This window comes from Cannabis sativa, chromosome 7 (genome assembly GCF_029168945.1).
Source record: "Cannabis sativa cultivar Pink pepper isolate KNU-18-1 chromosome 7, ASM2916894v1, whole genome shotgun sequence".
In the NCBI taxonomy this organism is placed as follows: domain Eukaryota; kingdom Viridiplantae; phylum Streptophyta; class Magnoliopsida; order Rosales; family Cannabaceae; genus Cannabis; species Cannabis sativa.
In genome coordinates this window covers 55,889,061-55,955,663 of record NC_083607.1, presented here as the reverse complement: position 1 = coordinate 55,955,663, position 66,603 = coordinate 55,889,061, and the positions used below count along the sequence as shown (strand labels likewise).

At 35.4% G+C, this 66,603-nt stretch overlaps 3 protein-coding genes and 1 non-coding gene across 6 annotated transcripts; 2 read left to right on the top strand and 2 right to left on the bottom strand.

The window, feature by feature from the left end:
• Positions 1-13,313: 13,313 nt before the first annotated feature.
• On the bottom strand, positions 13,314-29,319 carry LOC115697199 (187-kDa microtubule-associated protein AIR9). Of its 3 annotated transcripts, none has more exons than XM_030624110.2 (39): positions 29,023-29,319; positions 28,770-28,854; positions 27,640-28,530; positions 26,994-27,065; positions 26,365-26,430; positions 26,144-26,215; positions 25,987-26,052; positions 25,803-25,865; positions 25,643-25,708; positions 25,423-25,522; positions 24,968-25,069; positions 24,014-24,246; positions 23,752-23,866; positions 23,517-23,637; positions 23,135-23,310; positions 22,500-22,635; positions 21,813-21,913; positions 21,673-21,720; positions 21,363-21,547; positions 21,139-21,256; positions 20,770-20,897; positions 20,261-20,429; positions 19,507-19,625; positions 19,145-19,313; positions 18,867-18,951; positions 18,702-18,775; positions 18,498-18,617; positions 17,474-17,669; positions 17,260-17,381; positions 16,686-16,893; positions 16,308-16,381; positions 15,985-16,123; positions 15,622-15,803; positions 14,998-15,153; positions 14,665-14,796; positions 14,304-14,362; positions 14,194-14,226; positions 13,955-14,086; positions 13,314-13,831 (listed from the first exon to the last, which is right to left on the bottom strand). In XM_030624110.2, exons 3-39 carry the CDS (start codon positions 28,483-28,485, stop codon positions 13,655-13,657), a joined length of 5,160 nt encoding a protein of 1,719 aa, XP_030479970.1. In that variant the 5' UTR covers positions 28,486-28,530; positions 28,770-28,854; positions 29,023-29,319; the 3' UTR covers positions 13,314-13,654. The 3 variants fall into 3 exon arrangements, with proteins under 3 accessions (XP_030479970.1, XP_060974980.1, XP_060974981.1); XM_061118997.1 differs by having other exon boundaries at positions 28,770-28,904; positions 29,023-29,224; XM_061118998.1 differs by lacking the exon at positions 28,770-28,854 and having other exon boundaries at positions 29,023-29,224.
• A 3,172-nt stretch (positions 29,320-32,491) lies between these two features.
• LOC133039761 (uncharacterized) lies at positions 32,492-38,096 on the top strand. Its single transcript, XM_061118706.1, has 2 exons — positions 32,492-36,285; positions 37,400-38,096. The coding sequence occupies exons 1-2, from the start codon at positions 32,492-32,494 to the stop codon at positions 38,094-38,096; spliced, it is 4,491 nt and encodes a 1,496-aa protein (XP_060974689.1).
• Positions 38,097-38,144: 48 nt separating this feature from the next.
• LOC133039760 (uncharacterized) lies at positions 38,145-38,829 on the top strand. The gene is made up of 2 exons (XM_061118705.1): positions 38,145-38,482; positions 38,562-38,829. The coding sequence occupies exons 1-2, from the start codon at positions 38,145-38,147 to the stop codon at positions 38,827-38,829; spliced, it is 606 nt and encodes a 201-aa protein (XP_060974688.1).
• Positions 38,830-62,967: 24,138 nt separating this feature from the next.
• LOC115698421 (small nucleolar RNA R71) lies at positions 62,968-63,074 on the bottom strand. The gene has a single exon (XR_004008168.1). It is a non-coding gene; the product is annotated as a small nucleolar RNA R71 (small nucleolar RNA).
• Positions 63,075-66,603: the final 3,529 nt, after the last annotated feature.

Genomic DNA, 66,603 nt, shown 5'->3' with positions numbered 1-66,603 from the left:
TTAAATATTTAAAATACTATTAATAAATTTCTGATAAGTAAAATGATATAAAATATTATTTTTCTAACTTATGATTTATAAACAATTAAATATTTCACAAAATAACTAATTTTGAATTCGAAAATATTATGGTTAGAATATTCATAAAAATATTTAGGTTAATTTCAAATTTATTAATTATTTAATTTATCATATGAGATAATTTTAATATAATATTTCAAAATAAAAGGATAATGCTATCTTTTAATTTAAAATATAACTAATATTAAAATATTTGATCTTATAATTAAATAATATATAAATATCAAAGATATTAACAAATTTTTAAAATCTGACCATAAATAAAAATAAATAATCAATTTATAAATTTAAATCTCAAAATATCATAAATTAATAATAATCTATTAAATTAAATATTATTAATTTGCAAAATTGATATTTAATTTTAAATATATTAAAATTAATTTTTTTATTTTGAAATTAGGGTTTGAAAATTAAAAAAATTCGAAATTGAGAGAAAAATCCCAAAAAAATCAAATTTTGGGTAAAGATGGCCCAGCTGCCCACGAAGAGGTTGCACGCAGCCTCTTCCGCGCGCATAAGCTGAGGGTTGTAGGGTGAGATGGGCGGGATTTCACAGCGTGTGCAGGGTCCTCACGGAATGCGCCGTTTCGTGTCTGAACGCTGGGGCTGAGCGTGTCTTCAGACACAAATAGTCCCCTTCCGCACGCGCGTATGTCCCTTGTGTCTGAGTTCCTGGTGCGATTGGCACCATCTCGACACCCATGTTTACCCGATTTTCAAAACTTCATATCTTTTTCAATTTTTATCGGAATTGAGTTTCGTAAAAACTAAAATTGCTTAATTTTTTACAAGGAATCCAAATAAATTATTTTCAGAATGAAAATAAAATTATTTTTATGGAAAAATTTCATAAATTACGTACATTCATCAAATAACACATAAACCAACATGAACACATCCAAATTAACACAATAAACAAATTCGTCATTTTAAATTCATATTTCATGAAAGTAAATCATTACCATGGCTCTGAGGCCGAATATTTTACCAAGATCTAGATTTACTAACAAGTATGTTGAATTAACATCCTAAATATGAATATCTCTAAAATAATGAAATTTAACATATAAGAGTTTAGAAAATCTTACATTGGTTGAAGCAACATATAATGACTCATTCCGCTTAGATCTCTAACCCTTGTTCCTTTCTGTTACAGAGTATTATCAAGATCTGAGCTTGGATCTCTTTCTCTCCTTTGGGTTTGGTCACCACCGTCTTACTCACTACTCTTTCACTAAGGGTTCGAATATGGTGAAGAACAATGAAGGAGGCTTGAAAATCAATATAGAATGTGTCTCTCATCTACTAGTTGTCTGACATAGAAAATTAGGTTTGATTTGGTTGAAGGCATCAAGTGGATGAGTGAGAGCATCATGTTCCTTATATAGTGTTTCAACTAAAGCTTAGGCCTGAATTATATGGATTAAAAAAAGAATAAAATATTGGGCAAAATCACTTCTATGGCCGCCCACAAAGTAAACCGTTTTCTAGTTACAATTTTGCCACTTTTTTTAACCAATTATTCTTCTTTCAATAATACCATATTTTTTAATTCAATGTTATAAATGTCAAAACTATTCATTTAATAATTATTATTAATTATCAAATAAAATTGTCATTTATATTATTTATTAATTAGACCATACAAAGTCTCTTAATTAATAAATAGATCTCAAAATCTCTTTTCTTCACAATTAAGCCATTACTTAGTGAAAATTCATAATTTAGACATAGTCTAATTTTAGAATTATAATTGATTAATTAAAACCAATTAACTGAGTCTGCAAGCAGTATTATCTCAACTAGTAAAGGGATCATGGGCATATATAACTGAGCTTTCAATGAGTAGATCTAGAATTTACCAAGTAAATTCTCTAACTTATTAATTCCGCCTTGCGCCACTATATATTTGGAATTGAATAGCACTCTCAATTATATAGAACGCTCTATATGTACCACGATATAGATACGTTATGATTATCTATCGTTACAATTCTAATAGTCAAAGATCCTCTATAGATAATCTACATTGAATAGGGTTAAATTTATCGTCCCACCCTTCAATATAATTTATCCTTAAAACACTTAGCCACCTATAAATAATACTTCAGTAAACTATTATAATTATTGAAATGAGGCCTCAATCATTTATCTCTATTCATCCAAGCTCGAAGGAAATCATCATTTCATTTTTAAATAATTATAGAAGCTATAGATTCCATATCTATGATCAGCACTCTCACTCAATTGAACTACCTCTTAGGTTTTATGCCCTAAATAAAACTCCATTTCAATGTAATCTATTTTATTCAACATCAATAAAAAAACAGAAGTATTTTTCATTCATTTGTGTATGTTTTGGTTCACTTTATCAATTGCTTGTCTATTTGATTTATAAATTCATCTTAAACCCTTTTCACATACTTGATCCTGTTTATTGTGTTGTCATCACATTGGAAAGTAAACATGACTATGTGCATAAAGTTTCCTAGATTTATTAGACACAGGGTTTTACTGATATGATAATCTACAACAAGAGTTTACTTGCATTTGGAGAAATTCTATGTTCTTTCCAGAACATTGGTTAAAGTAAAGCTCAGGTTGGATGCATGGAGTATGCATCGGAAGGGACCGATATTGAACTTTAACTTAGATTTAATTAAACCTACCGTAAAATCTATTCAAGTCAATATCGCCAAGTTGATCCTAGATCAAATGTTCTTAATCCTGTTATGATTAGGCTCAGTCTTGAAAGGCTATTCGTGTTCTTTGATTTGTTAGTTAAGCCTACTTTTAGGTCAGGGTGATACGTACATTTTGGCAACACGGTAGTGCAATTGAGTGGGAGCGCTAACATAAACATGGAATCTATAGCTTCTATCTGGCGAATAGTAAGCAAAGGATGATCTCCTTCGAGCTTGACCAAACGAACATAAATGGTGGAGTACTCGTTTCACATAAGCTGAAATATCATTTATACGGGGTCAAGTGTTTTAAGGATAAAATACATAGTAGGGTGTTACGGTAATCTAGTCCCTTTACAGTGTAGATCATTCATATAGAGGATCATTGATCATATTAGGATTATAACAATGGATAACTAATGATGCGTCTATATGGTGGAACATATATAGCATTCTATATACTGAGAGTGCAATTCTAAGTTCTATGCGTGGATTCAACGAAGAATTAATAAGTTAGTGAATTTTACTGCTAAATTCTTGATCTACTTATTAGAAGCTCGGTTATATAGACCCATGGTCCCCGCACTAGTTGAGATAATATTGTTTGTAAGACTCATGTAATTGGTTTTGATTAATCAATTATAATTCTCAAATTAGACTTTGTCTATTTGTGAAATTTTCACTAAGTAAGAACGAAATTGTAAAGAAAGAGTTGTTAGGGGCATATTTGTTAATTATCATACTTTGTATGGTTCAATTAATAAATATGATAAATGACAATATTATTTAATAATTATTTATAGTTATGAAATAGTTAGAATTGACATTTAAATGGTTGAATTAGAAAATTGGCATTTTTGAGAAAATCTGATACAAAAGTGTTAAAATTGCAAAATTGCAAAAAGCAAGGCCCAAATCCATCAAGCCATGGCCGACCACTTTTGTAGGCATTTTAAACTGATATTTTTATTATTTTAATGCCAAATAATTCAAACCTAACCCTAGTGGAATGCTATAAATAGGTAGTGAAGGCTTCAGGAAAATTACACTTCTGAATCAGAAAACCTGAGCCTTTCTCTCTCTACCTTGGCCGCCACCCTCTCTCTCTCTTCTTCCTTCATATTTCGAAATTACCTTAGTGATTAGAGTAGTGCCCACACACAGCAAGCAATACCTCAATCAGAGTGAGGAAGATCGTGAAGAAAGATCATCAGCAAAGAAGTTTCAACTTTAAGGATTCAGAGAAAGAGATCCAGGTTCAGATCTTGATAATACTCTGCTACAGAAAGGATACAAGGGTTAGAGATCTGAACGGAAGGAGTCATTTAATTCCGCTGCACCCAATGTAAGGTTTCTTAAACTTTATACGTGTTTATTTCATCGTTTTAGAAAGTTCATATTTAGGGTGTTAATAAACATACTTGTGAGTAGATCTAAGATCCTGGTAAAATAATTTCCAACACTACCATGTTTCCAAAATGTAAATATCTACCATAACCATTTGTTAGCTTCCACAAATAACTTGAAGAACATAAAGAATACAATTAAATTGAACCTAACCGTATCAGGATTAAGATCCATAGACTTAAGATCAACTATTGATATTGACTTAGAAAGACATAACGGTAAGTTTATGATATCTTATTCAAGATCAATATCGGTCTCTTCCAATGTATACTCCATACATCCGATACTGGTAAACTTTGCCAATGCCCTGGAAAGGACATAATACTTATCTAAGGTGTAAGTATACCTTATTGCCGATTATCATGTCAGTCTAAATCCAGTGAACTGACAGATCATGGGAATTAAACTTTTGAACATACAATCATGATTATATTCCACTGTGCTTACGACACTATAATCATGAACAAATATATATATATTTTGGACTTAATAGAATTTATACATTAAACATATTCATGAAATAAATCATGTGAACCATGCAGCATAAAATGATTTCTGATCTTTTATTAATTAGTAAATCTGATTATATAAAAATAAGTTTTATTTAAGGCACAAAACCAAACACTAAGCACCTTCTTCCCTATATCACCCTTCCTCGTCCAACTAAGCATCCTGGAAAACTGAATCCCATGATTCGTGCCATACCTCTTCCCAACCTCTAAAATGGTCTCATATGCCCAATATAATATTGCATAAAATACAATTCAATATAATACAATACAATACAATACGACCTAATACGGCGTTCCAAACGAACCCAAGATGTGTATTTGCACTCATGCTGAACTTCTAAACTCAGCTTCTTCTCGTAGTTGGCCTTCTGTTTCAACATGTCATTTTGAAGCGAGTACATAAGTTTGGTGAATGAGTGCTTCTCCTAAGGAATCCAGAAGAACTCGAGATCTTTGACATATCTAAGTATGTCAACCATAATCAACGCGTTAGCCTCGCGACCCAACATCACTACCTCAACAAACAAGCACAAGTCAAGCTTGTACAAGTCGTCCGGGTTCTGACAGTTTGTGAACCTATCTTGGAGTGCTTCTGTCTTCACACTATCAAACTGGTTGAAATATTTGTTGATCAATTGGTCTGATCAACCTGCGCAGCCTTCTCCTCTTTTGTTGGCCCCGAGGAGAAGTTCAGGCCTATAATGAGCGCAAACTCAACCACTTCAAAACTGAGATCCTTCCGACCAATGTAAAAATGAATATGCAAATCCTCCTCAACATCAACCTTCATCTTGTGCAACTTGACTTGGTGAAATAACACCGAGGAGAATGTCAGAAGTACAACATTCCAAAAGTTATCGAAACCGCTTTCTTTCGTCGTGTTATTCAAATTGTACTCCTCAAACCGAGATTTGATTTTCACAAAAGCACCGGTGCCTCTATATGTCACCCGGCCAGTAAAATACTCAGATGCTAGAACTATGAGTCGTGGAACCATCTGAAAAAATATATTAAAAAATATCAAAGATACTCTGACAGAAAATTATCGACATCATGTCGACATTCTGCCGATATATTCACAGTTAAAAAATAACAACATATAATACAATTGTCGACAAAATATCAACATCATGTCGACATTCTGTCGATATATTCACAATTGAAAAATAACAAAATATCATACAATTATTGACAAAATGTCGACATGATGTCGATATATTCACAATTAAAAAATAACAAAATATCATACAATTGCCGACAAAATATCGACATCATATTGACATTCTGTCGATATATTCACAATTAAAAAATAACAAAATATCATACAATTGTTGATAAAATATCGACAACCCATCGACATAATTGTCGACATAATAAATCAGATAACTAATCAAAAATGTCGATAAACCATAAATAACATGTCGACATACTATCGATATACTGTTAAAAAATTGAAAAAACCAGCAAGCTAAAACAGCAAACTGCCCATTCTTATTTATTGTCGATATCCTATCGATATCATATTGACATTTCATCTGTTAGAGATATTATTACAATGGAAGATAAACCAAGATATATACAACTCAATTGTAAAAATAATACAAGGACAATAAAAGAGATTTGATTAAATATATGTTACAATACATACATATACACTATATATTACATATATATATATATGAAAGGTAGAAGAGAAGATTACAACACATGCATGTAATATAATATATGTATATATAACAAGAGAATAATATATATGTATACACTCACTCACAACCTTGAGTGTAGATTAGTGGGGATCACCATGACTTGAACAAGGTATTACACCTTTGTCCAAAAGCTTATTTCCCCCTATCTCTAAGCACTAAGGGAACTCTCTAGGAAATAGCTTTAGGAATTATCAAGCCTTAGGGTTTTCTAGCAATGTGCTTTTTTGATAGAAAACTTCATCTCAATGAGCACATTAGACTCCTTTATATAGTGTTTAGATGATCACTCTTAGGATTCAAAATACCACCTCATTTCTCTCCCATAAATGAGTATTACATTCTGTAACAACTATATCATCATAATTTTGAAATCCTTAAACCAAATTATGTAACAACCCTTTTATTACACTAATAATGTGTGATCAACACAAGAGTTACAAATGACAACAAATTGTAACTCCTCTCCAAGTTACTATGTAGGTTACAAAAGTGTAGGTTAAATTATAGGTTACACATTTATTTACCATACACTTAATATATATTATTCACATAATATTATATATTACCACATTTTAATCTACATATTATTATATTAAAAATAATATAACAATCCCCACTAGATTAAAATGTGTGACACACTTGTAACACACTTGTAACATTTATTTAATCAATCAAAATATTATATCAAAATATAACATCATCAACAACAAGGGAAAATACCATTGAAATCGTTCACACAAATAAGGGGAAATAGATCGATATCATATCGATATACCATCGATAACTCTGTACAAATATAATTTCACCAGAAACAAGTTACAGAATCCACAAGAACAATGAGAAATCACAAGTAATCAAGCAATCCACAAAAATCTAGCCAAATTGAACAATTTAAAATCAATTATTTTTTAAAAGAAAATGGTACCTTTTTTTTACTCGGTTTGGTGGTGGTTTGACTGAGAACTTAACAGGACGGTAGTGGGTGTCGATTGAGGATGCCTGGGTTTCGTGGTGGTTGTTTCGACGGGATTCGAATGAACTTCGGTGGGTTCAACGTGGTGGGGTTCTCGGAGGTTGGTTGTGGCGAGAGGACGCGAGGGAATGGAGGTTGAGTTCGAGAATGCCTGGGTTTATGGAGGTTGAAACGCCGGTTGGGTTTCTCGGAGGTAGGTGGGGGGTTGGGGAAGACCAAGTGGAGAGAGAGAGAGAGAGAGAGAGAGAGAGAGAGAGAGAGAGAGAGAGAGAGAGAGAGAGAAAGAGAGAAAGAGAAGGGGAAGAGAGACAAACAATGAGAGAGGAAATTTTTAATTAAAGGACAATTTGGGTATCTTGAAAAATTATAGGCATTATTTTGTACAAATTAGTTTAGGGTAAAAATTTTGATATGTGATATTTTATTAAGTATTGATAGTGAAATTTTTCTATATAAAGCACTATTGCAACAAAGAAAAACTTTCAAAGAAATAAAGCAACACTCTTTTATAATTTAACTAGGGAACTAAGCCGCGCTTCTCGCGATATTGCCCAACTTTTATAATTTATATATATAGTATTTATATTAAGTGATATAATTTAAAATATAACATTTTAACGTATATATTATAAATAAATTAATAGTGTTGAAACTAAAAATATAGTTTGCTATTTTAAAATATATAGAAAATTGAAGATTTTGTGATAAATATTATAGTTATAATTATTAAAAAAATAAAATTTATTTTATGATAATTTTTTCGTATTTTTTATTTTATAAATTTATATTTTAATAAATAGTTGTAAATATATTTACTAAATAAGTAAAAATATTATAAATTATGATCGTTTGTTATTTTTGGATTATTTTTAAATTTGAATGAAATAATTTTTTAATTCTTATTCTATCACCTTAATTTTTTTATTGCTTCATTTAATTATTATAAGATATTATTATTAATTACTATAAAAATTGATTATATATTCATTAATTTAATCATAATTATTATATCATTATTTATACTTTATTGTTGGACATAATTTTTTTTAGTAAGTATATGAAACGTCACTTAGAAAAATAAAAAATATGTAAAAGAAAAAAGAATCCTAAATTAATAGGATACTGCATTTCAAAATAATAAATAATAGGTTGATGCTTCACATTTTTTGGCTTATAAATATATTAGATAAATATATAAATTAACATAAAAGTACTTTGTTAAAATAATTTATATATTTTTTGCCCATATATTTTCGGACAAAAGTTAGTATAAAAATACTTTGTTTATAGTTTAGAAATATATTAATCATATAGTTCTTAATCCATGTGGGATTTTTACAAAAAAATAATAATAAAAACTTACTAAGAATTCATATTTCTCACCATCTACAAATATATAAAATAAACTAACTTTACAAAAATTCTTTTAATAGTAGAAATAGATCAAAATATTGTAGGATGCCACCTCATTTTCTTTAGTGGTTTCTTTTATATTTATATGGCTAATTAGTAATTTTTCCCCATGAACTTTGACATGTAGTAAATCGTGCCCCCTGAACTTTTTTAGCCGTTAAAAATCCCTCCCGAACTATTGAGATTGTTAAATTTAAGGACTTTTGTCTAATTTCATTCAATTTTACTGTTTCAGTGATTGTTTATGTACTAAACCATGCTCCCTGGACATTGATATCTACCAAATTATACCCCTCAAACTTTGATATGTACTAAATTATGCCTCTTGAACTTTCATCCATGTTAGAATTTTTTTACTAAAATTAGACAAAAGTCTTTAAATTTAACAATCTCAATAGTTTAGGTGGAATTTTTAACGGCCAAAAAAGTTCAGGGAGCACGATTTAGTGCATGTCAAAGTTCAGGGGAAAAATTACTAATTAGCCTATTTATATATAGATATAGATAATGATTTATTTGTTTAAAACTGATTTTTTTTTTTAATTTTAAATATTTTGCAAAGATTGAAAAATATAAAAATATGTTTAAATAAATAATATTTATCACTCACATTTTTGATGAAATATATATATAACTTAAAAGTTTAACATTCACAATAGTATATATAAAAATATATATTTAAGGTATCTTATTATTCTAATAAATATCATATATTAATAAATCAATATAGTTTTAATTATTTAAATAAAATTAAAATGTCATCTCATTCTCTTTGTATTTTCCTTTATTATATGAAAAATAAGAACTCATTGGGTAAGATATTAATCAATCACCCATAAAAAATAATCTTTTTTAGACGAAGAAAAATAATGTAGTACGAATATTATTTATAACCTACATAGATAAGACTTAAACATTTTTTAAACAATGTGGGACTTTTAGTTTGTATGTGTGGTTTGGTTTTCAAACAAAATAGAAAATTGTGTTATAAAATAGGAAAAATAAGAAGAAAAAATTATAAAATGACACATAAACTCTTCTTATGCTTTACTTTATATATTGATTGATTTAGTATTTACAACAAATTTAGACTTGAAATAAATTAAGCATTAAAGAAGTTATCTGATTGAAATAATAATAATAATAATAATAATAATAATAATAATAATAATAATAATAATAATAATAAAGAGTTCATATAGTTTTTAAAATGTGCTTCTAGTAAGATAATACTTTGTGTTGCTCACATGATCCTAATTTTAAGTTGATCATGGGTACTTACCTTATTTTTGTATAATTATGAATAAAACGGTTGTTGTGTGAAAGAAAAATTATAATAAATGATCCAAAAACATACTACTTTCTATGGATGGCAATATAGAAAGGCAATTATACTCATGGGTTCGAGTATGGGACAGGTACGGCGGTTAACTTTCAGGGGCGAGGGCGAGTATAGATTTAAATATTCATATTAGAGTCGAAAACGGGACAGGGGCGGGAGAATAGATACCCGCTCCGATATGATAGTTGTATATATTTAAGTTTTAAAATCATAACTACTACAATTAAAATAACTTCATACTTTACGTTTTTTATTGATTATACTCTTTTTTTTACTATACACACTATTCCACTTAAGTTTATTGTTTTACTAAATTTTAATGATTATTTTTTTTGGCTAATTAGGATTTTTACCCCCTGAACTTTGACATGTACCAAATCATGCCCCCTGAACTTTTAAGGTCGTTAAAAATGCCCCCTGAACTATTGAGATTGTTGGATTTAAGGACTTTTTTCTAATTTTAGTAAAAAAGTCTGACATGGATGAAAGTTCAGGAGCCATAATTTAGTACATATCAAAGTTCAAGGGGCATGATTTGGTAGATATCAAAATCTGGGGAGCATGGTTTAGTACATAAGCAATCACTGAAATAATAAAATTGAATGAAATTAGACAAAAGTCCTTAAATCCAACAATCTCAATAGTTCAGGAGTATTTTCAACAACCTTAAAAGTTCAAGGGACATAATTTAGTACGTGTCAAAGTTCAGGGGGCAAAAATCCTAATTAGCCTTTTTTTTTGAGAAAATTACGCTGACAGACCAAATTTAATAATTAATCCTATAAATACCATTTTTCTTTTTATTTAAGCAATAATACCGATCCATCTTAATTTTTTTGAAACATGTGTATACATAAATATGCCAAAAACGAGCAGCCCATACATCAATGCAAATAGGCTAATTGTTTAGTTCTTCTTTTTGTTTTTTTGTTTTGTTCTCTCTTTTTTATTTATTAAATATGAAACATAAAAATATTTATAGTTTTTTTTAATATTAAAAAAAAAAAAGAATTCTCTCTTCTTATTCTCTTCTAAAAAAAAGTTTAAAATAATTTTTTAATCTCACTAGTAATTATTTGAGCTTAAAAATTATACTATCATTATTTATTTTTTAAGAAAATCGTTTTAACATATGAGAATCATATTTTTTTTTTACCATTATCAAAAAAGATAACTAAAATCAAAAGTAACATTTTAATTTCTTTTCTACTTAATTTACTAAAAAAATAAATTTCCAACTATAATAAAATTTTATATACCAACTAATATAGTAAGTTACTATTATATATATAATTATTTCATATTAAATATTACTAAATCATATTTTTATTTTATAAAACACTTTTCACAAGTTTCTAAAATAACATAAAAGAAAAAAATAGTACCTTTAAAATCCTAAAATAATGAATTCAACATACTAAATTTTACACTTAAACAAAATTTAATGTATCAACTAATTTTATGAGTTATTAAAAAGTATTTTATTATTTACTATATAATATTCTACATAAGTTTATTTTATAGAACAATTTCTATAAATATTTTAAAAAAAAAGTAACTAAATTGTTTTCAACATAAACTTCTTTTGTAGAGAAATTTTACTATTTTTTTCATTAATAGTTAAAAGTTATATTGTACTCTTCCTAAATTTATGTTATAGAGTGATTTTAATAGATTTTTAAAATTATTTATTAAAATACCAAATAGTAACTTAATCACCAAAAAATAAGTTATATTTCAAGATAATAAATACCTATTATTATAATGGTAACTTATTTATATACAAATATTTATTATTCAACGGAAATTTTTTTTCTTTTAATTATAATTTATTAAATATAGTCAAAGTTAATATAAAAAGTTACTAAAAAATAACATAAAAATATCTCAAATAAGTGTTTATTGATCGTAGGTTACTAAAAAGTTTTTTTTTTATTTGTTTTTTAAATGATACCACATAGTTTTACTCAATGGTAACTTTTTATATGTAATTATAATTTATTAAATATAGTTAAAGTTAATATGAAAAGTTATTAAGAAAGTAACATAAATATATCTTAAATGAGTAGTTGCTGATCATGGGTTACCAAAAAGTTTTTGTCTTTTTTTTTTATTTTTAAATGTTACCACATAGTATTTTAAATTAGTTATGTTTTTTATAGAGCAATTTTGATAGATTTTTAAATAAAAAAAATATAAGAAATAAATCTTATATCGAACATCATAACATGAGTTACATTTAGAAAGAAAAAAATAACAATACTAATTTTATTAATAATCTATTTTTTAATCTTTGATATTTATTATAATTCATTATATAATCGAAATAAGTTACAAAAAAAATTAGTTGGTACATAAATTTTGTTCAATTTAAAGTTTAGATATTTACTTTTTAATAAAATATAAAAGAAACTAAAAAGTTATTTTTTTTTTTTTGGAGATAGTAAAAGAAAAAATATATTTTCTATATATCCACTTTAAAAAATAAGTCATAATGATACAGTTCTTAAATAAAAATAATTAATATGATCTAAAAAGTTTTTGAGAGATAGAAAAGGAAAATTAATAAAATAATATGTATATATTGTTTTGTTAGTTTAGATAGCATTATCAACAAAAAGAAAAGATAAAAATAGAATGATAACCTAGCAAAGATAAGAATAGACTAAGACAAATAATTATTTCATTACTTTCGGTAGAAGAATACGTAGTGCATATTAAAATTGCGTTGTCATTTTCATAATTAATTTTAATATTACGTATATTACTGAAAATTCTCCTTTTTTTTTTCTCATTGAGACATTATTTTTTAAAAAGAATATATATATGTAATGGGTATCCGATGAGAATCCATCTCCTGTCGGGTAATCCCCGCCCCGCCCCACTTTAATTTAAACAAGTATTGACACAAATATGAGAGTGAATTAAATTTTAAGAAGCAGGTATAGGATGGGGGAGCAATCCCCGCACCCGCAGCGTTTACATCCCTACTACTTTCCACCTTTGCGCATGTTATAATACACTTCTTTAATAAAGATAATACGACCTAAATTTAATTTACAACAGATTTTGATCACATATTCCGGAAAAAAAAAACATTCAAGAATTTAACATAATTATAGAACATATTTTAGAAATACAAAAAGTATTGTTTTTTTCTAATGATTTTTTAAACTACGGTAATAAGAAAACTTTTAAGGTTGAAATAAATAAACAAATAAAAGTTGTAGTTTTTTACATGGGTGCTGAATACACAACAAAATTATCTGAACACAAAGAATACCGTACACCACCCCACCTGCAAATTTGAGTGCTGTAGTAACAAAAAATATCATAATTTACACTAATTTGACACAAGAAGCCTAACTACTATACATTACAATATCTCTTTTTTTTACACAACAGGTTGAAAACGCCAATACCAATAGTGATCGTGTTATCGAAAACAATGAGAATAATGACAGAACTTTCCATGGACAAGAAAGATTGAAAAATCATGAAATAAAATGGACAGTCTTGATTGATGTTTTTTACTATGTATCTATCTTGAGTAGAGTATTGAGGGATGTACTGTTGAATCGTTGAGCAAGGCCTCTTATCACGAGAACTATAACATCACGGAGGTGTCGAGTTTGCACCATCAGGTCAACCTCGTTCTCACTGTCAACTACGATTTTAAGCCGGTGTTGATCACTTCGGAACAGCTCCACCTGTCCAATCAGATATTATAGAGAAAACTCAATGAAATCCAAAGTCCAAATCATTGGCTGTTTGGAAGGAAAGACTATATCTACAGCAAATGGGAAGTGTCAAGAGTTTGAGCATAAACTTACATGAAATGGAGGTGCATAAGTACCCCGAATTTCTGTTGCTGGAAAAGACGTTTTAGAACCTGGTTTCACAACCTTAATCCTTTTTTTGTTGACTTCAAGAATTCTTCTCTCAAGGTTGCTCACTACCGGAACCTGCAATAGAGAGCACTAAAGAATTTAGACCATTTACACTTAAATTTATCAAAAGAAAAAGAAAAGAGTGATTAGGAAATAGGCAAGAATATCATGTAATAATCAACCTTTTTCGGAGATCGATCCTTATCACACAATGCCTGTATCAATAAATATAAGCTTGTGAGTCTATGAAGGAGAATCTTTATAACAAATGCTTTTAGTTTTGTGGAATTACCTCAAACTTCACAGATCCAAGTTCAATCTTCTGCTTCACTTCTTTAAGAACATCAGGCTCTGTGAGAAATCAAAGCAGACAATGTAAATTTGAGAAGGCTTTTGATAGATTGGTTGGACCATATTTATATTATTAAATCGGTAAAAGATGGTAGGAAAGCATCAAACCTCCCAAAAGAAAGACAAGAGTTGCAATAAGGTTTTGATATCAATGACAGATTACAAAGAAAGCAAGAAAAGTGCAACAGTATTTTTCAAACTATGAAATAAACCAAATAATATCCGTAAACGGAAGGGGTGCTGAAGATGCTAATTTCTAACTCCAGCAAAAGAAAAAATCATAGTGAGATAAATCTAATTACCAACAGCAATGGGATCTGTTGAGGCAGAGATAGGTTGTCCCTCCACTCCATCCTCTCTCACAGGAGTATAGACGACCACCAGCCTGTACCCCACGTCATCAACATTTGCTTCATACATCCTTCCTACCTCTCCTGCAACATAATTTTGCATTGAATATATGAAAAAATCTATATATTATTTATATAGATGGTAATCCCCATTAGCTCCTTACCTAGACATAATATTCTTCCCCTTTTCATCACATTCTAAATGATAGATATTTGAGAAATAAGGGGCATAAATGACAATTAAATGTCATTAATATGAGAAATAGTAGAGGGTTTAAACTCTACCTGGTATAGAGATCAAATCAGGACTTCCAACCATAGACCTTAGCCACTGGATTTTACTTTTTCCTTCCTTTCCTCCACTGTAAACACCACGAAGAGCATATAGATTGGTATGGAAACCCCTACCTTCAATTTCCAACTTATCTATTCTAGGAATCCCTGCCCAAATAAATCACAAGGGATTTTTTAAGGAAAAAAGTATCCACAAAACAGAAGATAATTTTCGAAAACCAACCATGTAAGAAAGTAAGCAAAACAGCAAGACTTTGTTTTTCAAACTAATGGATCCATAACATTTGTGTGTGTGTATAATAGAGAGAGAGAGAGACTAGACTCCATAATCTAATGAATATCCTGTATAAATAAATAATAAAATACAAGAATCGGTAAAACCATCGATAAACGTTATTGAGCATTTTGAGAAAGAAATGTGATGCACCAGGCAGCATATGACCAAATGAAGACTTTTTAGCTAGTTTTTCTGTTCTTTTTTAAATTAAAGATAAGTTCCATGTGTGATGCATTAAAAACAACAGTAGATCACTCTTCTCAACCTTTTCTTTCATCAGAGAAAATAGGAAAGCAACTTGCTTAACTGTTCAAGTTACTTTAGCTTTAAAAGAGTACCTGGTAGGATAGGTGCTGTTTCAGCATACACAGGCTCACTTGATCTTCCAAACACATCAGTCACAATGCATTCACATTTCAAGCACCGTCCAATGTCTTCAAACCGCAACTTGTACGAGCAAGAACGTTGTGCAGTTAATGGTTCAAAGTCTTTCTTCTCTCCTGATTCGGATAAATAAAACCTGCAGTGCAGCAAAATAAGTAAACAGTTATATTTGCATAAGTTTGAGGAGCTTCCCTATAGTGCAATATTTATGAAGTATACACACATATGTATGTGCGTGCCATTTTCAAATTGCAAATCACAAAAAAGTCAACAATGGTGATGATGCCAAGGAGCCTTTAGATGGACATGGTACATACCATTGGTATCTAACATCTTTTTTGTACTTGCTCCACACATGCTGTTGCGTGTCACTCTTTGGGATCACTTCAACAGCAGTTAGCACATCACCTTCAATCGCCTTTCCAGTCAGGACAAGCTCCTCTACTTTTGGAAGTTCTGTGGAATGTCAAATCCAAAAGCAATTTAAAGTTCTATATGCGAGCATTAATGTCTGATGTTAAAGAATATGAGCACTAGCAACACCCACAATAAAAAAAATGACAGCAACTAAGCTAGTCTGACATTTGATCAAAGTTGCCTAGACAAAGTTCTTAGTATGATCAGACAGGAAATCTCTTACCTGGAAGAATAATTCCAGTTGGGTCAGACAAATTTAGTTCTCCCGCAACAGAATCAGAACGAACAGGTGTATACCTGTGAGAAAAATGGTTAGAAACATTTACTAATGATTCTCAAATCCAAGTGATAGATGCATGTCATTCCTTAACATCACTAAATTGTCCATGTAACTAAAGAAATGGGCAAACTAGGTATATCAGGTTTATCATTTTGAGGTCTCATTGTGTGAGCTCATGAGATTATTTAGCTAACTTATTCACAAGAAGTGAAACCTGATTCAATTATATTTTTCTACTACTCATATTAGGGGAGAGAGAGAGAGAGAGAGAGAGAGAGAGAGAGAGAGAGAGAGCAGTTAGCATAAGAAAAAGAATACTACCCAAATAATAGCCGGTTGTTGTAGTCATCATCGGTAACTTCATAGGTTCTAGAAATGGCTCCATTAATAAGAATGATAGTTCCATCATTAGTTTCTCTGTACCAACTAAAAAGACTTGACCCCTCATATCCACCAAAATATTCCCCTTCTCCATAATAAATACCCGAAGACAACTCTACAGCGCGAACATTAGACACTACAGGTAAAGCTGCAACAATTTGCCAAATCAGTCAGTCAAATAGCAGATTTAAAAGACTACAATGTGTCGAACAGGAAGTTTCATATCAAATAATAAGGTATATCACTCGGAATTACTTTGGCCAATGTAAATAAACCAATAGAAGCATAAAATGAGAAACATGCACAATACATACCACTTCAGTGAAGTAAATGAAATTCATGGCGTAGAAAAAATGAATGCTAGACATTGTACAAGAGAAAGAAAATACTAATCAAATAATGCTGATCACAATGGAGAATTAAAGTTCTGCAGTAGGTCCTCACATCACTGAGTATCAATGATTCAACAGAAGTAACCTTACGTTATAACAGAAGATTGTGGCATTCATCATACCTGGTTCAACAGGACAGTCAGAAATTGCCACTAAAGGATTTCCACATTTTCCGTCAGAACGAGTGGGTAACCAATAAAAAGACAAATAATGCCCCACATCTTCAAGTAATGGTGTGTACATTCTGTCACATATGCACATCCGTCAGACACTTATATTAAGTATAAAGAGCAGAACTGAATTATCCAGAATATGTGACAAATTATGAGAACTTACAGTGTTTTGCCGCATATAACCACATCTTCAGATGCATCAGATATTTCCATTAGAGCAGTTTCATCAAGCTTACTCTTTGTTCTATACCAAATATATTCTCCAACACCTTCCTGTCCACCAAAGTATGTCTTTTGGGGAACTATTTCCTCATTCTCGCAACAATCAGGGATTACAAGCTCCCTTCCCACAGGATCCGCTGTACCAAGAAAGGATGAACTAATGGATCAGGGTTTGCTTGAATGGACATTCAATAACTTTAGCAACATAAATCTTATATAATGAATAAAGCAAAATTAACTTCATTCTTCTATCCTTGACATGATGGTTGGTTCATCCTAAGTATAGAATATGCATGAAGCATGTTCAGCAATTGCATGATGGAAACCACATATATTAACATTCAAATTCAAACTTCCACCTGTATTGCTTCGAACAATGTGTGGCACTAAAAACTACCATATACAAGAAAGCTGTCTAACAATCTTTTATAGAAAAAGAGAAGCGTGAAACTCTGAACAGAGAGTAAATTTGGCAACGACCTTCACCTTCTCAAGGTAATTATCATGTAAAAGGTGATTGAAAATTATTGTCCTATAAAAGCCTAATGTCACATATTAAGAATTTTATATTCCGTAGAGTACTCTTTCCCTAAGTTCATTTTGAGGATTTTAGTACAGTTGAATGCCACCTTTCATTTTTTTTTGGTAAAAACATTTTTGCAAATAGAATATGTAAGTTTAACTATATCTGCAAATACAACCCTGCAACTTTTTGTGATCCTCTGCAAGCTACTTTTCCTTCTCACACAGAATACAACGTATAGTACCAATTTTTGTTTGTTTAATATGCATACATGATTAACATAAGGTCCAAGTTGAATTAATGTGCCATCTAGCATAGCCAATTTCACTAGCTGTTCAAAAGAGCACTGTGCAATCATCGAATAATAAGTATAATAATCTATTTTAAATACATAACCACAAGGGAAGCTCAGTTGAATTCCCACAATTAACATTTGACTTACCAGGGGCAATCACATCAGATAAAATGCTTCTAGGATTCCCTTTCATTCCATCGTCACGCATGGGAGTGTACACAAGTTCAACACATGTTCCCACATCATTAAGAGTCAAATCCAGATACTCTGATAAAAAGAAAAGTTTTAACTGTTTTAATATTGTAATCCTGTATGGGTGTGCACATGCATTCTATCCTAAATAGAACTCACCTAGAGTACTCAGTTTCTCCTTGGCACCATTACTTTTAACTCTAAACCAATCATAGAAACAAGATCCTCTCTCCCTAAACCATAAACCATAATTGGATTAGGTAAGAAAAAATCCAAAATTTATAGCATCAAGTATAATGAAAAAGAAAAGAGTACAAGTCTCACCCTCCACTGTAAGATGCAACAAAGCTCAGTTGCTGACCTTCTATCATTGATCCAACAAACTCCAAGGACTGACAAGTAGGAGGGCCTGAAATGCAATTTCAAAATATAAATTAGTGTCATCTTATTTTAAATTTCCACCTTCTCGGAAAACACATCATCATCTCCAGAACAAACTTACTGTAGCTAATCAAGAAAAACAGACTGGGCTTTATATAATTAAGACTGGCATTAAGTACATTATTCCAAGCAATGGATGAGATATAAAATGGAGCATGTACCAGGAATGATAGGTCCAATTTGTTCAGAGAGAACAATGGGCCCACGAGCCCAGTCTGTTCTAATAGGTTCGCATGATACTGAGATGAAGAAGCCAATGTCACCAAGTGAGAGCATGTATGAAGAAGTGGAGGCACCCCAAATTTCATTCTGTGAGCCATCTGAAGCAGTCTGCAAACAAGATATTCCTCGTTAATTCTCCAAACAAAGAATGAACAAGAATTTGTCAAAAAACAGATCTTATGGGGAACTATTATTTGTCTGATAATGCCAATCAAACAAGCAACATTTCTCCCATCTGTCAAGGTACCCCTGAAAGAGACTGAATTACTTCAAACCAATTGCATATATTTTAAATAAATACCCGGAACCATCGAAAAACTGATTCTCCTTCTTCACCGCCCCAATATTTTTTGTCAACACTTAGTGTAGTTCCTTCAATGTGAGTTCCAACTATTTGTAGAGAAATCAATCTTGGACTTCCTAATTACCAAATTGCAAAAGTGAAGTATGAGTTAATATCAAGCATCAAATTAAAAGTGATCACTCTAGAAGAGTCATATAGTAGTCTGTTGATCATGACCCACCATGGTGGGCAATTATATTGCTTTTGAAAATAGCAAATGCAAATAAATGTCCTTTACAAAATTTATGATGCACGCTAAAAAAAAACTGAATTTTGAATGTAGAGTAACAGTATAAGCCATAGTGTTGTATATATTATGCAAATGAAGTTCTCTATGTACAAGAATATAAAACATGCATAAGCTCAGCACCAAATAGCTCCTTAACAGCTACTTTTATTCAATAGCTGCCATCTTAAGAGAGGAGGCATGTAGCGTGCTTTAAAGATATTGCATTCATAAACAGGGGTTAGTATAATATAAACCCACATAGTTAAATCCTCTAAAAAGAATATTTAACTTACCCATGGATAAATTCAAAATACACAAGGATGAATTCAAAACATACAAAAGTAGTGAAATAAACAAAATTCATTGTGAATCTTAAACAGGAAGAATAGGTTTTAGTCAACAAGTTACTAACGCAGATGCAATTGTTAAGATTTTAAATAATGGCTCTCATGCATCACAGGACATTAGCAAAAAATACTATACCAGGTCGAATGCGTTCCTGCCCCAAGCATGTTCTTGGCTCACCCACAGTTCCATCATCACGCACTGGGGTGCATTCAAAAGAAATAAATTTTCCAATGGCATCTTTGGTAATACGATACTGAAGAATTCCTGAAACCTCATTTATTAGATTACCAGGTTCATTTTCAACCTGCATATTACCAAAACAAGTTAGCAGAGTATTACCTGAAAAAAGCTAGTACTTAACAAACATATTATGCACATAAAACACCATTCAAGCAAGAAAGAAAACATCTATTACATTTTTTACAGATCTTGGAGCAAACTATAGAACCAACAAAATTATAAATTTAGCTATACTATATAGATGAATGCTGACTAAGTAAGCAAGGGAAGAAATGTTTATTGTATCTCTGATGATTATGCCGAAATGACCTACAATGTTCCGTTGGGATTAAGCTATTGAGTGCCAACTCCAAAGGTGTTATGAAGACACACTTATATTATGCAAGGAAGACAGAACAGAATACCTCATGAAGATACCATTTATAAATACTTTTTCCTTCATGACCACCCACGTAACCATAGGATGCTGTCAAGATTCCACCTTCAGTGTAATCCCCAGTAATTGATAAGAAATTTAAGCTAGGAGGAAGAGCTGCAAGAATGTCAAAAGTTTGTCAGCATGACATATCAATTTTAAAAGTTGGTACTAGGGTCTAAAGATCCAAGCTGAGTTGTTTTTGCTAGAGATCTAGCAACTAGGTATTTCAAGTATTCGTCATTTGACAAAGTTCTTTATCTTTTCTATCTCTTTCCCCTATTTCTAAACTTTAAGTTGGTTGAATTTACTAATCATCACTTCACTACGTTAAATGAAAACATAGAGATTCACTTACTGTCAACTGCTCTCTCTGATATGACGTATGCTGGTTCACCAGATTCACCATCTGGGGTCATGGGGATAAATTTTGCAACTATGTAATAGCCAACTGCTCCTAAAGGTATCCGAAATGCCTGTAATGAGGTTGGTAATTAGTTGCACTAGATGTAATAAATCATAAACCATCAAATATTTTTTTCTGACTATTAAGATTTTATGCTCCTTGAAAGTACCATCTACCTTAGCAATCTTTAACGTACTTAACGCTTCAAGGTCTTTCTCACCATCCAAAGTAGAAGAAACAGTTTTGAACCATTGTACTCTACTAAATCCTTCAGTTCCTCCAGTAACGATTCCAGTCACAGTAACCTTACTGTTCTCTCTTATTTCTCCAATTATCTTGACATTTGTTACCTTCGGAGGTGCTGGAGGTCAGCAAAAAAAAATGTTTGTAATTACGAGGAAGGGTGTGGTACATGGTGATGCTAAAAATTAAATTTTATAAAGATAATAAAACATTAAGCAAAACTCAAAAAATGCGTTGAGTTACCTTGCTTCACTACATTAGACACCAATGAAACAGATTCCCCTTCTTGACCTGAAAAACGCACCAACCAGAATTGTTGCTACCATTAAAAAAGCTATAAATTAAATGTGTGTTGTTTCCACAATTTAAGTTAAATGGGCAACCTTCAAAATTAATAGGTATATATACAAATGCCAAGCGTCGTCCAACATCTTCCTTAGTTAAGGTGTACTCAGATGTGCCAGTTGAGAGTAACACAAAGTCTCTGTCAGTAAAAGTCATCAGGAGAAAATAAGGGATAACAATGTTCATTCAAAAATAAAAAGTAACAGCAACCAAGTGAAAGTTAATATGTTGATAAAATATCAACTAAAGCGATTTTGAAACCATGCCTTAACTTTGAACTAAAAAAATATAATATAGTTAAAAAAAAAATCAAATATTAATTCACCCAAAATAGTTATGCATTAAGATTATACCTCGTGAAAAATAAAAAGCCATAAAAAAAGGGAATAAAAATCATCATTGAATCAAAGTCCCAAAATGAAAACTAGAGATTTAATGAATTAAAATAGGTGATTCACCAACAATTTTTTTTCTAAAACAAAACAACACTACTTGTATTATTAATACAGAGAAAATAATACAATGGGTAGGATTGGAGTACAGAAACGTACAACCCAAAAATAACAAAAACAAAAACATTTTTGGATTTTCCTAAAAACAAAACAACAGAAAACTGCCAGACTATACATTCAGAGAAGGCAAGTTTGTGAAACAGAAAAAAGAAACATAATTAAACAGCAAGAGAGTACATTCAACTTGTTGATAGAACAAGAGCTTATACTTACCCAGTATCCAAATTCTCACGTAACCATTCAAACTTGCTGGGGCCTTCTCTTCCTCCAAAGTACTTACCAACTCCTTTGACAGTAGTTTCTTCAATAGCATCTCCAATGATTTGGACATTAGAAACGGATGGAGGAGCTGAAATAATGAAACATAAATATTTATCACATACTGGTTTTTTTTTTTCAAATTTATACTGATTTCATGGCCAGATATTTTTGTCCAGAATTTCGGATTATTTAAATATATTAAACTGTATTCTCTTGTTAAATAAGGCTATATTTTACCGCATATCATTCATCAATTAATACAAACAAAATAATGCCCACTCCTTTACCTACATCTAATGATTATTAATCTGGAGTAAACTTGGCAAATCTTGGTAGAATACCAATTTTGGAAATTTTTCCTACAAATATATTGACGTGTTCATTGTAGTCCAACTTCAAGTAAGCACCCTCATGTTTCACAATATAAGTGCAACTTCTCTAGTAAGTCCAAATTGTATATACCAGAGACCCATGTAAATATACTCAAAAAAGTGTAATCATCACATATAAATTGAAAACACCATTGATCGACAATTATATTGGATATGTGATAAGAAGACAAGATCATCTGAGAATTGACTGTGTACCTGCTTTAACAAAATCGGTGTATTTATATTGTGGTTCGCCCTTGGCACCTTCTTCTGTTACTGGTGTGTACATAAAAACCAAACTGGAATCAACGTCATCTACAGTTAACAAATACTCTTCATCTTCAGCACCAGCAATTACAATAGGACTGCCATTCCATTTCCTCCTTAACCAACTGAAAAGTGAGTAGAAACGTGGCTTTATTATTTTCATGCCTGTAAAGCATTCTAAGCAGGCTATACAAACAATGGTGTGTATTTCCTTGATAGCACCAATGATCACATCACATATTTTAAGTTTTCCACCGCATAAATCTGTATTACTGGCCAAGGATGGTATCATGCGTACACTCCAACAAACCACACGAGATACACAACTCACCTGGCAACTCCCTTTCCAGGAGTACCTCCACACCATGCAACCACAGCATGGCCTTTCAAAACGGTCCCCTCCACTAGCTCCCCATGAACTTCAAGGTTCACAACCTTTGGGATTCCATTTCCTTTTCAAGACGGTTATGTCAGATCAAATGAAAAAAAAATATTTTTTCTATTTGAGCTAGACTTCAAGATCATATTTTCATTTTCAAAGAATGCATAAATTAATAAATACTTACCTCGTGAAACTCGTGAAGAAATCGCAAATATAGGAGGGTACTCAACTTCTCCCACTACGGGAGTACACTCAACTTTCAATACTTTATCAATGTCTCCATGCTTGGGCCAATAAACCTGGTAAACCATTATCAAACGAATAAAATTGGTGAAATGTCATCAGATGCTAATACTACAAAGGAAACCTTTGCATGAAAACACAATGAACGATCCGTTGTCATCAAAAGGGTCAAAAACATCGGCAATACCAAAAAAACCAATTACCTCTTCCCTGGCATCAGGAATAACAGTGAAATTTGTTGGTGTTCTGTCACCCACAAACCATTGATATCTTAAAACTAGCTGTGAATCAACACTCAAAGTGCTCTCTTGCACAAACGTAAAGTGGCAGTGACAAGCATCTTCTTCAGAAGGTCGATCCACAGAGGCTTCCTTGACCAAGTAACCCGCAGGCAAATTCTCTTTCCATCGTTCAGCCAGAAAGCGAAATGTTGAATCTGTCCAACATACCAAAATTCAGAAACAAAGCATTTCTCAGACAAAAAGTAACAGATGTTTAGCTCTTATGCAAAATAACCTTAAATGCAGAATTTTCATGTCTACAAAATGGTACCTCGAAATGCAAATTAAATGGTAGACATAAACAATATACAGCATTTAAATAATTAGATAAAATATATGATATATCCTAGGTACCCGAAAAGAGACTAATTAATAACTAATTTCATTTCCATCCCTAACCTTGTGTTGCTAGTAAAGTAAATCATAAAATGCAAATAAACCAAGAACAAGACAATATATTTGTATTTTAACTGAATTTTGTATGGCTTATAAAACATTCTTAAAATTAGTATTCATATAAATATATATACAACTTTGTATATATATATATGCAGTGCAATCGATGTAATGCATGGAAATCAAACCTTAATTCGTCCATATTTTATTGCATGAAAATACAAACTAATATCCAAAGTAAGAAAAGAAAACGTAGCACAGGGAAGAATAATGTTATCCACTCAAACTATTTGCTACTAAGAAACCGATTTTAGCAGCTTAATAACATTTAACAACAAACACAACTCAGTATAACCTCAGCAGACATAATGTTCTCAACACGACATTCTCAATATAACTTTATTGGTGCTCTAATTGACAATGCTACAGCTGAATTTGCAAAGTGATCAATAGTATAGAAATTCCCTGTTAATTACAAACCTGCTGCATGGTCTGGACGGCAAAACTCCCAACCATCTCTGATGCACAACGATGTTTGTGCAGGATAACGTTTTGCAATTGATACCTCCTCCCGAGAAAGATCTGTTCAAACCCACATGAACTAGTTAATTTGCTGAAATTTTTTTAAGCCACAAACAGCAAATCTTAATCATTATTTTCTAGCTCATTAATCATTACAAAAAAAAAAAAAAAAAAAAAAAACAGTGAATCTTATGGATCTTTTAGAGCAAGAGAACATAAAATGAGCAAACACCCATTAATCACATAGAAAAAAAAATCAGGAGAGATAGAGACCAACCAGTACTAGGAAAACCAGATGTCCACAAGTCCAAACACTCAAACAGAACAAAGTAGACACACACACACACACACACACACACACAACATTATGCCAATTCATAAAAATCAATAAGATAAATAGTGCCGAAGAATACCTCTGTCATTGAACTTTTTCAAGGTAGGTCCAACAAGCAAAATGCATGCTGCTTCTAAATGAGGCATTTTAAGAACTGGATTCTCTTCAACTCGTAAATGCTGCAGATGAAGCAAATAACCAATGGTGGAGCATTCATATATTTCCAATGTGTTCTTAGAGTACAGAGAAAGTGAACTAAAATCTAGCCTGAATCAAATAACATAAGATGCTATACTGACCTCAAGGACAGGTAAATAAGGAAAACCCTTTAGAGTTGAAATTTTATTTCTGCTAGCAGCTAAGACCTGCAAATGCAATAAATGATTTATAAGTGAGAAGCACTTCGTCAAACAAAGAACGAAAAGGTTGATTAGCTTGCAACAGCCAAAGAAACTAGACCTGTAGTCGTGGTTGACTTGCCATTGATAAAGACTTCAGCTTATTTTGAGCAACTGAGAGGAACTATAAGGGACATGAAACAAACAAGAATAAAGAATCACTAAGACAGATTGAAAAGACCACTACAAGTTTACTATTAAGAAACCTGATCAGCAATATAAGACTTATTATAGTCTGCTCTTACCTCCAAATTAGGAAGCTGGGGAAGACTTGCAAGTGATGTGATTTGATTTCCAGCTAGATAAAGTTGCTACATAAGTGGGAAAAAAAACCTTCAGAACATACAAATGGATGAGTCAGCATTTAATACATGACAATTCATAGGCAGCTTAGTGTTTTACCTGTAGGGCTTTGCAATTCTCAAGAGGTTCAAAACCAGGCCCTTTGAAATCGTTGAAACTTAAATCAAGAACCTGGTTAAAAGAAATAATTATAGATCAATTAACAAGCTACAGTGCTTACATGTTCATTGTTATAAAATTTTATAACTCCATTAGTTACTTATTCTTATAACAGGTGTGATCATAATAACAGGAAAGCTTCTCAGGCACTTGTAATATACCTTCACCCGTGATAAAATCTCCACTCCTTCCAATGTAGACAATGCATTGTCTCTAAGATAAAGAAACTGCCAACAAAGAATGTCATTTTAATGAACAAACAAAAATCACTTAGAAAAAAGTAGTGGCTCAGAATTTCATGCAAGTCACTTAACCTTTTGGTCATAATTCTACTCCTAATGACAATTCGTAAAGCCTTTCAAGGAAAAAAAAAAACTGTTGACGCATAATAACATCTTAAGGGGTTATATTTCCCGAAAACCCTTTAAAATACTCCAGTTTCAGACTTCGTATGATACAATATTTGAGTATAAAAAACTGCTAGTTGAAAACTTCTTTCCATAAATGAACATGCACAACCCAAAGGCTTCAAGTTTGGCAAGGGGTTGAAATTGGGATAAACACTAATGCACATGAAACAGCTCACCATAAGACAATAGTTTATAATACAATATACTTCTAAAATCAGAAGTATGACTCATCCAAGGAAATTCAGTGACCAGTGATAACAGTCTTAACACAACAGGCAAGGAATCAAAAAACACAAGCCGGATAGATTTTACTGGCATTTAGTAACATAACAGTAACAACTTTCTATAATTAATAATTACCATATATAACACAAGTTTACCTCTAAATTTGATGACAAGTTCAACCCATTGGCTGTGAGACTGCGAACCCTGTGACCTCTGAGATCCAACCTCTGAAATAAGTTTAAGAGTTGTGATAAGTAAAGACTACGAGGACGATTACCACTGCTACAATTACACTAGAAACCATAACATACATGTGTAGAACTAAAACCAGAGTAATAGCATATTCAATTTTTGTAAAGCACGCAATGACACCAACACTACTCAACTTCAGTGCGCTGATTCTAAGCACGATACATACACCATGTGGCTGCAGAATGAACGCAAATGTATGTCTTTGTGTAAAATTTAAATGATGTAGAATTGAATTAAGTTGGCAATGGTCGGAGATTGAATGAATCAGATAGCCAAGCATAGCCATTTTTCAGCGTGTATTTTAAATTATTAATATTCCAAAATTTTCAAACAAAATATGGTCTAATAAAGCTTATCTTTTTCATTATTTGAGAAGAATGAAAATTTAGATTTTAAAGTAAAGGAAAATACTTTTCCCATTGATTGTGAATGAAGATGAACCACTATCTGAGTATCATTAAGATTAACTAAGTGAAGCATTATCAAAAATTTGAGATGGGTATGGGCTAAAAGCCCCTAAATATCGATTTAGATAACCGTAGTACTCACCACATCATCACTAGCTTTTATCTCCACCTGAGGAAGAACAATGAACTTGGAATCCCTGCTATCAGGAGTACCCGTTTTCCTACGTCCAGATAGAGTAGAACTTCGATCCTGAGATGAAGACAGAGACGAAGATCTCAATCCTGTAGAGACTGTAGGAGACCGAGAAGATGGAGAAGAAAGCTTAGAAACCGTCTTCCTTATCGCGCTTCCCCCAGAACTATCTAATGAAGTCGAAGTCACTCTTCTTGAAGAAGTAGAAGATGAAGGAGATGAAACGGATAATGATTGCCTTACTGTTGACCTACCACTGACTGTTGTTGCTTGCTTAGTTACAACAGACTCAGTAGATCTTCTCAGACTACGGTCGGCTGGTGAAGCCACCGGAGTTGATTTTTTAGTTTCTGAAATACTGCTTCTGTTCAAAGGTTTAGTAGCCACTGAAGGCAGCGAACTCCTCCTGAGCTCGGGGAGAGACCGCCTTGATGGCTCCGTTGTCTTTTTCCCAGCCACAGTAGTGGCATTGCTCTGTTTTGCAGCAGACGCAACAGTTGGCTTCTCGGCCAATCCTCCAGTGCTGTTTCGCCTTGTCCCGGGACCCGAATTCGAACTGTGTGACGAACCAGTCACAGATGATTTCCTCACATCCGAACTGGTTTTTTGGTCAATCACCCTTTTCCTACTAACACCCGTCGGTACCGAGGCCTTTGAAGTCACAGCAGAAGAACCAGGTTTCACAGTTTTCGCAACTTTCTTCTCTCCTAATGATGAATTATCTGAAACTTGCTTTTCGGCAACTTGGATTTTCTCTCCTGGCTCTTCCCCAGTTTGTACTACAGGCTCCTCCATTTCAGTTCACCCTGAAATGAAGTTCAGAAACAAAGGAAAGCTCCCCTGGTCCAACAAAAACAAATCAAACACTACAGAACAATCTGTTTGGTTCCAAAGAAACGGCAAAAGAAACATAAAAACATCAAAGACTGGGAGCTCAACTAAGCTCAATGCTAACTCTGTTTCACCATTTTCTCACTGGTCTTAAGTTCAAACATCAACTACATTAACAAAAAGCCCATAAACCTTATCACCTTCTTTTAAACCCAAAAAAAGACATAATATCATTCAGAGCTACTCACCAGTCACCACTCCAAAAGTACCAAAAACTCAAAGCTTTTCACAAACAAAACACCAATTCCTCAAGCACAAAGATCATACTTCGATCTACAACAAAATGCAGGTGCGTAAGCTAAAAATCACAGCTCAACTTCGATCTAAGCCCAAAAAGAAGGCAATAATGATTACAAAAAATAAACAAATGTGAACACAAATTCAAACTCAAAAACAAAAACGACAAAAAGAAAAAAAAAAGAAACAGTGGAAAAACTTTACCGAGAAAACGCTTTCAGATCTGGCAATCAGGCTGAAACCGAATTCGAAACCGAAGCCTTACCTGGAAGCATTTTCTAGGGTTTAGCGATATTTTGGCAGAGAAAGCGTGGAAGTATTCGCTGCCAAAAAAAAAAAGCACAGAAATGAAAGTAAGAAAGAACAGTGAGAAAAAGAAGTGGAGAGAGAGAAAGAAGAAAGGGGTATGGTGAGTGGTGGGATTAAAATAATCATTTACGTTTGAAAAAAACCAAAAACAAAAATATTGGAATTGGATAAATTCATTTTTTATTTCAATTTATTATAATAAAACAAGGCCAAAACTAAATTATTTAAAACAATTTTGGCGGAAACAGTTTTTTCTTTTTTCTTTTTTCATCTGAGTCACGAGTTGACTCGGTGGAGTGACGGTGGTCTCTTTTCTTTTTATTTTTTATGTCCCAAATTAATTGAATTATAGATATATTTCTATTTATTTTTGGTCTCGTTAATTTTTTGAGATTTTTTTATTTTTACATTTTAAAATTTTTTTTTTTATATTTTTATGGAATTTTACATAAAAACTCCTATTACAATTAGCGAAACAACTTAAATCGCAACAAAAAATCGTATAAAAACTCACCGGAGAAACTACTCTAAGAACTCAAATCTTAAATTTAAAAAAAAATAATATATAGAATAATTTCCTTAATTTTTTTTATAATTTATCTAAATATTTTATAAAATTTTAAAAAAATTATAATAATATAATATAAAAAAATATTATTTTCACATTAAAATTTTTAAAAATACTTCAATAATTATAATATATACCGTCATAACAAATTTCAACTAAAAATTTTCTTACCATAAAAGTGAATGGCATCATGCAATATGCATCCTAAAATTCTAATTTTTTTTTTTTAACAATATCAAGTCTAAAATAGACATTCCCCACCAAAAAAAGTAAAGACATGATGAAAATTGGGGAGGTGATGATTTGTTTAGACTAGAGATTCGGAGAGAGAGAGAGAGGTAAGAGGGTAAGTTTGTTTTGGTCATGGGGAGTGGTCTTTTACTGTTCTCCATTCTTCTAGATTAGTCATATACTAATCTTTTGTTGCCTCTCTTCTACTCTCTCTGTTGTGTTCCTTTGTGAGTTTTTAGTTCTCCTGTTTGTTTGTCCCTAGTTTTCTTGCTCTTTTCCTTTGTCTTTTTTTTTGTGCTGTTCCTCGGTGTAGTGTCCTTTCTCCATCCTTTTTGCTTTTGTTTCCTTTCTTTTCTCCTAACCTTTTCAGCCTTGTGCTTTGCTTGCGGGTGGGGTCCCTGTGCGTTGTTTTCTTGGTTGGATCTCTCTTTGCTTTCAGTGTCGTATAGTGTATTTGATTTCTGTTGGGGTGGGTAGTTGGTCGCTAAGTTATTATTCTTGTCTTTTGTTGTCTTGTGCTTTTGTTTTTTTGAACTTTATGGAGTTAGTTAATGCCCCCGCTGCCACCCTTAAAGGTAAATGCTTTACCTGCGTGGAAGCTTCAATTTCTCTGGCTCCTTGTGCCACCTCCCTGAAGGTTCTTTCTTCTCTTTGCTTATTTGGAAAGGTGGTGGCACCTATGCTGGTGGATGCGGATGACATCATAGAATTTGTAACAAAAAATTGGCAGAAGCATGTAACTGTGTGCTCACTCGCTGACGGACCTGGATCGAAGAACTGTTTCAAGCTTGGGTTTGCAAATGTTGAAGATAGAGATTGGGCTCTGGAACATGCCCCTTGGTCGTTCAAAGGATACACCTTCGCTCTCCACTCTTGGTTTTCTGGTATAGATCAGTCGCAATCTGTGGATATCCTGAGGGTATGGGTGCAATTTCATAATCTACCTCATGAGTACTATTCGATTGAGAATGGCTCTCTTTTAGGTGGTAAAGTTGGAGAGGTTGTAAAGGTTGAGTTAGAGGAGGAAAAGCCGGTGGAATGGGGTCCTTATCTCCGTGTGCTTATTGACTTAAACATTCAAAATCCCTTGAACGCTGGCTGTTTCTTCGATCTTTTTTCTGGGGGCAAAAAGTGGATTCAATGCAAGTACGAGAAAATTGGTATATTCTGCTATTTTTGTGGCCGCCTGGGCCACCAGAGGAGGGGCTGCTCACTCTCTTCTCCGGTCATGGTGGAGGCGGCCGATGGTGCGACGTACCCCATGTTTGGCCCGTGGTTGTCCACGGCTTCGAGGTTCCATGATGTTTTTTCGGGTGTTGCGTCTCAGGCGGGGGTGATTGTCCATGGATCGCCTTTGACCGGTCCTGCATTGGAGGGGACGGTGGCCCGTCCGGTCTCCATCTCGTCTCGAGCTACTAAACGTGGGAAGAAAAGGACTGGGCGTGGGATGTCTGAACTTCATCGGGGTACGAATCAGACTTGGGTGCCCAAGACTATGCCTGCAAGGAGTGCTTCAAAGTTTGCTGAAAATGGTAATAGTGTTGGTGTATTTTTGAAAGAAGGAGGAAAGTCTTCTGGGCATTTTCCAAATACGTTGGATTCGTCTCAGGCGGTTCAAGTGAGTTACCCGTTGGTTAATGCTGTCAAGTGTGCTGGTGGGGCCCCTATGGTCAATGGGGCAAATAATGGTCCGTGTGCTTTGGGCCAAGGGTCTCGTGGGCCTGGGGTTTCAATGAAAAATAGTCTTGGGCTGGGTTTATTAAATACTCAATGTTTTGGAGAGCAAGGTGGGCCGTTTGTTTCTAGTGGGCCGGACTGCTTTAAGTCCTCTGGGCCGTGTGGTGCTCTTGAGCCACCTTTGATTAATGGGTTGAAATATAAGGAGATCTCCTTGGAAAAGCTTGGGCCGAGAGATGTTGTTAGGACGGGACCCTTGGAGGTTGGGGGATTTAATCTCAGCCCACCCCGTGACAATCTTCTTGCAAACTTGGGAGGCTCTCTTCAGCTTGATGATCCCTCTCTGGATAATAGCTCTTTGTTGGTTGGCAAGGGACCTGAGATTGTCAACTCTAATGGAAATGAAGCTGAAAAAGATGTTGAAGAGAAAAAGGCCTTGTCTCAATTTTTTAAAGCACAAGATGAATTACTTTATGACTTGAAACACTTTGGCAAGTTGGATTTGTATGAGATCAAACAATTGGGTGGTGATATTGGAGTGCCGCCTTCTTCGGAAACTAATGAGCGTACTACACCTTTTAAAAAGAGGAAATTTGAGGGATCCGCTTCTCTATGCTCGAGACCTCACAAATTAGTGAGAACTTATCATGGTGTAGTTCGAGACTTTCCTTGGGACACTAAGAAAAAAATTCAAGAGGAACGTGCGGCCGGCGATGATCTTTCTGAGGAACCTTCGGAGGAGCCCTCTGGTGAGAGCTCTAGTTGCAACAATGGAATTTCGAGAAATCACCTGGTTGGCTCCTTTGTGATTGAAGAATCTGGATCTAGCTTATCTGTTCACTCGATTAACCCTGTGGAGGAGTATGTCAAATCTCCTCCACAGGCGCCATGAGAGGTGTTGCTTGGAACTGTAGAGGGTTGGGGCAGACCTCTACAGTTCAGGAGTTGAAGTCCCTGCTCAGATCGCGCTCTCCGGATTTTGTGTTTTTGACTGAGCTCAAGGTGGATGCCAATCCCCTGGTACGTATTCTGAAAGCTTTTCATTTTTATTTTCATATCTCTGTGCCGCCCATTGGCAATGCGGGGGGAATAATTTTAGCGTGGAAGGTTGGGTTTTGCTTTGAATGTATAGCTTGCTCTCGTAATCATATTTCGGGCATAGTCTATTCGGACCCCCCTACCCACCCTTGGCTTCTCTCGTGTGTGTATGGTCCTCCCTACAACCATGCAAAGAAGCATTTTTGGAGCGACATCATGGCGTTAGGGGATAGATTTGGAGGTCCTTGGTTGATATTTGGTGATACCAATTTTGTCCTTAATCCCTCCGAGAGGGAGGGGTCGTTGGGTCGAGACCCCTTTATCCCTTTCATATCAAACCTGGTAGAGTCTCGGGGCCTAATCAATATGCATATTAAAGGAGACATGATGACCTGGGACAATCACCGGTCGGGTCAGGGCCATGTGAAGTCGGCCTTGGATAAAGGCATTATGAATGAAGCTTGGCTTCATCTTTTCCCTAAAGCCATTCTCTGCTCGATCCAGACAAGTACGTCTGATCATAGACCGCTTTGTCTCGATTCGGTTGGGACTGTGCCCAAGTTTAAAAAGTGCTTCAAGTTTGAGGAAAGTTGGACAAGGGATGAAAGAAGTAATCTGGTTGTGGCTACCGCTTGGGATTCTGTGCGCCATTTCTGGGCTCCTGCCCGAGTGTTTAAAAAGATAGGAGCTACAAGAGTGGCGCTCCTTCAGTGGAAGAGAACGCAATTTGGGAAAATTGATGAGGTAATCAAAGATTTGGAGGTTAAACTTGATGAAATTCAGATGTTGCCTGCTGGTTCTAGAGATTGGAATTTAGAATGTGAAATTAGACGGAGCCTAAATGAAGCAAGAACCAGGAAAGCTGTTTACTGGAAACAAAGGGCGAGAATTGATTGGATTAAGGATGGAGACAAATGCTCCAAATTTTTCTTTCTCTCGGCTGCTATTAGAGGAAGAAGAAATGCCATAGACTGCATTTTGAACAAACATAATGTTTGGTTAAATGAGAGGAAATCAATTGGTCAGGAGTTCTTGGAATTTTTTAAGGATATCTTCTCTGCATCTAACATTAATAGGCCTCTGAATTGTGGCTACTTATTTAGGGAAAGGATTTCTCATGAGGACCAGGTTGGGATGGTCAAGGCCCCCTCCCGGGAAGAAATAAGACGTACTCTCTTTGCCATGAGCAATCATAAAGCCCCTGGGCCTGATGGGATGTCTGTTTTATTTTTCAAACACTACTGGGAGTCAGTAGGGAGTGACTTCTGTGATGCTGTCGGCGATTTCTTTGAATCGGGTAGGATGCACAAGGGTGTGAATTCCACGAATGTTGTGCTGATACCAAAGGTGCAAAACCCGACGAGACCAAATCATTTTAGACCCATTTCTCTCTGCAATGTGATATATAAGGTCATCTCTAAAATCATTGCAAATAGAATCAAGCCTATTCTCCCCTCGCTCATCTGCCCAACTCAAGCTGCATTTGTTCCAGGAAGGAATATCCAAGATAATAATGTGTTGGTGCAAGAGATCATCCATTCTTTCAATAAGAAGAGAGGAAAAGAAGGTTTCTTTGCTATCAAGATAGACCTAGTCAAAGCTTATGATAGGCTTAGTTGGAACTTTATTGACCATGTTCTTGGCTGTTTCGGATTCCCCCAAGAAGTTTGTAGCTGGGTCGCTCAGTGTATCACCACTGCCTCCCTCAATATTTGTCTCAATGGAGGACCGGTAGGTAAGATCGTGCCCTCGTGCGGTATTCGCCAGGGTGACCCGTTATCCCCCTACCTCTTCATCTGTGCAGCGGAAGTGCTCTCCAGACTTTTAGATGAGGCGATTGAGAAGGGGGTTATTCACGGGATTAAGCTAAGTAGGGGGGGCCCGGTCTTATCCCATGTTTTCTTTGCTGATGACCTCATTTTGGTGGGCCGGGCTAACATAAATGAAGCTAAATCCTTTTGGGATTGTCTGGATAAGTTTTGTTCGTGGTCTGGGCAGAAGGTCAACAAACTCAAGACTTCAATATTCTTTAGTAAAAATACCCCGAATGGTATGAGGAGAGGAATTAAGGAAGCTTTGGGCATCGGCGCTCCTGAGGGGGTTGTAAAGTATCTGGGTTTGCCTCTTTTCAGATCTAGGCAAAAAGATGCTGACTTTAACTTCATTCTTGACAACCTCACATCCAAGCTTCAGGGGTGGAAGGCTAAAACTTTATCGAAAGCTGGAAGGGCTACCCTAATCAAATCGGTGGGTCTGGCCATGCCTATCTACGCCATGCAAACCACCAAGTTGTCTAATCGGATTGTGAATAGGATTGATGGTTTGGTCCGTGATTTCTGGTGGGGATTTGAGAAAGGGAACCATGGTCTTTATCTCAAGGCTTGGGACAAGCTGTGCCTCCCAAAATCTTTAGGGGGACTGGGATTTCGGAAAACCAAAGAAATGAACCTTGCTTTTCTGGCTAAGTGGGGTTGGAATTTACTGACAGGGAGCCAGTCCTTATGTTGCAAGATCCTCAAAGCCAAATACCTAAGGGGTAAGGACTTTCTCCACTGCAAGTACAAAGACTCTGATTCCTGGTTCTGGAAAAATGTTGTTAAAGCTAGTGATATCATCCGGAAAGGGGCCTGCAAGAGAGTGGCTGATGGAAGAGATACTAGCATATGGAGGGACCCGTGGATCCCTCACTTGAAAGGTTTCGTCCCGAAACCAAATGGAAGTGTTGCTATGGATAATAACTGTGTCGCTGATCTACTTTTGCCTACGGGAGGGTGGGACATTTCTAAGCTAAAAAGTCTGTTCGATCAGGAGACGGTTTTAGCAATTCAGAAAAATGGAATTCCCCCTGGATCGGGAAAGGATAGTTGGTTGTGGACCTTGGAAAGTAATGGGCGTTTCTCGAGTAAATCGGCTTATCTGTCCCAGGCTTTGGAAAGAGCTCCCCAGTGTAATGTTGCTCCTGCTCTTTGGAATAAACTTTGGAATAGTAACATTATGGAGCGTCATAAGGTTCTTTGGTGGTGCATCCTTTCCCAAGCTCTCCCTATTCGGGCAGTGATTAGAAGAAGATTTCAGATTGATGATTCCAGTTGTCCGATGTGTGGTATGGGTGAGGAAACCATGGAGCATTTGTTCCTTACTTGCGATGTAGCGATGCACTTATGGCGTTCTTCTCCGTGGGGGATCTTCCCTGTTTGTGATAATGGCATTCGGGTTTGGGATTGGGTGAAGTTCATTTGGAGCCTTAATGGGCGAGGTATCCGAGTAGAGGATGTTTTTCTTTATGCCTCGATTGTGGTGGACAATATATGGAGGATGCGCAACGACGTGATACATAATAACTGTACTCCTAATGTTCTAAAATGTATTGACCATATTTGTTCTTCTTTTGCAGAGGCACATACTTCTCTCTTGCCTAGTCCTTCGCCGCCTGTGAAGGATAGCTGGACGCCTCCACCTCTGGACTGGATAAAGTTAAATTGTGATGTTCGCGTGGGTTTGGAGAGTATGTGCACAGCTGTTGTGGCCAGAAATCATCTAGGAAGGGTGGTTTCTATTCACACGTCCCGATTGGAGTTCTCGGAAGCTCTGTGTGGAGAAGCGGCGGCCTGTTGCTTGGCGGTGTCGGTTGCCTTAGATTTGAAGTATAACTATGTAATTGTGGAGAGTGACTCGAGATTAGTAATCAACGCTCTCAATGGGAAGGCGTCCCATTGGGCCCTTGAGAACTATGTATCCTTTTGTTCTAAGTCCTCTCCTTCTTTAATATGTTGTAATTTTTCTAATATTAGTAGGACATGTAACTATGCGGCACACAATGTCGCTAAGTGGGCTTTTACCCACCAAGTGTTTGGATCGATCCCGATCAATTCTGTTCCGGAAAACATTTTATGTAATGACCATGAGGTCTAGTTTTATCCAATATAACTTTACGCTTATTTTCAAAAAAAAAAGATATCACAATAAATTAAATTACTCGAAAAGGAGAAAAGGTTGGATTTTTGGAAAAAACTAAAATAGTTGTTTACTAGGTATTGTTGGATATGTGTGGTAAAAGGTTTAAATCAAAGGTAAAGTACTTGTGGGTTAGCTTCAACTTTTTCAATTAAAAACGAGGTCCTAACTTATTAGTTTTATTGTTAACTTATAGTTTAGTACTTGCTTTATTTTCTTGGTTATTTTTTTTCTTTTAAAGAAATACTATGTTTATTGTACTTATTTTATTAACCATATATAAGTTATAAATGGCATTTTATCAATTGTTATGAAACTTTTATGGTAATAAAATGAAAACAATAAGCATAATTATACAACATTAATTTATTTTTTTCTCTAAAATTTTCATATTTTTAAGTTTAAAGTTTTTTTTTACCCTTTTAAATAAAAAAAAAGTTTTTTACATAAATAAATGATAAGCTTTTTTAGATGAAAGAGATCCCTTTTTGTTGATGTAATTTTTTTTATCAAAAAAGTAATCATGACAAAAAAAAAAATAATTTTTTCCAGTATTTTATAAAAATATAAGAAAATAACAAAAAATTATATAAAAGTAACAAAAAAACAACAACAAAACTACATCAAAATAACATAAAAAAAATAGACACAAATAACAAAAATACAACATAAAAAAATCAAAAGACTATATTTTATGTAAATAAAATTTAAAAAAACGTAAAAAATTTGAAAACTCCGTATAGACTATATTTTTGTAATTTTTTTGTTATTTCTGTGTTTTTTAAAATTATCCCTATTTGTTAGTCGGGTCTACAAGGCTCGATATTACTCTCATGGGTCGTTTTTGACTGCTTCTCTTGGTCCGAATCCTAGTTTTATTTGGAAAAGCATCTTCGAAACACAAGAGCTGATCAAGAAGGGCGCTCGACGGGTTGTTGGTCCTGGTACAAGTATTAGTGTTCAGTCTGATCCGTGGTTAGAAGATACTTCTCATCCGTGGGTCACTACTATCGCTAATGGTATGGAGCAGTGGAAGGTTAACAATCTCATGGTGCCAGGAGAAAGATGTTGGGATTTGGAAGTGATCTCCGATATTTTCAATGATCGGGATAAGGAGTTAATTTTGAAGACCAACATTGTTCAGGAGTCTACAATTGATACATGGTATTGGTCTCTGGATCTGCATGGTGTTTACACTGTAAGGGAGGCCTATCGCTTGCTACATCAGGCTGATGTCACTAACATTAGTGACTTTGAGATGAAAATTTGGAAGATCGCTTGGAAGCTTCAAGTCCCCCCGAAAGTTCACCAACTTATGTGGCGTGCTTTGACAGGCTGTTTGGCTACTAAAGTTCAACTTAATACCAAGCACATTCCTCTGGATCAACTATGTCCCATGTGTCACCAATCGTCTGAGACGATCATCCATTTATTGGTTCTGTGTCCCTTTGCAAGATCATGTTGGCAGAGGTCGAGTTTAAATATGGTCTCAGTGTCTTGAACATCATTTTGGGATTGGTTTAGTCAGATGATACTTCAGCATTCTACTATGGCACAGGAGGAATTATTGATGGTGATTTGGGCAATTTGGCATGCCCGAAATGAGCTAGCTTGGCGGGAGAAATCACTGTCAGCGGCGGAGGTTATTCTATTGGCAAGAGTAGTCCTTAATCAATGGAGAAATGCTCAACAAAGGAGAATGGGGTCTTTATTTGTTCCTTCGGGTTCGAACATAGACTTGGAGCATTGGGTGAAACCGGTTATGGGAAAGATTAAGGTAAATGTTGATGGCGCAATCTTTGCAAATGACGGAAAATTTGGAGCGGCTGGCGTGGCTCGAGACCATGATGGGCGGTTCATTGAAGCCTTCACGGTCCTCTTGGAGGGGTGCGTGGACCCGGTCATAGCTGAAGTTGTGGGGGTTAAGGAGGCTCTGAGTTGGATAAAGAGACACCAATGGGGTCAGGGTTGATGTTGAGACGGATTCTTTGGTTGTTGTTCAAGCAGTTCGAGGTTCGGTATTCATTCCATCTCCTTTTGGTCAACATGTGTCTGCTTGTCGTACATTGTTGGCTTCCTTACCTTTAGTCACTATTAATTTTGTTAAACGTTCTGTAAACAAAGCTGCACACTGTCTTGCTCGTAGCTCTTGTTTGTATTCAGATCGTATTTTCAGTGAGAGTACTGCTCCTGCTGATCTTTTATCTATTGTAATGGTTGAAAGTTCATTCTAATAAAGTTTACCATTTTCCTTCAAAAAAAAAAATTATCCCTATTTTATTTCATATATATAAAATAATAGAGGAAATTACATTATATATCCACTTTATAATAATTGTTTTAATTTTTACCTTTATTTTTATATTCTTGAAGATATACCCATCTTTATGATGTCCTCATTATACTGTTAGGATAATGCAAATTATATACTAAACTTAAGTGGAGAGTGAGAGTAATGTGATTACATTTTAATAAAATATAATATATAAAAGTATTTTTAATTAATAGATAAAAAAAATATTTCTTAACTTATTCTTATAAAATAAAATTAAAACACAATAAAAAAAATACACCAAATAATTATCATAAATTTTTATAAAATTTAATATGAAAATTGCCATCCCACCTATTTAGATACATAAAGTATTGGGGTTTTATTATAACAAATATATTAAGTATGTCCCACTAATAATTCTTTCAACATCACTCTTATTTAGAGCTTTTAATATTTTATCTTTAGACAGCTTGTGTTTGTTCATTCAATTAAATTATATATATACATGCTACCAAATCTTTGATTGGTGATGTTAAAGTTTACTCTATTCGCTATAAAGAAAATATTGAAAATAAATAAATTTGAATCTAAATAATGTGTTCTTGATTGTGGAACTTTAGTTGTAATTTAATTGCTCATGGAGGTTATCACAATAAAGTTTTGATTCTCCTTTTAATTGAAGTATTTCCTTAAATTTTATATAAAAAAAAAAATAAGAAAAGAAAAAGTACTTCCTTAAATTGTGTTGTTTTTGAAATTGAATCATGACTTTTGGAACATTCGTATGACAAAAATCATGTTAATGTTAAAGCTAAGACCCCATGAGTAATAAATCAAAAATCTAAAGTTAAATTCAAAACTATAATGAGTGTTACACTATACCATCTACTAGTGTTCTATCTCATCTCCATTAACACAAAATGTTTAACTATTTACTTTTTATCAATTAAAAAAAAAAAAAAAAGCATAATTATTTATGTTAAAAGTCAATGCATCAAAAATATGCTATTTAAGATATTTGCCCTTAAATAATGGTATATGAATTACTGTATCTCTTGAATTTTTAGCAAAAATAAATCTTCTGTCAAGTTTTGTCATACGTGATAAACAAAATAATAACAATAACGTTGTTGTTAAAAATTTAAAATTAAAATTAAAAATGCATTTTTGAAAGATTATATTTAAACTAAAAATAAATAAATGATTAAAAAATTTAAAATTATTTTTTCAAATTAATTACACATGTAGTGCTAGTGTGGCAATTGTCTAAACAACCATGTCATTATTCTATTTGCCACTTGTGACAAAACTTAACAGAATGACCAATTTACAACACTATGAATAGTTCGAAGACCATTTTTAACGAGTTGAAGATTTTAAAGGCACAATAAAGCATATATCATGGTTCGGGAGCAAAAATTATAAATAGCCAAATATCAATATCAAATTATAGTGGAACCTTTATTTAAAAATAAGGATAATTACATAAAATATAATTTTTTGTAAAAAAATTACATTTTTACGTTTTAAGATTTTTTTATTTTTTTTTTACATTTTTACGATTTTTTATAAAAATAACACGAAAACAATAAGAAAATAACATCAAAACAACAACAAAAAATAACATACAAATAACAAAACATCAACAATAAATTAACAAGAGTACAACATAAAAATACCGTATTTTTTGTAAATAAAAACAAAAAAATCATAAAAATGTTTAAAATTTTGTACAACCGTATTTTTTGTAATTTTTTTTGTTATTTTTGTGTATTTGTGAAATAATCCCTTAAAAATACTATATCAAGATTACATTTAAACTAAAATTGTGTATTTTTCAAAGATTGTATTTAAACTAAAAATCAATTAATGATTAAAAAATTACATAAATTAAATTAAAAAAGAAAAAAATTATTCTTTTCAAAGTAATTACATATGTAGCGCTAATGTGGCAATTGTCTAAATAACCATATCGTCATTCTATTTACCACTTTTGACAAAACTTGACAGGATGACTAATTTACAACACTAGAAATAGTCCAGGAACTATTTTTAACGAACTAAAAAATTCAAGGGCGCAATAAAACATATGTTATAGTTTGGAGGCAAAATCCTAAATAGCCAAATATCAATATCAAAAATACATTATAACATATATTTAAGAATACTTTATTCAAAAATTTCTTCTAATTTATTATAAAAAAAATAATAATAAGTCTCAATTTGGGCCAATTATAAATAAGAATGACCTCTAAATTATAATTAGTTATATATATTATTTATCCAAATTTTGATGAGGGTGACATGGCAAGGATGATGACACATGGCACGAGAATACCAAGATTGAGTTAATATGGAATATTTAAGGTCATTATTATTGGGAATTATTTTAACAAGATCTAAATTTTCTAACATGTATGTTGATTAACACCTTAAATATGAATTCTCTAAAACATTGGAATGTAAACACATATAAAGTTAAAAAAAAAAAAAACCTTACATTGGTAGCAGCGGAATAATATGTCTCCTCTCACTCAGATCTCTAACACTTGTTCCTTTCTGTTGCTGAGTATTATCAAGATCTGAGCCTGATTCTCCTTCAAGTGTTGGATTCTTCACAGTCTTACACACTATGATTGAGTACTTGACTTGTTATGGGTGGACATGTACTCTTTCACTATAAGGCTCGAAAATATGAAGAGAACGAGAGTGAGATTCGAATTCTATAGAAGGAGGTTCTCAAGTTTTCTAGTTATTTGGCAAATAATGAAACTAGAATGTTAGGTTGGATGAGAATGAGAGCCATCTTATTCCTTAAATAGGATTTTTCCTAGGGTTAGATTTAAATTATATGGAATTAAAAAAGATAAAAAAATTGGCTAAAATTCTCTTAAGTGGCTGGCCATACAATATGGGCCCCACTAGCTAGATTTTTGTCATTTTATTCAACAATTTATCGTTTCTCTCACAAATGTCATATCTTCTAACTTCAATCATTTAAATATCAAAACTATTTATTTGATAATTAAAATTAATTATCAAATAAATTTATCATTTAACTTATTTATTAATTAGACTTAATAAAGTCTCTTAATTAACAAATAAAAGCTAAAATCTCTTTTCTTCACAATCAAGCCCTTGCTTAGTGAAAATTCATAAATAAGACATAGTTTAATTTTAGAATTATAATTAATTAACTAAAACCAATTAACTGAGTCTGCAAGCATAGTGTGGAGACCATGGGCCTATATAACCAAGCTTTCAATAAGCAGATTTAGAATTTACCAAGTAAATTCTCTAACTTATTAATTCCTCTTTGCGCCACTATAGATTCGAAATTGTACTCTTAATTATATAGAACGCTCTATATGTTCCACGATATAGATACACTATGAATTATCTATCGTTCTAATCCAAATAATTAAAGATCCTCTATAGATGATTTACATCAAGTAAGGACAAAATTACCGTTCTATCTCTCGATGTATTTTTGTTGGAAATTATTTTACCAGGATCTTAGAGTTACTCACAAGTATGTTGATTAACATCCTAAATAAGAACTTTCTAAAACGATAAATTAAACACATATAAAGTTTAGGAAACCTTACATTGGGTGCAGCGGAATATAATGACTCCTTCCGTTCAGATATCTAGCCATTGATTCCTTTCTGTAGCAGAGCATTATCAATATCTGAACCTGGATCTCTTTCTCTGAATCTTTGATGCTGAATCTCCTTTGCTGATGATCTTTCTTCACGATCTTCCTCACTATGATTGAGGTATTGCTTGATGTGTGTGGGCACTACTCTAATCACTAAGGATTTCGAAATATTGAAGAAGAAGAGAGAGAGTGGTCAGCTAAAGATAGGGAGAGAGAAGGCTCAGTTTTTCTGAATCAGAAGTGTAGAAATTTAAGTGTAAATTTCCTGAAGCCTTCACAATCTATTTATAGCATTCCACTAGGGTTAGGTTTGAATTATTTGGCATTAAAATAATGAAAATATCAGTTTAAATTTCCTACAAAAGTGGCTGGCCCTATACTAGTGGATTTGGGCCTCACTTTTTGTAATTTTGCAGTTTTACCTTTTCTGCATCTGATTTTCTCAAAAATGCCAATTTTCTAATTCAACCATTTAAATGTCAATTCTAACTATTTAATAACTATAAATAATTATTAAATAATATTGTCATTTATCATATTTATTAATTGAACCATACAAAGTATCATAATTAACAAATATGCCCCTATAAACTCTTTCTTTACAATTTCGCCCTTACTTAGTGAAAAATTCACAAATAGACATAGTCTAATTTGAGAATTATAATTGATTAATCAAAACCAATTACATGAGTCTTACAAGCAATATTATCTCAACTAGTGGGGGGACCATGGGTCTATATAACCGAGCTTCCAATAAGTAGATCAAGAATTTATTACTAAAATTCACTAACTTATTAATTCTTCGTTGAATCCACGCATAGAACTTAGAATTGCACTCTCAGTATATAGAATGCTCTATATGTTCCACCATATAGACACATCATTAGTTATCCATTGTTATAATCCTAATGTGATCAATGATCCTCTATATGAATGATCTACACTGTAAAGGGATTAGATTACCGTTACACCCTACAATGTATTTATTCCTTAAAACACTTGACCCCGTATAAATGATATTTCAGCTTATGTGAAATGAGTACTCCACCATTTATGTTCGTTTGGTCAAGCTCGAAGGAGATCATCCTTTGCTTACTATTCGCCAGATAGAAGCTATAGATTCCATGTTTATGATAGCGCTCCCACTCAGTTGCACTACCGTGTTCCCAAAATGTACGTATCACCCTGACCAAAAGGTAGGCTTAACTAACAATTCAAGGAACACGAATAGCCTTTCAAGATTGAGCCTAATCATAACATGATTAAGATCATTTGATCTAGGATCAACTAGGCGATATTGACTTGAATAGATTTTACGGTAAGTTTAATTAAATCTAAGTCAAAGTTCAATATCGGTCCCTTCCGATGCATACTCCATGCATCCAACCTGAGCTTTACTTTAACCAATGCTCTGGAAAGAACATAGCACTTCTCCAAATGCAAGTAAACTCTTGTTGTAGATTATCATATCAGTAAAACCCTGTGTCTGATAAATCTAGGAAACTTTATTCACATAGTCATGTTTACTTTCCAATGTGTTGACGGCACAATAAACAGGATCAAGTATGTGAAAAGGGTTTCAGATGAATTTATACATTATGTACATATAATCATGAAATAAATCATGTGAACCATGCAACATTAAATGTTATTTCTGATCTATATTAATAAGTAAATCTGATTATATTGAAATGAGTTTTATTTAGGGCATAAAACCCAACAATTTTATCCTTAAAACACTTAGTTTCCTATAAATGATATTTCAGTAAACTAATATAATTATTGAAATAAGAGTTCTTCCATTTATCTCTATTAAGCCAAGCTCGAAGAAAATCATCATTTCACTTCTATGTCCAGATAAAAGCTATAGATTTCGTACTATGATTAGCGCTCCCACTCAATTGTACTATCATGTTCCCAAGATGTATGTGTTACCCGAACCAATTGGTAGGCTTTAACGAACAACTCTAAGAACATAAATAACACTCTTGAGATCGAACCTAACCATATCAGGATTAAGATCTTTTGATCTAAGATCAACCAACTTAGAAAGGTACAACAATAAGATTATAATATATTTATCAAGATTGATATCGGTCTCAGTCCAATGTATACTCCATAATCTGATACTAGCATACTTTGCCAATGCCCTAGAAGGACATAACACTTATCCAAGGTGTAAGTAAGCTTTATCGTTGATTATCACATCAGTGTAAATCCAGTGCATTAATGAATCATGAGACATAAACTTTTGAAGCATATAATCACAATAACCTTCCACTGTGTTGATATCACTATATTTGTGAATAACTATATTTCTGAATTTAATAAAAATTATATATTAAACCATAAGCATGAAAAATACATGTAAACTTAAATGACTTATAATCTTCTATTGATAACAAATAAGATTATATTGAAATGAGTTTTATTTGAGGCATAAAATCCCAACAATTATTCCCCAAGAGGTATTTTGAGTATATGGGAGTGAAAGTGAGTAATAACATTCTATGGGTATATTATATGTGTGTGGGAGATGGAGAAACTACCCCTGTGGGGATAAGTCAAGCAGTAAACCCCCAGGGGTAAGGCTAGCAATCACCCCTTAGTGTGAGTAAAGTGACTAACCCCCTTGAAAGGGATGGACAAGTACCTCCATAGCGGGTTAAACAATCACCACTCCCTTAAAGGTGAGTCATCTACTTAAGGGTGATAGATTAGTCTAAGGGGTATACCCCTTATCCCATACACTCTCATTTTCCAGGTATCACATTTCATCTACACATGACATGGTTTGTACCATAAGTCTTCCCAGCATGAAGACTACATACTGCTAATCATTAAGCACTACATGAGGAGCAAAAGAGAGAGGCCACAGGGCTACCACCTCGAGGTGAGTACCTACCCCGTGACCAAGTAGGTCAAATGGTAACGTTATATCTTAAGGAGTATCCTCACTTTGACCAACACATCAAATACTCTTCCATCATTCAAGTCTCGCATAAGCTTAAAGGTGGTTAAAACCCCACGAAAATAGCGGGATATTCCCCTAAGAGTCAGACCTCAACCAACTTCGAAAATCAAGGAGAATGTTGAGATATTTTTGCAACAAGGACGTGTCTCCGGTAGAGAGACGCACCAACCCTTCCCCTATATAAGGGGTCATACATGACCTGGGGAAGTTTTCTGAATTTTTTTACCCAAAGAGTAGAAACTCTGCCATTTTTACTTCTTGCATTCAAGAGCCTATTCTTGATTTTGCAACTTCGATCAATAAAATACAAGGGGAGTAGGCTATTACCAACACCTGGGGTCAAACCTCTTTAAATTTTGGTGTTCTTTATTAGCATTTATTATGATTTTAGTTTAATTTCTCATTTATTACGAATCTGCATCGGTTGGTTAAAAATTCAGCCAACACATTTTTTAAGTCCCGTATTAAGAAAGTATACTTGTAACGATCGCATATTTAGACATGAAAATTAGTACTGTGTTATTAATTTAATTACTATTTCGTGATTATTTATGCATTAGTAGAAAATAAGTCCTCAAATTTAGGCATTAGTGATATAATTTCTCAATTATGAGGATTTTATTGAATTCTAGGTGTGTCAATGGGGTGTTCATTGGATCACATCCAATGGATTTGGATCCAACCGATCTAATTTAATTATTTATTAGATATTATATTTTATCATCCGATCCAATCTAATCAAATTGAGTCATCCGATTTGATCTGATCCAATGGATGTATTAGATTGGATCGGTTCCAACTATTAGATGCATTAATTGGTTTTCCTATTAGATTGGATTGGATTCATCCAATCTATTTTAGCTACCATTTAAGTTGATTTCATTAAAATATTTATAAAAAATAATTTAAAACCTAATAATCTAACATACATAATAAATATTAGTTTAGTCCAACTTAATTCTCATGATCACATAATAAAACAGCTAAAAAATAAAACTTATTCAGTACACATTGATAATCTATTAGCGTTTAGAAAGATGAGAATTAATATTTTAGATCTAAAGTTTTTTTTTCTTTAATCTCATGTGTTAAATATATATTAAATCAATAAATATATTAAATTTCATTAAAATATATATAAAAAATAATTTAAAACTTAATAATCCAACATACATAATAAACATTAGTTTAGTCCAACTTAATTCTCATGATCACATAATAAAACCGCTAAAAAATAAAACTTATTCAATAAGCATTGACAATTTTATTAGCGTTTAGGAAGATGAGAATTAATATTTTAGATCTAATATTTTTTTCTTTAATCAAATGTGTTAAATATATATTAAATTAATAAACATATTGTTTAAATAAAATATATTAAATATATAAAATTATAAATGTAATTAAAAAATATATAAATATAATTAGATGATAATTGGATCGGTTTGATTTGATTATCTATTGGATCGAATGTCCCATCCAACAACTGAACCAATCCGATTAGATTTTCAAAATTTACATCTGATCTGATCTAATTATGATTGGATATCCGATTCTATTAGATCGGTTGGAATTAGATTGGTCAGTTGTAATTGGATGGATGACTTTCTGCACACCCATATGTGTCATGCATGTTATTTATAAATTTTAATATTTTCATGTTTTATGTCCGGTAACAGTAAAAAATTGACGGTTTAGCCATTAGTGTCACTTTAATATGGTTTAGTATTTAAAATTTAGTGGGGCAAGATTTATAGATATTAGAATATCAGGGTTATGTGGGGTAATTAATTATGATCATTATACCCCTAAGTTTAAAGATTGCTTAAAGGTGAAGTAAGAGTATTATGGTAATTTTGTCACTTAAGCCTTATTTGGTTAATAATTAATTTAGTGGATTTTACTGTAAAAAAAAAATTATGCTCATTTTATTAATGAATTAAGAGATAAATAATAAGATAAACACAAAATCATAGCCACACTATCTCTCCTCAACCTATAATCTCATGGTCTTAAGAAACCTCAAGAACCAAGATTTATTTAGACCAAAATCCTCCATCTTTTAGCCAAGAAATTCAGTTAAGAACCTAGGTGAATTGATAGCTAACTCAAAGTAAGCTCTTGCCCTCTTTATTCTCTTTGAATTTTGCAGTAAAGCATGGTTTTTTTATATGGAAATTGTCGGTTAGCTAACTCCAGCTGAACTTAAGGAATTAAAGATTCAGCTCCAAGGGTTGCTTGACATAGGGTTTATTCGGCCCAGTGTGTCACCCTGGGGAGCCCCGGTTTTATTCGTCAAGAAGAAGGATGGATCTATGAGGATGTGCATCGACTACAGGGAATTGAACAAGCTGACGGTGAAGAATAAATATCCATTACCTAGGATCGATGATTTGTTCGATCAGCTTCAGGGGAAGACGGTCTTTTCTAAGATTGATCTCCGTTCGGGTTATCATCAGTTGAGAATCCGAGAGGAGGACATTCCGAAGACGGCTTTCCGCACTAGGTATGGACATTACGAATTTCTGGTTATATCGTTCGGACTAACCAATGCTCCTGCAGCATTCATGGACTTGATGAATAGAGTATTCAAGGATTTCCTCGATATCTGTGTGATTGTGTTTATCGACGACACCCTCGTGTACTCTCAATCAGAAGAGGAGCATGAAGAACATCTTCAGGTGGTACTGCAACGGCTTCGAGAACATAAGCTTTATCCAAAGTTCAAGAAATGTGAGTTCTGGCTATCTCAGGTGTCCTTCCTATGGCACATTGTAAGCAAAGATGGGATCAAGGTGGATCCCGAAAAGATCGAATCCGTCAGGGATTGGCCGAGACCGAAGACACTGACAGAGATCAGAAGCTTCTTGGGTTTAGCTGGGTACTACCGTAGGTTCGTGGAAGGGTTTTCAAAAATTTCAATGCCCCTAACCGAGCTTACAAAGAAGAATCAGCGATTTATTTGGTCAGACAAGTGCGAAGCTAGTTTTCAGGAGCTAAAGCAGAGGTTGATTACCGCTCCAGTGCTAGCTTTGCCTTCAGACAAGGAGAAGTTCGTAGTTTATTGTGACGCATCCAAACAAGGTTTGGGGTGTGTGTTGATGCAAGCCGATCGGGTTATCGCTTATGCCTCCCGTCAGTTAAAGGATTATGAGCAGCGATACCCGACTCATGACCTAGAGTTGGCCGCGGTGGTTTTCGCATTGAAGATTTGGCGGCATTACCTTTACGGGGAAAAGTGTGAAATCTATACCGACCATAAAAGTCTCAAGTATTTCTTTACTCAGAAGGATTTGAATATGAGACAAAGGCGTTGGTGGGAATTAGTGAAAGATTATGACTGTGAGATCCTCTATCACCCCGAAAAGGCCAATGTAGTGGCCGATGCCCTGAGCAGAAAGGGTCCCGGGCAAGTAGCTAGTATGGTTCAGATCTCACCTCAGCTAGCAGAGGATATGGTTAGATCCAGCATTGAGTTTGTGGTAGGTCAGCTTCACAACTTAACGCTGCATTCTGACCTGTTAGAAAGAATAAAAGTCGCTCAGATGACGGATCCAGAGTTAGTGAAGATCAAAGATGAGGTGTTGGCTGGTCAAGCCAAAGACTTTTCAGTGTCAGACAGCGGGATGCTTTTGTATAAAGCCAGGGTTTGTGTTCCGAATAGTGTGGAACTTAGGAATGAGAACTTTGAGGAGGCTCATTCTACCCCGTATTCTCTGCATCCCGGCACCACTAAGATGTACCAAGATCTTAAACCGTACTTCTGGTGGAGCGGTATGAAGAAGAATTTGGTAGAATTCGTATCGAGATGCCTCACCCGTCGGCCAGATTAAGTCGAACATCGTAGACCAAGCGGGGTTGTTGCAGCCTCTAACCCTACCAGAATGGAAGTGGGAGGATATCACGATGGATTTTGTGGTCGGGTTACCTAGGACCACGGGTTTATTTGATTCCATCTGGGTAGTGGTGGATCGATTTACGAAATCTCCTCATTTTCAGCCGGTTAGAACAACATTTACAGTGGATCAGTTGGCAGAGTTGTATGTCAGAGAGATAGTAAGACTTCACGGGGTACCGAAGTCTATAGTTTCGGACAGGGATCCGAAGTTCACCTCCAAATTTTGGCAAAGTTTGCAACGCACAATGGGTACAAAGCTAAAATTTAGTACAGCATTCCATCCTCAGACAGATGGTCAGTCCGAAAGGACAATTCAGATATTGGAGGACATGTTGAGAGCCTGTGTTATGGACTTTGAAGGCTCATGGAATAAGTATCTACCGTTGATAGAATTTTCTTACAACAACAGTTATCAGAGTACGATAGGGATGGCTTCCTATGAACTGTTATACGGTAGGAAGTGTAGATCTCCCATCCACTGGGATGAGACAGGGGAGAGGAAATACCTAGGTCCAGAGTCAGTGCAGCGGACCAATGAGGCAATAGAGAAGATAAAAGCTAGAATGCTTGCCTCACAGAGCAGACAGAAGAGTTACGCGGATCCGAAATGCAGAGATGTTGAGTTCCAAGTAGGGGACCATGTGTTTTTACGGGTATCTCCGATGAAGGGGATTAAACGTTTCGGGAAAAGAGGCAAGTTATGCCCTAGATTTACAGGACCTTTCGAGATTCTCGAGAAGATAGGTCAAGTGGCATATCGGTTAGCATTGCCTCCAGCCTTATCACCAGTTCACAACGTATTCCATGTCTCGATGTTGAGAAAATACGTTTCAGATCCCTCTCATATACTCAGTTATGAGAGCCTAGAATTGCAGCCAGACATGACTTACGAAGAACAGCCAGTGCAGATCCTGGATAGAAAGGATAAAGTCCTTCGAAATAAGACCATAGCATTGGTCAAGGTTCTCTGGAGAAACAGCAAGGTGGAGGAAGCCACCTGGGAGCTAGAGTCAGATATGAGAGCTCAATATCCAGAGTTATTCAGGTTAGATTTCGGGGACGAAATCCTTTTAAGGGGGGATAGTTGTAAAGCCCGCTTAGTTTAATTTGGAAATTAGCAGTTAATCATGATTAATTATGAAATTATTTATAGCTATTTAAATAATTTATTATACGGTTATTTATTGAATTCAGAGATGCATTTTTATGTCATGTAGTAGTTTGCATAATTTTGCATTCGGGTGCTCGGTATTTTGGAACCCGGTGTTTGGCTCAGTAGAAATCACAACTTAGTATGTTAGTAGTTTGGGACGGTTATTAGACATTGGGAATGTCGGGAATGGCCGGGAATTTAGAATTTCCCAAAAATACCCCTTTAGTGTGATTTATGTGGTTTTAGTGTGGAGGGGCAAAATGGTCTTTTTGCCCCATTAGTATTTTGTCTTTTAGTGAATTTGTTAATTGAAAAATAAATGTTTATTTTAATTGTTGTTGGCTGAAATGAATCCTTTTTACTTCAATCTACTTTTCAAAGCATCATTTTCTACACTTAGAAAAATAGAGAAAATTTCAAAACAAAACTCTCTCTTTCTTTCCTCTCACTTTCGGCCACCTTGGAGCAGCTAGGAGCTGGCCTTTTCCTTGAAGTTTTACTTGTGAATCCATCTCTCTTTAAGGTTCATTTCAAGCTAGGTTAGCTTCTCTTGTTTCCTTCTTTAAATTGTTGAATTTTGATGAAAAGATGATGATGCATGCATGAGTTCTTAGTTGTTATTCTTCTTTGTGTTTTATTGATAATTTACGAGATGTAAGCATGTTAATTTGAAGTTAATTAAGCTGTTAGAAATGCATGTAAAGTACTTTGTTTCAAGTTTGGAATTTTTAGCTCAAAAATGTGATTTTTGAAGGAAATGTTTTGAATCTGTTGCTGTGATATGGTTGATGTTTTTAATTGTTTCAAGAGGCTTAGTTATGCTTGTTTAAGAAGATTCAAGCTAGTTTGATTGCATGCTAGCTAGGTTTGCTCAAGTTTGAGTTTAGAACTCAAAGCTTGAGCTCTAATGGTGATTTTTGATTGGGTGCAATCTGGGTGGTTTTGTTGCTTTAGAAATGTTCTAGGGGTTGTATAGAACAGGTCTGGAAGGTTTCATGTGATTTGGGGTCGATTTGTGCAAGATATGAATTTTTATGTTTGCTGCCTGCGAGGAACCGGAATTCCGATTGTGCATCCGGAATTTCGGATGGGGTTTTGAATTTTCCCGAACGGAATTCGGTTGGGCAAAGTCTCTTAGGTTGGGGAAAATTCTGAAACCTAGATTTTCTCGATTTTATGTTTTAGGGGTATTGCCATGCTTTTTATCGATAGGGAAACTTTTAGTTCCTAGTTTAAGTCCCCGGGAGGGGATTTAGCGTGTCACTTATAGTGTTGTGATGTTTTATGGTTTAGGAGCACATGTCCGTAAGCTCGGCTAAAGTTCCGGTCGGGTTGACGGCACACTTTGAATTCGGAATTCGGGTAAGATTAGTATAACGGTATGCATATGTAGATTACATGTTTAGCGAGCATGTAGGAAGCTTGTTAGATTACATTAGTTATGTATGTTGGCTTCGAACCATCCAACCTGTCACGTCGGTACGAGTGGAGTATGACCAATGGCGGAGTATGACCAGGTTCGACCGATCAGTGACACTTGGTTGGTGGTTCCGTACTATTGACGTATCCCGTCGGTACGAGCTGGAGTATGACCAGCGGCGGAGTATGACCGGTTCGACCGATCAGTGGATATAGTAACACGTCGGTACGAGTGGAGTATGACCGACGGCGGAGTATGACCGGTTCGACCGATCAGTCGTTACGTGTCAATAGTACCGTCCCTATGAACGTTCGGAACTCGATGCGTGTTGGACACGGCGGTAGTGACTCGATGCAGGTGTTGGACACGGTGATTAGTGGGACTCAGTATCGTGTTGGACACGGCAGTTAGGGTTATGATCAGGGGTATGGGCGTCTGATCATGACCGGGATTTATGTATGAGTATTATTATGCTTTTCTTACTGAGTCTGTCGACTCACAGTTCTACGTTTATGTGTAGGTAAAGGCAAGGCTAAAGCTGATGGACCGTGAGCGAGCTTATCAAGGTTGTACATGTCGGGGTGGTTAGGCGTGGAGCGTACGATCTTCAGGACAGCAAGGCTGATTTTTGAAACTAGTCGCTAGGCGACATTTATTTTGTATGAACAGTAAACTTTTGTAAATGATTTTATAATCGGGATCCCGAGTCTTTTGTAATATTATTTTATAAGTTTAATTAAAAAGCAAAAATTTTAATTAATCACGTTTTCCATAAACCTCGTTGATTAACAACGAGCTGCACAACATGTTTTAAAATCACGTAATACGCCTATGTTAGTTACGGTGTTACAATTTGGTATCAGAGCCGCCAGGTTGTCTTCCGAAGATTGTCACGACATGTACAATCATCATCAGCAGTTAGCTCGTTTCACGGTTCAGTAAGCCTTTATTGCTTTAGTAGTTTATTTATTTATTTATGAAAAAGAAAAGCCTGTTAGGAAGCATGTTAGTAGCCTGATAGTAGAATAGGCGCATGTTTCATTTTAATTTCCAAATTAAGCGGCATTAGTAAGCTCTCGATGATCGTGACCTGAAGTGCCAACTCGGGATTTCGAGGCGGTTCAGACTAGATGGACGCCAGACGAAATATTAGGAGTCAGGGCATCTCAGTCGGGTCTGATCAAGGTCAAGGAGCTCAATTTTTTCCCCCAAGTGTTATGGGCTGAGGTAGAGGTCCCAGCGGCAGGGCTCGTGGTTGGGGTGATGTCAACTCGCCACAGGCTGCCCAGGTCAATCAGGAAGCCCAAAATTGGGAAGTTGGGTTTGCTGAAATGCAAGCCAGAATAGAGGAGCAAGATAATGAGATTCAGAGATTGAGGCAGCAGGGTGCTCCTGCAGTTCCGGTGCCAGTAGTTCCAGCGGCACCTGCCCCTGTGTCTCAGGCCGAATTAGTGGTGGTCGCCAATAGATTGGAACCTTTGTATGAACGGTTCCGGAAGCAAGCACCTCTGGTTTTCTTGGGAGGTCCAGACGTGATGAAGGCCGAACAGTGGCTGACGGTGATCACCAAGATTTTGAACTTCATGGGTGTCACCGGTAATGATAGAGTGGTGTGTGCCACTTTCCAGTTCCAAGAGGACGCTCTGGTCTAGTGGGACATGGTGTCTCAGATTCACGACGTCACCACCATGACCTGGGAAAGGTTTCAGGCGCTCTTCAACGCCAAGTACTATAATGAGGCGGTCAGAAGCGCCAAGAGGAAAGAGTTTGCTCACCTGACCCAGCGTGAGAATATGAGCGTGACCGAGTATACTACTCAGTTTAACCGGTTGGCGAGGTTAGCCTCGGGATTTGTGCCAACCGATTTCAGTAAGAAAGAAAAATATCAGGATGGACTTAATGCGAAGATCGAGTATGACCTTATGATCACTACCGACGATAAGATCATCTATGCTGAGATGGTGGAGAAAGTACTGTGAGCTGAGGGCGCAGTTAGATGTATGTGGAATCAGTTAGGACTCCAGTATGTGGCGGGGCTCCTACCCCTCCTACGTCAGGTTTCAGCAGGGGAGGTAGTGGTTCGGCCATGGACTAGAGGAGGAAATCATCCACTGCATCTGGTGGCTCAGGGCAGAACAAGAGGTTTCGAGGGAACCATAATCAAGGTAGTCACCAGGGTAGTGTTGGGACCCGTTATTCCTACTGGAGTGTCTCATTAGTAAGAGGCATCCTCCGGGTGAGTGCTTGGGTCAAGGTTGTTTTGTGTGGTTGCCAGAATCTTTAGTAACTGGATAGACCGTACGATAGTTATGAATCAGGGTTTGGAACCCTATTACCTAGCGGAGACTTGGTTATCTCCAATAGGTGGATTAGGTCTATGCCGATCAGGATAGATGGTAGAGAGTTAAGTGCTGACTTGATAGAGATGAGTTTAGTAGAGTTCGACATTATTTTAGGAATGGAATTCCTATCTAAATATTCGGCGAGTATAAATTGTAAAAGGAAGATGGTGATCTTCCAACCGGAAAGTGAAGAACCATTTGTGTTTGTTGGTTCAGTTCAGGGATCCCGGATCCCGGTGATTTCGGCCATGTCAGCTAGAGATTTATTACATGGCGGATGCTTAGGGTTTCTGGCCGTGGTGGTGGACACCACTCGGCCAGATACCATTCGGCCAGAGGACATCAAGGTGATTCGGGAATTTTTGGATGTTTTTCCTGAAGAACTTCAGGGTTACCACCTCAGCGGGAGATTGACTGTGTGATAGGCTTGGCACCAGGGGTGGAACCGGATTCCAAAGCCCCGTATAGAATGGCTCCAGCTGAACTTAAGGAATTAAAGATTCAGCTCCAAGGGTTGCTTGACATAGGGTTTATTCGGCCCAGTGTGTCACCCTGGGGAGCCCCGGTTTTATTCGTCAAGAAGAAGGATGGATCTATGAGGATGTGCATCGACTACAGGGAATTGAACAAGCTGACGGTGAAGAATAAATATCCATTACCTAGGATCGATGATTTGTTCGATCAGCTTCAGGGGAAGACGGTCTTTTCTAAGATTGATCTCCGTTCGGGTTATCATCAGTTGAGAATCCGAGAGGAGGACATTCCGAAGACGGCTTTCCGCACTAGGTATGGACATTACGAATTTCTGGTTATATCGTTCGGACTAACCAATGCTCCTGCAGCATTCATGGACTTGATGAATAGAGTATTCAAGGATTTCCTCGATATCTGTGTGATTGTGTTTATCGACGACACCCTCGTGTACTCTCAATCAGAAGAGGAGCATGAAGAACATCTTCAGGTGGTACTGCAACGGCTTCGAGAACATAAGCTTTATCCAAAGTTCAAGAAATGTGAGTTCTGGCTATCTCAGGTGTCCTTCCTATGGCACATTGTAAGCAAAGATGGGATCAAGGTGGATCCCGAAAAGATCGAATCCGTCAGGGATTGGCCGAGACCGAAGACACTGACAGAGATCAGAAGCTTCTTGGGTTTAGCTGGGTACTACCGTAGGTTCGTGGAAGGGTTTTCAAAAATTTCAATGCCCCTAACCGAGCTTACAAAGAAGAATCAGCGATTTATTTGGTCAGACAAGTGCGAAGCTAGTTTTCAGGAGCTAAAGCAGAGGTTGATTACCGCTCCAGTGCTAGCTTTGCCTTCAGACAAGGAGAAGTTCGTAGTTTATTGTGACGCATCCAAACAAGGTTTGGGGTGTGTGTTGATGCAAGCTGATCGGGTTATCGCTTATGCCTCCCGTCAGTTAAAGGATTATGAGCAGCGATACCCGACTCATGACCTAGAGTTGGCCGCGGTAGTTTTCGCATTGAAGATTTGGCGGCATTACCTTTACGGGGAAAAGTGTGAAATCTATACCGACCATAAAAGTCTCAAGTATTTCTTTACTCAGAAGGATTTGAATATGAGACAAAGGCGTTGGTTGGAATTAGTGAAAGATTATGACTGTGAGATCCTCTATCACCCCGAAAAGGCCAATGTAGTGGCCGATGCCCTGAGCAGAAAGGGTCCCGGGCAAGTAGCTAGTATGGTTCAGATCTCACCTCAGCTAGCAGAGGATATGGTTAGATCCAACATTGAGTTTGTGGTAGGTCAGCTTCACAACTTAACGCTGCATTCTGACCTGTTAGAAAGAATAAAAGTCGCTCAGATGACGGATCCAGAGTTAGTGAAGATCAGAGATGAGGTGTTGGCTGGTCAAGCCAAAGACTTTTCAGTGTCAGACAGCGGGATGCTTTTGTATAAAGCCAGGGTTTGTGTTCCGAATAGTGTGGAACTTAGGAATGAGAACTTTGAGGAGGCTCATTCTACCCCGTATTCTCTGCATCCCGGCACCACTAAGATGTACCAAGATCTTAAACCGTACTTCTGGTGGAGCGGTATGAAGAAGAATTTGGTAGAATTCGTATCGAGATGCCTCACCTGTCAGCAGATTAAGGCTGAACATCAGAGACCAGCAGGGTTGTTGCAGCCTCTAACCCTACCAGAATGGAAGTGGGAGGATATCACGATGGATTTTGTGGTCGGGTTACCTAGGACCACGGGTTTATTTGATTCCATCTGGGTAGTGGTGGATCGATTTACGAAATCTCCTCATTTTCAGCCGGTTAGAACAACATTTACAGTGGATCAGTTGGCAGAGTTGTATGTCAGAGAGATAGTAAGACTTCACGGGGTACCGAAGTCTATAGTTTCGGACAGGGATCCGAAGTTCACCTCCAAATTTTGGCAAAGTTTGCAACGCACAATGGGTACAAAGCTGAAATTTAGTACAGCATTCCATCCTCAGACAGATGGTCAGTCCGAAAGGACAATTCAGATATTGGAGGACATGTTGAGAGCCTGTGTTATGGACTTTGAAGGCTCATGGAATAAGTATCTACCGTTGATAGAATTTTCTTACAACAACAGTTATCAGAGTACGATAGGGATGGCTTCCTATGAACTGTTATACGGTAGGAAGTGTAGATCTCCCATCCACTGGGATGAGACAGGGGAGAGGAAATACCTAGGTCCAGAGTCAGTGCAGCGGACCAATGAGGCAATAGAGAAGATAAAAGCTAGAATGCTTGCCTCACAGAGCAGACAGAAGAGTTACGCGGATCCGAAATGCAGAGATGTTGAGTTCCAAGTAGGGGACCATGTGTTTTTACGGGTATCTCCGATGAAGGGGATTAAACGTTTCGGGAAAAGAGGCAAGTTATGCCCTAGATTTACAGGACCTTTCGAGATTCTCGAGAAGATAGGTCAAGTGGCATATCGGTTAGCATTGCCTCCAGCCTTATCACCGGTTCACAACGTATTCCATGTCTCGATGTTGAGAAAATACGTTTCAGATCCCTCTCATATACTCAGTTATGAGAGCCTAGAATTGCAGCCAGACATGACTTACGAAGAACAGCCAGTGCAGATCCTGGATAGAAAGGATAAAGTCCTTCGAAATAAGACCATAGCATTGGTCAAGGTTCTCTGGAGAAACAGCAAGGTGGAGGAAGCCACCTGGGAGCTAGAGTCAGATATGAGAGCTCAATATCCAGAGTTATTCAGGTTAGATTTCGGGGACGAAATCCTTTTAAGGGGGGATAGTTGTAAAGCCCGCTTAGTTTAATTTGGAAATTAGCAGTTAATCATGATTAATTATGAAATTATTTATAGCTATTTAAATAATTTATTATACGGTTATTTATTGAATTCAGAGATGCATTTTTATGTCATGTAGTAGTTTGCATAATTTTGCATTCGGGTGCTCGGTATTTTGGAACCCGGTGTTTGGCTCAGTAGAAATCACAACTTAGTATGTTAGTAGTTTGGGACGGTTATTAGACATTGGGAATGTCGGGAATGGCCGGGAATTTAGAATTTCCCAAAAATACCCCTTTAGTGTGATTTATGTGGTTTTAGTGTGGAGGGGCAAAATGGTCTTTTTGCCCCATTAGTATTTTGTCTTTTAGTGAATTTGTTAATTGAAAAATAAATGTTTATTTTAATTGTTGTTGGCTGAAATGAATCCTTTTTACTTCAATCTACTTTTCAAAGCATCATTTTCTACACTTAGAAAAATAGAGAAAATTTCAAAACAAAACTCTCTCTTTCTTTCCTCTCACTTTCGGCCACCTTGGAGCAGCTAGGAGCTGGCCTTTTCCTTGAAGTTTTACTTGTGAATCCATCTCTCTTTAAGGTTCATTTCAAGCTAGGTTAGCTTCTCTTGTTTCCTTCTTTAAATTGTTGAATTTTGATGAAAAGATGATGATGCATGCATGAGTTCTTAGTTGTTGTTACTGCTGTGTTTTATTGATAATTTCTGAGATGTAAGCATGTTAATTTGAAGTTAATTAAGCTGTTAGAAATGCATGTAAAGTACTTTGTTTCAAGTTTGGAATTTTTAGCTCAAAAATGTGATTTTTGAAGGAAATGTTTTGAATCTGTTGCTGTGATATGGTTGATGTTTTTAATTGTTTCAAGAGGCTTAGTTATGCTTGTTTAAGAAGATTCAAGCTAGTTTGATTGCATGCTAGCTAGGTTTGCTCAAGTTTGAGTTTAGAACTCAAAGCTTGAGCTCTAATGGTGATTTTTGATTGGGTGCAATCTGGGTGGTTTTGTTGCTTTAGAAATGTTCTAGGGGTTGTATAGAACAGGTCTGGAAGGTTTCATGTGATTTGGGGTCGATTTGTGCAAGATATGAATTTTTATGTTTGCTGCCTGCGAGGAACCGGAATTCCGATTGTGCATCCGGAATTTCGGATGGGGTTTTGAATTTTCCCAGAACCGGAATTCCGGTTGGGCAACCGGTCTGCCGGTTGGGGAAAATTCTGAAACCCTAGATTTTCTCGATTTTATGTTTTAGGGGGTATTGCCATGCTTTTTATCGATAGGGAAACTTTTAGTTCCTAGTTTAAGTCCCCGGGAGGTGATTTAGCGTGTCACTTATAGTGTTGTGATTTTTTATGGTTTAGGAGCACATGTCCGTAATCCGCTCGGCTAAAGTTCCGGTCGGGTTGGCCAAGCACACCTGAATACGGAATCCAGGCAAGATTAGTATAACAGTATGCATATGTAGATTACATGTTTAGCGAGCATGTAGGAAGCCTGTTAGATTACATTAGTTATGTATGTTGGCTTCGAACCATCCAACCCTGTCACGTCGGTACAGGCTGGAGTATGACCGACGGCGGAGTATGGCCGGTTCGACCGATCAGTCGACACTTGGTTGGTGGTTCCGTACTATTGACGTATCCCGTCGGTACGGTGGAGTATGACCAAGGCGGAGTATGACCGGTTCGACCGATCAGTGGATATAGTAACACGTCGGTACGAGTGGAGTATGACCGACGGCGGAGTATGACCGGTTCGGCCGATCAGTACATTACGTGTCAATAGTACCGTCCCTATGAACGTTCGAACTCGATGCGTGTTGGACACGGCAGTAGTGACTCAGTACCGTGTTGGACACGGCAGTAGTGGGACTCAGTATCGTGTTGGACACGGCAGTTAGGGTTATGATCAGGGGTATGGGCGTCTGATCATGACCGTGATTTATGTATGAGTATTATTATGCTTTTCTTACTGAGTCTGTCGACTCACAGTTCTACGTTTATGTGTAGGTAAAGGCAAGGCTAAAGCTGATGGACCGTGAGCGAGCTTATGAAGGTTGTACATGTCGGGGCGGTTAGGCCTGGAGCGTACGATCTTCGGGACAGCAAGGCTGATTTTTGTAACTAGTCGCTAGGCGACATTTATTTTGTATGAACAGTAAACTTTTGTAAATGATTTTATAATCGGGATCCCGAGTCTTTTGTAATATTATTTTATAAGTTTAATTAAAAAGCAAAAATTTTAATTAATCATGTTTTCCATAAACCTCGTTGATTAGCAACGAGCTGCACAACATGTTTTAAAATCACGTAATACGCCTATGTTAGTTAGGGTGTTACAATTTGGTATCAGAGCCGCCAGGTTGTCTTCCGAAGATCGTCACGACATGTACAATCATCATCAGCAGTTAGCTCGTTTCACGGTTCAGTAAGCCTTTATTGCTTTAGTAGTTTATTTATTTATTTATGAAAAAGAAAAGCCTGTTAGGAAGCATGTTGATTAGTGGTTAAAAATACACTTTTATTTATTTTAAATGATAAAATAAATTGAGTTTTAATTGATATTCATGAAATTATTGTAATATATTTTATAAATGAAAATATTTGATTTTGATTCAATTTATGTCTTTCTTGTAGGAATTAAAGTGTATTTTTGTTGAAAGAAAGAGGAAGGAGCAAAGTTGAAAAGAAATGAAGAAAAAAATGGCATTTTTGTTGAAGTCCAAAGCAACCCAACCCAAAAAGGTTAAGCCTAGCCCATGAAGCTCATCATCAATTTTGTCTCTTCCAAAGCATGTGATGCAATGATGATAAGTCTAGGTCATCATCAACCCTATTTTCCTCTTCCACACTCAACCTTCATCCAAAGAGTAGAAGTCAAAATCACAATGATAACAAAAATAATATTAATTTTATTTTTGATTTGAAATGTCAAATTTAATTTTAATATTTATTTTATAATCCCAAATTTTTATTTTTATTTTTAGTCCTTTTATGGCTCTATAAATAGGAGCTCATTTTAGTAATTTTTAGTGTAGAAAAACTATAGCAAAATTCTCTCAACTTTTCTTCTCATCTTTTCTCTTTAGAAATTTTATGAGAATGATTAGCATAATGGCCTAATCTTCCTTGGAAGGTTAGGGATGATTCCATATGCAAAGTGAGGTTATTTTGTATCTTTGATTCACTTTTTGTTGTAATGTTTATTTGAGTAATGCAAGTTCATATTCCACTTTTATTTTTATGTTCTTCTTCCATCTATACTATCTATGCTATTATACCAAATATATATATAGACTTAGTCATGCTCTTTCTATATATTTTTATTTAGTGATTATAGTAATGGTAGTATTGCTCATTTCTATCTTTTATGTTCATTTTTATTTACTTTTTGTTAAATGATATATAGGTTTAGTCATGCTCTCCCTATGTGTCTAAAAATTAATAAAAGTAATATTAATGTTCATTTCCTTCACTATCACCTCCATCTCCATCTCTATCTCTTTGTCATTATTTTTACTAAAAATATATAGGATTAGTCATGCTCTTTCTATGTGTTACTATTTAGTAAAAATAATATTGATGTTTAGTTTTATATTTAATCTTTTATTGCATTATTGCTTGATGTATAATGTCATTTCTAGGTTCTACATAAGATTAAATTATTTCTTTTATTTTTAAGAACTTGTATACTCAAAATATAATGAACTTTAATGTTCCATCATTTGTGTCAACTTAGTGAATCAAAGGTACAAAATAGCTAAACAAGCATATGGATGATTCTTGAAGCCTTTCTCTCTTTTACTATTGATTACACATCTATTTGCTTTCTTTTAATATTTATTATCAAATTAAAAATCACAAAATCATTGGTTACTATTATCACTTATTATTAACCTTTTGTTTTTATTTTTCTACTAACGCTTTTGTCCATAATCACCTTCCTGTGGAATCGACCGCCCGATCTATACTACAACCACCGCTAGTGGAAGTCACATTTGGGCGTTAAACAAATTTTGGCGCCGTTGCCGGGGAGGTAATTTTTCGAAAGCTATTGAAATCTACAATCAAGAGGTTAGTAACTTTTTTTGTTACATTTTATTTTCTTGTGAATATTGTCTTATGTTGTGTAAATATTTGTAAAAAAAAAATTACCAAGAATTCAAAGTATGCTCTAAGGTTGCGGTTTTATCCGATCTTCCTTATCAGAAATGATTTCTTGAAAAAAAAAAAAAAAAGTCTATTCCCTTTATTTTTTTTTTTTATTATTTTTTTACTTTAATTTTTGTTTAGTGTGATTGTTTATACTATCTTTTAGTTATTGTTTCTTTTTTTTCATTAGTATTTTATTTGTCTTTTTCTTAGTACTCATAGCATTTAAGTCCTCTAAAAAATCATAAAATACAAAAAAAAAAAGTAAGTTATAAAAACTTCTTCATAAAACGCTTAGTATTTGGTACAACGGTGTAATATTGTATATGACACAAACCAAGATTGTTCTGTCTAGAAAGATTGGTTTTTAAATAAGGTTTGTGTTAGTGTACCCTCCACCTTACCTGGGAACCTCGGTTCTGTCTAGGCAAGGTTGGGACGAAGCGGTACCTTGGCAACCTTTCCAATTGGCCTGGGAACATTTTTGTGATAATCATTGTAATATTACATTTTTGTGCTATTTACTATAACAAAAACAACCTTGTTTTATCAAAAATAAGCAACTCATTTTCGCTTAGAAAGGTCTTTGGTCGAAAAGGTTAGTGAACCCTTCACACTTACACAGTAACCCGGGGAGTTCTAGTAAGTTGTGAAGGACCATTCTAAAAACCTCCAAAGTAACACAGGAACAAGTTGAACAAAAAAATTAAATATATTTTTAAAAAAAAAAAAAAGCAAACAAGAGTGGATGAGTAACTCTTCTTCTGACGAAACCACTTCTAGTGAAACTTCGTCCAATCCATCCACTACTCCTTCTCCCATTCACACGATAATCGGTAATCCCTTCGCAATGAATAATAATAATGAAATACAACAGAGAACACTTAATGATTACCTTCACCCCACCCAAACTTCCATACCATCATGCTTCATATTTCCACCTAATATGCCAAGTCTTGGTGTCAAACCCGGCATTATTCAACTTTTGCCAACTTTTCATGGAATAGAAAATGAAAATCCATATGTGCATATTAGGGAATTTGAGGAAGTTGTTGACACTTTTTATGACCGAGCAACCATCAATGATGCTGCACGCTTAAAGTTTTTTCCCTTCTCCTTGAAGGATAAAGCTAAAAGTTGGTTGTATTCTTTGAGATCTAGGTCTATCGGAACATGGGAAGAAATGACCAAAACATTTTTTGTTAAATATTTCCCTGTCCATAAGACCAACAGTTTGAAAAGACAAATCTCAACATTTTCCCAAAAAGACAATGAAACGTTCTATCAAGTCTGGGAGAGATTTAAAGATCTCTTAAGTCAGTGTCCACACCACGGGTACGAGAGTTGGCGCATCGTCAGCTACTTCTATGAAGGCCTCACAAGTCGTGAGCGCCAGTTCGTAGAAATGATGTGCAACGGTGAGTTCCTTCAAAAGGAACCCGAAGAAGCTCTTGAGTTTCTCATTGAGCTTCTTGAAAAATCTCACACATGGATCGGTCCAAGTCTTCTGCTGAAAGCACCAACAGAAATCGACCAGCTGGGATTTACCAACTTCGGGAAGAGGACAGCTTAAAGGCCCAAGTCGAATCTTTGAAAAAGCAAATTGAAATCCTTACGACTAAAGATGGCCAAAAAGGGTGCATGGTTGCCCAAGCACAATCCAGACCACTCGAACCTTGTTTCGTTTGTGGAGAAAATGGGCATTTAGCTAAGGACTGCTTAGTTTACAAAGAAATGAAGGGGGTTCATGAGGAGCAATGCAATGCCTTAGGGCAATATAACAAGCCATTCTCCCATACGTACAACCCTGGTTGGAGAAACCACCCGAATTTCAGTTGGAGAGATAACTCCAACCAAGCTCAAACATCTGGAGGACAATGGAGAAATGAGCATCAAGCTCAACCTCCAAAGGCATATCCTACGCCTCAATACAATGCTCAACAACAAGGGAACTCCCTTGAAAGCACTATTCATGCATTCATTGAGGAACAAGCTAAAATCAATCGCCAATTAAAGGAAGATGTCCAAGAAATAAAAAGTCAATTTTCAAAATTGACCGCATCCTTGGCTATTTCTGAGAAAGGCAGACTTCCTTCCCTCCTCAATTTAATGCACAAGGGCAACACATGGCTGAAATCTCCACCTCTAATGATCCCATCGTTAAAGGGGTTAACGCCATCACAACAAGAAGTGGTAAAGCTTTGGAAGATCCATCCATCAAAACCACTACTTCAAATTCAAAAGTTGCCCACGACGATTACCGATAAATGGTCAAGCAAAAGTACCATTTCCCCGTGCTCTTAGACACATTGGGAAAATTCACGAAAACCGAGTTGAACTCCTTGAGCACTTGACACAAGTGAAGATTAATCTTCCTTTGCTTCACATCATAAAACTAGTGCCAGCTTATGCCAAAATCATCGAGGACTTGTGCCTTTGCTAAGAGAAAGCACCATGTCAAGAAGACTGCTTTCTTGACTGAACAAGTGAGTGCGGTGATCGAACAAAAGACACCGCCAAAATACAAAGATCCTGGTTGTCCCACCATTTCATGCCAAATTGGGACTCATGAAGTCAGCCAAGCTTTGCTTGACCTTGGCGCGAGTGTGAATCTCATGCCTTACTCTGTGTACTCGCAACTTGGTCTTGGAGAAATGAAGCCAACATCTGTTGTCTTTGCGACTTCTTGACCGCTCTATCAAAAAGCCTCGGGGTATCGTTGAGGATGTTCTTGTTCAAATTGAGAAATTCTATTATCCCGTGGACTTCCTTGTTCTGGATACTCAATCTGTGGTCAACATGGAATCCAAAATTCCCATCATCCTTGGAAGACCATTCCTTGCCACTGCGAATGCTTTGATCAATTGTCGTAATGGTCTAATGAAAATATCATTTGGAAATATGACACTTGAGGTCAATATTTTTCACATTGGGAAACAACTTCAAGAGGATGAAGAATGTCATCAAACATTCATGATTGACAATCTTGTTTCTGAAGAGATTCAATTGCAAAGAAATTTCGTTAATCTTGATGAACTCCTCTCACGCCTTGAAAATGAAAATCCCAGTTTTGTTGAGTCCGCTCTTGCTACCGTTGATCAATTGGACACACAAAACAGAGGGAAGAAATTTTGGAAGCCACACTTTGAAGCATTACCTCGTGAGAGGGAAACGCTAAAAGCTTCTGCCGAAGAACCTCCCAATGTTCAACTGAACCAACTTCCAAAGGGTTTGAAACATGTTTTTCTGGGAGATGGCCAAACCTTTCCAGTTATCATCTCGTCCGACCTTCAACTTTCTCAAGAATTGCAGTTACTCGAGCTACTGCGAAAATACAAACTTGCGATAGGTTGGACGTTTGCTGATATCAAAGGTATTAGCCCTCGAATTTGCACCCACCGAATTAATCTAGAAGAAGAAGCTATCCCACGAAGGGACCCTCAAAGAAGACTGAACCCACCAATGAAAGAAGTGGTGAAAAATGAAGTGTTAAAACTTCTTGATGCCGCTATCATTTACCGGTGGCCGATAGCAAATGGGTCGATCCGATTCGAGTAGTACCTAAGAAATCAGGTGTTACTGTTGTCCAAAATGAAAAAGGGGCCCTTGTTCCCACCAAAACTGTGACGGGTTGGCGCATGTGCATTGATTATCGAAAATTGAATGCCGCCTCCCGTAAAGATCATTTCCCGCTCCCATTCATTGATCAAATTCTTGAGCGCGTAGCTGGTCATCCTTTCTACTGCTTTCTCGATGGTTATTCAGGTTACTATCAAATTGAGATTGCATTAGAGGACCAAGAGAAGACCACTTTCACTTGTCCTTTTGGAACATATGCTTTCCGGCGTATGCCATTTGGACTGTGTAATGCACCAGCTACTTTCCAAAGATGCATGATGAGTATTTTCAGTGACATGATTGAAAACACCATGGAAGTTTATATGGATGACTTAACCGTCTTTGGAAAATCTTTTGACGCATGCCTTCTCAATCTTGAGGCTGTTTTAAAACGTTGCATCGAGAAAGGTCTTGTGCTTAATTGGGAAAAGTGTCATTTTATGGTATCTTCTGGAATTGTCTTAGGCCACATTGTTTCTGAAAAAGGGATTGAGGTTGATCAATCTAAAATTGACCTCATCTCTAAACTTCCTACCCCTAAGACTGTCAAAGACATTCGGTCATTTCTTGGCCATGCTGGTTTTTATAGGAGGTTCATAAAGAATTTTTCAATGATTTCTCGTCCATTATGCAACCTCCTAGCCAAAGATGCTACTTTTGAGTGGACCCCAAAGTGTGAGGAGTCCTTCCAAACACTTGTGACTTCACTCACTTCTGCTCCCATTATTCAATCACCCGATTGGAGTCTTCCTTTTGAAATCATGTGTGATGCCAGTAATTTTGCTGTTGGAGCTGTTCTTGGACAACGAAGGGAGGGGAAACCTTTTGTTGTCTACTATGCAAGTAGAACTCTTAATAGTGCTCAAATGAACTATTCCACAACTGAAAAAGAGTTGCTTGCCGTTGTCTTTGCTCTTGACAAATTTCGAGCTTACCTGATTGGATCACCTATTACGATCTTCACCGATCACTCTGCCCTTAAGTACCTCCTTTCCAAAAAGGATGCTAAGACACGCTTAATAAGGTGGATCCTTCTCTTGCAAGAATTTGACATAACAATCAAAGACAAGAAAGGTGTTGAAAATGTAGTCGCGGATCACTTGTCCCGACTTGAATTTAGTGATCCTGCTGATGGCCCACCTATTCATGATGATTTCCCCGATGAACAATTATTTGTTGTTACTAAGTTACCGTGGTATGCGCACATTGTTAACTACTTAGTAACTGGTGAGCTCCCTTCTGAGTGGAG

Bases quoted from the DNA above. Each gene is read 5' to 3' on its own strand.
- LOC133039760 (XM_061118705.1), top strand. From the start codon at position 38,145: ATGGCACAGGAGGAATTATTGATGGTGATTTGGGCAATTTGGCATGCC. The intron at 38,483-38,561 runs GTGCGTGGACCC...CAATGGGGTCAG, and splicing joins TTCACGGTCCTCTTGGAGGG to GGTTGATGTTGAGACGGATT.
- LOC133039761 (XM_061118706.1), top strand. From the start codon at position 32,492: ATGAGAGGTGTTGCTTGGAACTGTAGAGGGTTGGGGCAGACCTCTACA. The intron at 36,286-37,399 runs GTATAACTATGT...CCTATTTGTTAG, and splicing joins TCGGTTGCCTTAGATTTGAA to TCGGGTCTACAAGGCTCGAT.
- LOC115697199 (XM_030624110.2), bottom strand. From the start codon at position 28,485: ATGGAGGAGCCTGTAGTACAAACTGGGGAAGAGCCAGGAGAGAAAATC. The intron at 27,066-27,639 runs GTGAGTACTACG...AACTTATTTCAG, and splicing joins TAAAAGCTAGTGATGATGTG to AGGTTGGATCTCAGAGGTCA. The intron at 16,382-16,685 runs GTAGTATTCTTT...TTTTTCTCACAG, and splicing joins AACAACCGGCTATTATTTGG to GTATACACCTGTTCGTTCTG.